The sequence below is a fragment of the Coregonus lavaretus genome (genome assembly GCF_964263955.1).
Source record: "Coregonus lavaretus genome assembly, chromosome: 10".
NCBI classification, from domain to species: domain Eukaryota; kingdom Metazoa; phylum Chordata; class Actinopteri; order Salmoniformes; family Salmonidae; genus Coregonus; species Coregonus lavaretus.
Genome location: NC_139997.1, coordinates 45,558,136 through 45,619,182, shown reverse-complemented (window position 1 = coordinate 45,619,182; position 61,047 = coordinate 45,558,136). Strand labels below are relative to the sequence as shown.

The following is a 61,047-nucleotide window of genomic DNA, read 5'->3' as shown; positions in this document are numbered from 1 at the left end:
ATTATTTATTTATACAGTCATTTTCACTCATCTTTATCAAGGGTGTCAGTAAAAATACTTGTATGTGTTTGTGACCAGAGGTGCGTTCAGTTCGATTAAACATTTGCTACGTTGCATGAAGGTTTGTACTGAGCGACACGTTTCCCCAAAATATCTTAAACATTCTTGAACAGACTTTGGTCGCGTTCCCCTGCTCAGACATTGCATGCATCAGCCAATGGTTTCGTACCACGTCATCAACTGTGTCATCTACTGACAGATTGCTATAACATGATGTGGATCACATCATATGTTACAGCAATCTGGTTAGCTGATATTTAAAATACCTATCCAGGCATTGCAAGATCTGGCATGCGTCAGCAAAGCCTGGGCACAGGAACGTGCCCTTTATGCTGTGTTTGTAACCAAGTGGGAAGTGGGAATTTACCACATACGACTTGAAACAATCCACTTGAACGGCCCTCCAACTGGTAATTACTAGTGGAAACTCGTCTATTGCTACGTTCACGTGCTAGTCGGAACTCATTTCTACCAGCATGTCACCTGTGCAACTAGAGGCAAAATAACTAGATCACCTTTACTCTACACACAGAGATGCACGCATACAAAGCTCTCCCTCCATTTGGAAAATCTGACCATAACTCTGTCAAAAACTCAAACAGGAAGTGCCAGTGACGCGCTCAATACGGAAGTGGTCTGATCAAGCAGATGCTAAGCTACAGGACTGTTTCGCTAGCACAGACTGGAATATGTTCTGGGATTCATCCGATGGCATTGAGGATTTTACCACATCAGTCACCGGCTTCATTAATAAGTGCACCGACTACGTCGGCCCCACAGTGACCGTACATACATATCCCAACCAGAAGCCATGGATTATAGGCAACATCTGCTCTGAGCTAAAGGCTAGAGCTGCCGCTTTCAAGGAGCGGGACACTAATCTGAACGCTTATAAGAAATCCCTCTATGCCCTCCGACGAACCATCAAACAGGCGAATTGTCAAAATAGGACCAAGATCAAATCCTACTACACTGGCTCTGACGCTCGTCGGATGTGGCAGGGCTTGCAAACTATCACGGATTACAAAGGGAAACCCAGCCGCGAGCTGTCCAGTGACGCGTGGCTACCAGACGCCCTAAATAGCTTCAATGCTCACTTCGAGGCTAGCAACACTGAACAATGCATGGGAGCACCAGCTGTTCCATAAGACTGTGATCACGCTCTCTGTAGCCAATGTGAGTAAGACCTTTAAACAGGTTAACGTTCACAAAAGCCACAGGGCCAGACGGACTACCAGGACGCATACTCAGAGCATACGCTGACAAGCTGGCAAGTGTCTTCACTGACATTTTCAACCACTCCCTGACCCAGTCTGTAATACCTACATGTTTCAAGCAGACCACCATAGTCCATGTGCCCAAGAACGCCAAGGTAACCTGTCTAAATGACTATCGCCCCGTAGCACTCACATCTGTAGCCATGAAATGCTTTGAAAGGCTGGTCATGGCTCACATCAACACCATCATTCCAGACACCCTGGACCCACTACAATTCGCATACCGCCCCAACAGATCCACAGATGATGCCATCTCTATTGCACTCCACACTTCCCTTTCCCACCTGGACAAAAGGAACACCTACGTGAGAATGCTGTTCATTGACTACAGCTCAGCGTTCAACACCATAGTGCCCTCCAAGCTCATTACTAAACTAAGGAACCTGGGATTAAACACCTCCCTCTGCAACTGGATCCACGCTGACCCTCAACACGGGGGACCCTCAGGGGTGCATGCTTAGACTCCTCCTGTACTCCCTGTTCACCCACGTCTGCGTGGTCACGCACGACTCCAACACCATCATTAAGTTTGCCGACAACACAACAGTGGTAGGCCTGATCACCAACGACGATGAGACAGCCTATAGGGAGGAGGTCAGAGACCTGGCAGTGTGGTGCCAGGACAACAACCTCTCCCTCAACGTGATCAAGACAAAGGAGCTGATAGTGGACTACAGCAAAAGGAGGGCCGAGCACGCCCCCATCCACAACGACAGGGCTTTAGTGGAGCAGGTCGGGAGCTTCAAGTTCCTCTGTGTCCAAATCACTTTGGAATTATCATGGTCCACACACACCAACACCGTCGTGAAGAGGGCACGACAATACCTTCCTCCCCCCCAGGAGGCTGAAAATATTTGGCATGGGCCCTCAGATCCTCAAAAAGTTATACAGCTGCAACATTGAGAGCAACTTGACTGGCTGCATCCGACCGCAAGGCGCTACAGAGGGTAGTGCGTAGGGCCCAGTACATCACTGGGGCCGAGCTCCCTGCCATCCAGTAACTTTATACCAGGCAGTGTCAGAGGAAGGCCCTAAAAAGATTCCAGCCACCCAAGTCATAGACTGCTCTCTCTGCTAACGCACAGCAAGCGGTACCGATGCACCAAGTCTGGAACCAACAGGACCCTGAACAGCTTCTACCCCCAAGCCATAACACTGCTAAATAGTAAACTAAATAGTTAACCAATAGCTTCCCGGACTATCTGCATTAAACCTTTTTGCACTAACTCTTTTGATTCATCACATATGCTGCTGCTACTGTTATGTATGCTGTTGCTTACTCACTTTAACCCTACCTATATACAGTGCATTCGGACTCCTTGACTTTTTTTCACACCCCTTGACTTTTTCCAAATTTTGTTATGTTACAACCTTATTCTAAAATGGATGAAATTGTTTTTTACCCCCTCATCAATCTACACACAATACCCCAAAAATACAAAGCAAAAACAGATTTATACATTTTTGCAAATGTATAAAAATACAAAAACGGAAATATCACATTTACATAAGTATTCAGACCCTTTACTCAGTACTTTGTTGAAGCACCTTTGGCAGTAATTACAGCCTCGAGTCTTCTTGGGTATGACGCTACAAGCTTGGCATAATGTCACGGATTCTGCCGAGGCTGCTCCTCCTCCTTGCTCGGGCAGGCTTCGGCGTTCGCCGTCCCCGGAGTACTAGCTACCACCGTTAGATGTTTCGATGTTTGATTGGTTTTGTCTGTCTATTGCACCTGTGTCCGTTTGTGTCTGATTATGTGTCCTATAAGTTGCCTGCTTTGTGTTGGTTAGTTTGTGTGTTATTGTTACGCCTGTCCGTTAGTGCTGCGTGTTTCTCTATGTTTGTTGTTTTCGTTGTTTACGCACAGTTTGCGTAATCGCTCGCCTCTGTTTTGTGTTGAGGCCGTTATTGTATTTTGCCTAGTGTTTCACTAGTAAAGACTGTTGGACTAGCTTCGGTGTCCTGCGCCTGACTCCCACACCACATTACATCAGCCCTTGACAGAATAACACACCCAAATGGAGTCAGCAGGAGCAGCGGCGGCACCCAAGTCGCTGGAAGATCGGATCAGCGATCAAGACACCATGATCCGGCAACTTGGGGCCGCCATGAACGAGGTGTCCAACACTCTGCGCCGTTTGGTTACTGGAGAGGTGCCCACGCCGTCGTACACCTTACCATCACCATCGGCCAGTCCTCCTCTCCCAGCACCGGAACCCAGTGGCATTCGGCTCTCGCTCCCGAGGGCATATGATGGTACTGCAGCCGGGTGTCAGGGGTTCCTCCTGCAGGTGGAACTCTACTTGGCCACCATACACCCGGCGCCCTCGGGATACGAGAGCGTCTCCGCCCTCATCTCCTGTCTATCCGGCAAGGCGTTGGAGTGGGCCAACGCCGAATGGAGGGGAATAGACGCCGCCACCATCACCTACGCGGAGTTCTCCCGCCGCTTTCGGGCTGTGTTCGATCATCCACCTGAGGGGAAGGCGGCGGGGGAGCGTCTGTTCCACCTCCGACAGGGGAAGAGGAGTGCACAGGAGTTCGCCCTGGAGTTCCGGACTTTAGCGGCTGATGCGGGGTGGAATGAGAGGGCCCTCATCGACCATTATCGGTGTAGCCTACGAGAGGACGTTCGTCGTGAGCTGGCCTGCAGGGACACCAACCTATCCTTCGACCAGTTGGTGGACATTTCCATCCGTCTCGACACCCTGCTGGCTACCCGCGGACGTCCCGAATGGGGGTCGTCCATTCCGCCCTCCAGCACCTCCGAGCCGATTCCCATGGAGCTCGGGGGTGCTGGCGTTAGGGAGAGGAGGAGAGAGAACCCGAGGGGGGCCGTCCCCTGCACCAACTGTGGCCGTGGAGGGCACACTGCGGCTAGGTGCTGGGGAGGGTCTCCTGGGAGAGGGGACAACAGGCCACGCACTGGGGAGTCATTTCAGGTGAGTAGGCGCCCCACTTACCCAGAGCTCTCTGTTGGTCACCTGTGTATACCTGTGAGATTTCCACAGGTGGCACCTCATTCCCAGCATAAGGCGCTAGTAGATTCAGGCGCAGCTGGGAATTTTGTTGATCGTGAATTTTGTTCTAGGTTAGGAATTCTCCTTCGGCCGGTGGAAGCCCCCTTTCATGTTCATGCCCTAGACAGCCGGCCGCTGGGGTCGGGGTTGATCAGAGAAGTCACAGCACCACTTAAGATGACTACGCAGGGGGGTCATGAGGAGATCATTCAGTTTTATCTGATCGACTCTCCTGCGTATCCCGTGGTGCTGGGGCTTCCCTGGTTAAGCGCCCATGATCCTACCATTGCGTGGCAACAGAGGGCTCTTATGGAGTGGTCTGCCCAGTGTGTAGGGAGATGTTTAGGTGTTTCCTTAGGGGCGACTTCGGTGGAGAGTCCGAACCAAGTGCCCGCAATGCGCATTCCCCCTGAATATGAGGATTTAGCACTTGTGTTCAGCAAAACTAGGGCAACACGGCTGCCACCTCATAGACAGGGGGATTGTGCGATAGATCTCCAAACAGGAGCGGCACTTCCGCGGAGCCGTGTGTATCCCCTGTCTCAAGAGGAGACAGCGGCTATGGAGGCTTACATAGCCGAGTCCTTGGAACAGGGATACATACGGTCCTCCACTTCCCCGGTTTCCTCGAGTTTCTTCTTTGTAAAGAAGAAGGACGGGGGTTTGCGCCCGTGTATTGATTACCGTAGTCTCAATCAGATCACGGTTAAGTACAGTTACCCTCTTCCTCTGATTGCGACTATGACGGAGTCATTACGCGGAGCGCGGTTCTTCACAAAGTTGGATCTCAGGAGCGCGTACAATCTGGTGCGCATTAGGGAGGGGGATGAATGGAAAACAGCATTTAGCACCACCTCGGGTCATTACGAGTATCTCGTCATGCCATACGGGTTAATGAATGCTCCTTCAGTCTTCCAATCCTTTGTGGACGAGATTTTCCGGGACATGCATGGGCAGGGTGTGGTAGTATACATCGACGACATCCTAGTGTACTCTTCTACACGAGCCGAGCATGTAGCCCTGGTGCGCCGAGTGTTGAGGAGGCTGTTGGAGCATGACTTGTATGTCAAGGCAGAGAAATGCTTGTTTTTCCAGGAGTCCATCTCCTTTTTGGGTTATCGGTTGTCCGCGTCTGGTGTGAAGATAGAGGTTGACCGTGTGTCGGCCGTGCGTAATTGGCAAACTCCAACCACTGTAAAAGAGGTGCAGCAGTTTTTGGGTTTTGCTAATTACTACCGGAGGTTTATCCGGGGCTTTGGACAGGTGGCAGCTCCCATTACGTCCCTGCTAAAGGGGGGTCCGGTGTGTTTGCAGTGGTCAGCTGAAGCGGACAGGGCATTTGTTAAACTGAAGAACCTGTTCACTTCGGCTCCGGTGCTGGCGCATCCGGACCCCGCTTTACCATTCCAAGTTGAGGTAGACGTGTCCGAGGCCGGTATTGGGGCAGTCCTGTCGCAACGGTCCGGCACGCCACCCAAACTCCGCCCCTGTGCGTTCTATTCTAAGAAGCTCAGCCCGGCGGAGCGTAATTATGACGTAGGGGACAGGGAGCTGTTAGCTGTGGTTCAGGCCCTAAAGGTGTGGAGGCATTGGCTTGAGGGGGCTCAACACCCTTTCCTCATTCTGACTGACCACCGTAACCTGGAGTACATCCGGGCAGCTAGGAGATTGAACCCTCGTCAGGCTAGGTGGAACATGTTCCTGACCCGGTTTGTTTTTAAGATCACATACATCCCAGGGTCCCAGAACGGTAAGGCGGACGCCCTGTCCCGGCGGTATGACACAGAGGAGAGGTCCATTGAGCCTACTCCCATACTGCCGGAGTCTTGTCTGGTGGCTCCGGTGGTGTGGGAGGTCGATGCGGAGATCGAGCGGGCATTGCGTACCGACCCTACTCCCCCAGAGTGTCCTGTGGGGCGGACGTACGTTCCGCTCGAGGTTCGTGATCGCCTTATTTATTGGGCTCATACATCACCCTCCTCTGGACATCCCGGTATTGGCCGGACAGTGCACTGCCTTAGCGTGAAATACTGGTGGCCAACGTTAGCTAGGGATGTGAGGGTTTATGTCTCCTCCTGCTCGGTGTGCGCCCAGTGTAAGGCGCCTAGACACCTGCCCAGGGGAAAGTTACATCCCCTGCCCATTCCACAACGACCATGGTCCCACCTTTCGGTGGATTTTGTGACCGACCTTCCCCCCTCCCAGGGGAATACCACCATTTTGGTCGTTGTGGATCGGTTTTCCAAGGCCTGTCGTCTCCTCCCAATGCCGGGTCTCCCTACTGCCCTACAGACCGCTGAGGCCCTATTTACCCACGTTTTCCGGCACTATGGGGTTCCCGAGGATATAGTGTCTGACCGAGGTCCCCAGTTCACCTCCAGAGTCTGGTGGGCGTTCATGGAACGCTTGGGGGTCTCGGTGAGCCTTACCTCGGGTTACCACCCAGAGAGCAATGGGCAGGTAGAACGAGTCAACCAGGATGTGGGTAGGTTTCTGAGGTCCTATTGCCAGGGCCGGCCGGAGGAGTGGTCAAGGTATATCCCCTGGGCAGAGATGGCACAGAACTCTCTCCGCCACTCCTCCACCAATCTAACCCCTTTCCAGTGTGTGTTAGGGTATCAGCCGGTCCTGGCACCATGGCACGAGAGCCAGATCGAGGCTCCTGCGGTGGACGAGTGGATTCGGCGCTCGGAGGAGACGTGGAACGCTGCTCATGTCCATCTGCAGCGGGCCATCCGTCGACAGAAGGCGAGCGCCGATCGCCACCGCAGTGAGGGTCCGGTGTACGCACCGGGAGATCGAGTCTGGCTCTCGACTCGAAACCTGCCCCTCCGCCTGCCCTGCCGGAAGCTGGGTCGGCGGTTTGTGGGGCCTTTTAAAGTCCTGAGGAGATTGAACGAGGTGTGTTACAGGTTACAACTGCCTATTGATTATAAGAATATTAACCCCTCGTTCCATGTGTCTCTTCTCAGGCCGGTGGTAGCTGGTCCACTCCAAGAAGGTGAGATAGGAGAGACCCCTCCGCCCCCACTGGACATCGAGGGAGCTCCGGCGTACACGGTCAGGACCATCTTGGACTCGAGACGTCGGATGGGGGGTCTCCAGTATCTCGTGGAGTGGGAAGGGTACGGTCCGGAGGAACGGTGCTGGGTGCCTAGGAGGGATATCCTAGATCCATCTCTCCTGACTGAGTTCCACCGTGGTCATCCCACGCGCCCGGCTCCGCGTCCTCCTGGTCGTCCCCGAGGCCGGGGTCGGCGCACGGCTGGAGCCGCGCGTCAAGGGGGGGATACTGTCACGGATTCTGCCGAGGCTGCTCCTCCTCCTTGCTCGGGCAGGCTTCGGCGTTCGCCGTCCCCGGAGTACTAGCTACCACCGTTAGATGTTTCGATGTTTGATTGGTTTTGTCTGTCTATTGCACCTGTGTCCGTTTGTGTCTGATTATGTGTCCTATAAGTTGCCTGCTTTGTGTTGGTTAGTTTGTGTGTTATTGTTACGCCTGTCCGTTAGTGCTGCGTGTTTCTCTATGTTTGTTGTTTTCGTTGTTTACGCACAGTTTGCGTAATCGCTCGCCTCTGTTTTGTGTTGAGGCCGTTATTGTATTTTGCCTAGTGTTTCACTAGTAAAGACTGTTGGACTAGCTTCGGTGTCCTGCGCCTGACTCCCACACCACATTACATCAGCCCTTGACACATACCTGTATTTGGGGAGTTTCTCCCATTCTTCTCTGCAGATCCTCTCAAGCTCTGTCAGGTTGGATGGGGAGCGTTGCTGCACAGCTATTTTCAGGTCTTTCCAGATATGTTCGATCGGGTTCAAGTCCAAGCTCTGGCTGGGCCACTCAAGGACATTCAGAGACCCGAAACCACTCCTGCGTTGTCTTGGCTGTGTGCTTAGGGTCGTTGTCTGGTTGGAAGGTGAACCTCCGCCCCAGTCTGTCCTGAGCGCTCTGGAGCAGGTTTTCATCAAGGATCTCGCTGTACTTTGCTCCGTTCATCTTTCCCTCGATCCTGACTAGTCTCTCAGTCCCTGCCGCTGAAAAACATCCCCACAGCATGATGCTCCCACCACAATGCTTCACTGTAGGTGCCAGGTTTCCTCCAGACGTGACGCTTGGCATTCAGGCCAAAGAGTTCAATCTTGGTTTCATTAGACCAGAGAATCTTGTTTCTCATGGTCTAAGAGTCCTTTAGGTGCCTTTTGGCAAACTCCAAGCGAGCTGTCATGTGCTTTTTACTGAGAAGTGGCTTCCATCTGGCCACTCTACCATAAAGGCCTGAATGGAGGAGTGCTGCAGAGATGGTTGTCCTTCTGGAAGGTTCTCCCATCTCCACAGAGGAACTCTGTGTCACACCCTGGTTCTGGGACTCAGTATGTTGAGCCAGGGTGTGTTCATTCATTGGGTGTATTTCTATGTTGGTATTTCTGTTGTGTTGTTTTCTATGTGTGACTGAGTGACTCCCAATCAGAGGCAACGAGTGTCAGCTGTTTGCTGGTTGTCTCTGATTGGGAGCCATATTTAAACTGTATGTTTTCCCTTGGGTATTGTGGGTTTTTGTTCCGTGTCGGTATTGTTAACCGTGGACTTCACGAGTCGTGTTTTGTTTGATACTTTAATTAAATAAAGTCATGTTTGTTTCACACGCTGCGCCTTGGTCTACTCACTCCTACGACGATCGTGACAGAAAAACCCACCATACCAGGACCAAGCAGCGTGTCCAGGAACACACGCAGGAGGTGACTCTTGTGGATGTCCTCCTCGGTTGGGGGCAGATTACCGAGGAGGAGGCCGTCCGGTACCGGAGGGCTATGAAGGGGGAGACCCAGGCAGGAGAGGAGCAGCGGCGCCAAACGGGTCAACGTCGGACAGGCGAGAGGCAACCCCAAGAAATTTTTAGGGGGGGGCACACGGCATGGACGACGGGGCTGACGGAGGCAGACAAGGGGCGAGTTCAGAGGGCCACCAGGTTACGGGAGCCATTGGTGAGAAGGGGGAAGGAAGTTGTAGAGGCACGGCGAGAGGTACTGAGGTGTATTGCCAGTCCGGTCCGGCCCGTTCCTGATCCCCGTTTAAGGCCAGTGGTGTGTGTTCCCAGTACGGTCCGGCCTGTTCCTGCTCCACGCACCAAGCCTACGGTGTGCGTCGCCAGCCCAGTCCGGCCTGTCCCTGCTCCACGCACCAAGCCTACGGTGTGCGTCGCCAGCCCTGTCCGGCCTGTCCCTGCTCCACGCACCAAGACTACGGTGTGCGTCGACAGCCCAGCCCGGCCTGTCCCTGCTCCACGCACCAAGCCTACGGTGTGCGTCGACAGCCCAGCCCGGCCTGTTCCTGCTCCACGCACCAAGCCTACGGTGTGCGTCGCCAGCCATGCGAGGCCAGTTCCTGCTCCACGCACCAAGCCTACGGTGTGCGTCGTCAGCCCTGCCCGGCCTGTTCCTGCTCCATGCACCAAGCCTACGGTGTGCGTCGCCAGCCCTGTCCGGCCTGTCCCTGCTCCACGCACCAAGCCTACGGTGTGCGTCGCCAGCCCTGTCCGGCCTGTCCCTGCTCCACGCACCAAGCCTACGGTGTGCGTCGCCAGCCCAGCCCGGCCTGTCCCTGCTCCACGCACCAAGCCTACGGTGTGCGTCGCCAGCCCTGTCCGGCCTGTCCCTGCTCCACGCACCAAGCCTACGGTGTGCGTCGTCAGCCTGGTCCAGCCCGTTCCTGCCACTCGCACCAAGCCAGGGGTGCGAGTCGTGAGCCTGGTCCAGCCCGTTCCTGCCACTCGCACCAAGCCAGGGGTGCGAGTCGTCAGCCTGGTTCAGCCCGTTCCTGCCACTCGCACCAAGCCAGGGGTGCGAGTCGTCAGCCTGGTTCAGCCCGTTCCTGCTACTCGCACCAAGCCCGGGGTGCGAGTCGTCAGCCTGGTAAGACCGGTCAGCTGCTCCACAACGGAGCGTAAGCAATCCGCTCCGTCAATGTCCAGTCCAGATCCAGCCAGCGGGGTCAGACCGGACCAGGGGCGCTACGGGGGAATTATGGAAGGGTGGTGGTCAAGGCCGGTGCCAGAACCGCCGCCGAGGAGGTATGCCCGCCCAGCCCTCCCCTGTTTTGTTTAGTTGAGGCGCGGTCGCAGTCCGCGCCTTTAGGGGGGGGTACTGTCACACCCTGGTTCTGGGACTCAGTATGTTGAGCCAGCGTGTGTTCATTCATTGGGTGTATTTCTATGTTGGTATTTCTGTTGTGTTGTTTTCTATGTGTGACTGAGTGACTCCCAATCAGAGGCAACGAGTGTCAGCTGTTTGCTGGTTGTCTCTGATTGGGAGCCATATTTAAACTGTATGTTTTCCCTTGGGTGTTGTGGGTTTTTGTTCCGTGTCGGTATTGTTAACCGTGGACTTCACGAGTCGTGTTTTGTTTGATACTTTAATTAAATAAAGTCATGTTTGTTTCACACGCTGCGCCTTGGTCTACTCACTCCTACGACGATCGTGACACTCTGGAGCTCTGTCAGAGTGGCCATCGGGTTCTTGGTCACCTCCCTGACCAAGGCCCTTCTCCCCCGATTGCTCAGTTTGGCCAGCTTTAGGAAGAGTCTTGGTGGTTCCAAACTTCTTCCATTTAAGAATGAAGGAGGTCACTGTGTTCTTGGTGACCTTCGATGCTGCAGAAATGTTTTGGTACCCTTCCCCAGATCTGTGCCTCGACACAATCCTGTCTCGGCGCTCTATGGACAATTCCTTCGACCTCATGGCTTGGTTTTTGCTCTGACATGCACTGTCAACTGTGGGACCTTATATAGACAGGTGAGTACCAGTCAAAGGTTTGGACACACCTACTCATTAAAGGGTTTTTCTTTATTTTTCACTATGTTATACATTGTAGAATAATAGTGAAGACATCATAACTATGAAATAACACCAATGGAATCATGTAGTAACCAAAAAAGTGTTAAACAAGTCTAAATATATTTTATATTTGAGTTTCTTCAAAGTAGCCACCTTTGCCTTGATGACAGCTTTGCACACGCTTGGCATTCTCTCAACCAGCTTCATGAGGTAGTCCCCTGGAATGCATTTCAATTAACAGGTGTGCCTTCTTAAAAGTTAATTTGTGGAATTTCTTTCCTTCTTAATGTGTTTGAGCCAATCAGTTGTGTTGTGACAAGGTATGGGTGGTATACAGAAGATAGCCCTATTTGGTAAAAGACCAAGTCCATGTTATGGCAAAAACAGCTCAAATAAGCAAAGAGAAACGACAGTCCATGATTACTTTAAGACATAAATGTCAGTCAATACGGAACATGTCAAGTGCAGTCGCAAAAACCATCAAGCGCTATGATGAAAGTGGCTCTCATGAGGACCGCCACAGGAAAGGAAGACCCAGAGTTACCTCTGCTGCAGAGGATAAGTTCATTAGAGTTACCAGCCTCAGAAACTGCAGCCCAAATAAATGCTTCACAGAGTTCAAGTAACAGACACATCTCAACATCAACTGTTCAGAGGAGACTGTGTGAATCAGGCCTTCATGGTGAAATTGCTGCAAAGAAACCACTACTAAAGGACACCAATAAGAAGAAGAGACTTGCTTGGGCCAAGAAACACGAGCAATGGACATTAGACCGGTGGAAATGTGTCCTTTGGTCTGGAGTCCAAATTGGAGATTTTTGGTTCCAACCGCTGTGTCTTTGTCAGACGCAGTGTGGGTGAACAGATGATCTCTGCATGTGTGGTTCCCACCATGAAGCATGGAGGAGGAGGTGTTATGGTGTGGGGGTGCTTTGCTGGTGAAACTGTCTGTGATTTATTTAGAATTCAAGGCACACTTAACCAGCATGGCTACCACATCATTCTGCAGCAATACGCCATCCCATCTGGTTTGGGCTCAGTGGTACTATCATTTGTTTTTCAACAGAACAATGACCCAACACACCTCCAGGCTGTGTAAGAGCTATTTGACCAAGAAGGAGAGCGTGATGGAGTGCTGCATCAGATGACCTGGCCTCCACAATCACCTGACCTCAACCCAATTGAGATGGTTTGGGATGAGTTGGACTGCAGAGTGAAGGAAAAGCAGTCAACAAGTGCTCAGCATATGTAGGAACTCCTTCAACATTTTTGGAAAAGCATTCCTCATGAAGCTGGATGAGAGAATGCCAAGAGTGTGCAAAGCTTTCATCAAGGCAAAGGATGGCTACTTTGAAGAATATAAAATATAAAATATATATTTGTTTAACACTTTTTTGGTTACTACATGATTCCATATGTGTTATTTCATAGTTTTGATGTCTTCACTATTATTCTATAATGTAAAAAATAGTACAAATAAAGAAAAACCCTTGAATTAGTAGGTGTGTCCAAACTTTTGACTGGTACTGTATGTAAATAAGGAACTTCTGTTTTTTATGTTTAATACATTTCCAAAAGTTTCAAAAAACCTGTTTTCGCTTTGTAATTATGGGTTATTGTGTGTAGATTGATGAGGAAAATGTTTTATTTAATCCATCTTAGAATAAGGCTGTAACATAACAAATGTGGAAAAAGTCAAGGGGTCTGAATACTTTCCAAATGCACTGTATACATATCTACCTCTATTACCTAGTACCCCTGCACATCTACTTGGTACTGGTACCCTGTGTATATAGCCAAGTTATCGTTACTCATTGTGTATCTATTCCTCGTGTTATAATTGTTCTATTATTTATCTTTTTGTTTTTATCTCTTCATTGTTGGGAAGGACCCGTAAGTATTTGACTTGGAAAATCTTACATTTCCGACTTGCTAACTGGTTGAATGCGGCACATGTATAACTAAAACCACCTATAAAGTCGGAAATTTCTCAGTTTCCTACTTCGACTAGCACTAGCATAATGGTGCATTCAAGACAACTGGGCACTCTGAAAAATACGAGGACAAATAATGACGTCAGTGATCTTCAGGTCGGAAATTCTGAGATCTAGAAAGAGGCCCAAGTTCCCGAGTTAGAATTCTGAGTTGGATGACCATTCAAAACTATTTTTCCAAGTCGGAGCTAGTTTATTTACAAGTTCTGAGTTGTCTTGAACGCACTGAAGTCAGAAGTCTGAGATTTCCGAGTTCCCACTTGTTTTGAATGGGGCATAAAATCCTGAGTTCCCACATGCTGACCTCTGACATCACCTTCTAAGGAAATGACCTTGATATCTGCATTTTTGGCAGTTAAATGCAACAACAATAATTATTTATAAAAATATGTTTTTGGAACACTATAACCAAAGATTTGTATAACTAACGCTCATTGTTCTATCTGTGCTATAACTACATTATAATTACGTTTGCTCCTGTTTGGTGGGTGTGGCTTGAAGCAATTGACGTATTTAAAGGGCAGTGGCCATGCTGACAGCAGCGTTCCTCAACTCCTCCCCGTTTTCCAACTGGTCGTTCAGTACAGTTTCCGATCAATTGAACGTTCCAGAACGTACTGAACGCAGCTAGCCCTGGTCATTCAGAACAGCACCGTTTCCATTTCATTGAACGATGCACACCTTTTTTTCGTACTGAACCTTTCTTTTATAAGCTCAGTGTACTAGTAATGAACCGTTTTGAAGCCACAATTTGATGAAAGCGCCCGAAGCCTTCAGAAAGCCTCGGTTTCCCATCACTACTAAAAAGGCTCTCTCAACACTCGATACTAGTGTGACTAAATAGGCTCTCTCAACACTCGATACTAGTGTGCTACAATTTCAAGATAGATTCCTCTACGGTGTGGCTCAACGCCCCAAACTATCTTTCCGCCTGCTGCTAAGAAGGTGAAATATCTAGGGGTGTGTTCGTAAATTCACTCTGGAGTGCTAGAGTGCTCTCTGGGTGTTCGTAAATGTGATCGTTCGATCAATCAAGCACCCATGCTAACTTGCTAAAGTTGGCTAGCTTGCTAGCTACTTCCATATACAAATGAGAGAACACCTCACTCTGACCATTTTACTCGCCCTTGCAGAGCTGGTTAGGCTGTTTTCATGTTATCTAGAGCATTGGTGACTGTAACCGTTTTCTGACACCTGTCATATTCAACGGGTGTTGCACGTTCGTAAATTCCTCAGTTATTCTGCGCTCTGGCACACAGACGAGTGGTCTGAAGTCGGAGTAGATAGCAAGAGTGAATTTACGAACGCACCAGAATTAGATAGCCAGAGTGAATTTACGAACTCACCCCTAGATAAAAAACGGAAGCTTCCATCAGAGGTCGGTGGTCATATGCCTACGTTCACTTGCTAGTCGAAACTCAGAAACTCTGACATTTTTGACTTGCTGATTCATTGAACCCTGCACGTGTATAACTACAAACAGCAAGTAAGACATTTCCAAGTTTCCTAAATCCGACTAACATGTCAACGCGGCATTTGCCTGTCAAATGGTTGTGTGACGTCCGAAGCTTCAAACGTCATTATCGGAGTTGAGAGATTCGAAAAGATGGCGGAGGCGGCTGATGAAGTGGATTGTGAATCTAATGGCAGTAGTGTAGTATCTGAACATTTATAGCTTTGGCTGAGGTTTTCATATTGTTGGTTAAATGAACTCTGCTTTGCTGAAACGTCTGGAAAGTATTACTATAGGGCCCCCCTGAAACAGAGGACACTTGGATATGTGGAGGCCAGGGATTGGTCTATCCAAAACACCCATCTTATGTTACATAGGATATATATCAGGTTTTGAACAAAGGACGGGGAGAATAATCATATTTGAGATTGGGTTAGTTGTTCTCCAGATTCTGGAGAAATCTGTAAATTGATGCTGAAATCTTTCATGTAATAAAAGTTATAATCAAGTACAGTGTCAGCGGATTCCATGTCAACACAGCATTGCAGCATTGTCTCGACACCACAGTAGAATCAAGGAGGATTGGAGTATTGTTCAAAATAACGGAAAAAGGAGCAAAGTAGGATACAGTGCGGAGAATGTCCCTTTATATCTTGTAGGAGTAAGGTTTGTTAATGAGGAGCAGCTTATCGAAATACCAATCTTGAAAATCCATTTGACCTATCCAAACTGGTGTAGAGAGTGATGGGTAAAGTGAAGGATGTGAGGATCACGAGAGGCGGGTTTGTTTTGATTTTTTGTACTTCTGCGGATCAGAAGGAACGTGTGTTGCGGCTCTCCGGATTTGAAAAGTTTGACGTGTCATGTGTGTCTCTTCGGAACAGGGTACCCCTTGTGGGGTTCTATTTTCTAATAATTGGATCTGTATGTGATGAATAGCTTAGAAGGAATGCATTAATGATAAGCATAGGTTTGTACTGTACTGATATGAATTGTTTCACATAACAGGCTGTGATTCATGTAAGAACGTTAGGGGGAGGGACAGATAAGACTTGTATTTCTTACAGATACGAACACTGCCTCTTTGTTGTCTGTGAACCATCCTTGGACGTAGGAATGGTGTCTAGGGGAGCTGGCTCTTCTCACCATGACAGGTTGTTATGATAAGAACTTATGCCTGGCAACAGGGATGCGCCAAGGGTCTGGAACTAGCCCGTGCGTCAACGGATAGGCTGAGTAAGTCTAAACCACGCTCAGTCTCTACTCTGATTGGCCAGCAGAGAGGTAGGAACTCTCTCTCTGTCAGAGTATTTGAGGAAGAACCTGTAATAATGGATTAGTTCTCTGAGTGCCCTGCGAGGTATTTCAGTGGACCCGTATATACGAACGTCATATTTACCATTGAAGGTTTTGCATTAATTAAAATACTAGTCTATTTAGAAGACGTGTATTGACCTCTTTTGTTCCTAATACCAGATTTGAATTGACGCAACTTAACACCCTCAAGGGGATAATATCTGGCGTCCCTTGGGAAGTCGATGTTAAAGAGATAAAAAATATTCCTGGAGTGGTTGATGGATGAATCGAGTGGTGAATGATGAAAAAGTGAAGCGTTTTTGTCTTTTGATATATAGTCTCTCCCTACTCAAGTGCAGTTGGGGTATATAAACTAAAAAGTCAGAGCATTTATCCCAAGACCAATGCAGTGTGATCACTGTAAAGCCTTTGGTCATGTGTCAAGGGTTTGCAGAAGGGAGAAACCGAGATGTCCAAGTTGTGGAAAATATCATTTAATGTGTTATAAAAGTGATGAAAAAGTGAAATGTTGCAATTGTGGTGGGAACCATGAAGCCACGTCTTTTGAATGCCTGACAAGGGTGAAAGAAAATGATGTGGCCAAAGTTAGGGATGTACAGAGCATTTCCTATGCAGCAGCGGTTAAAAGGGTTGAGGGTTTGAATGGTGCTCCTGAAGAGTCCATGGTAGTGGACAGGCCTTCAATGCAAGCTGCAGGGGTTGCCTTTCACCAAGATCATCCTGAAATTTTAAAGGTTAAAAAGGTGGACTTTGTGGCCTTTATCACAATGGTGATTAATGGCACTGCCAAGGTGGAGAAAAGATCTAGGAAGATAGAAATCATTGTGGTGGCGGCTGAACGGTTCCTGGGGCTGAAAGATTTCTCGGCAAAAGAGTTACATGGAATATTGTCAAAAGCCGTACCACCATCTCAGGCCCTAGAGACTGAGAATGGAGATATGGAGATTTAAAAGAAGGAAGAAATGGGACCTTTGTTTTGTCAATGTACTATTTTATTTGGGTTGATTTAGTTAGTTTCCCAATTATGTATGGATTTTTCTTTTGTTACATGGAATATTGGCAAAAGCCATATCACTCTATCATGTCCTAGAGCATGAGAAGGGAGATATGGAGAACTAAAAGAAGGAAGAAATGGGAGTTTTGTTTGTTTTGGCAATGTACAATTTTTATTAGGGTGGAGTAAGTTAGTATCACTAAAGTATGTATTTATTTTTTATGTTATATATTTTGTGGTTTCAAACCGTCCAGTTGGTGGCGGCAATACAACTTTTGGATGTAGTCCGCCATAAAACCCACAGAAGAAGAACGTCATCATCACGTGGTATTGTTACTTCGACGCAAGCGTCGATACGTTGTGTCGAATCGTAGTGCTGTGAAAACTGCATCGGAGTTCAGGTGTAAATCGTTGCATCACTACCAGATAGAGTTGCTAATGGTAAATATTAATGTCGAGTTTACATAAGGTTAGCCAACACACCACTTTAAATCAGTGCTCAGAAGCTTGATAGCCAGCTTACCTTAGCATCTCCAGTGTGCTAGTAGTGCTGCTAGAGAGCAGATATCGTTCAAGTTCCAGCAATGTCAATGTGGAAGGGACTGCACATGACAGCGCGTGCCGCTCATGGAATTCATGTTTCCTCGCGATTTATCCATAAACACACGCAACTCTGCACCCTTTGGTCCCGAAACATCAACACTGGTAGACCCGTGCAAAATGAGTTCTTCAAAGGTGAGATGATCAACTTTTTTCACTTTTGCCTTTGTGTCCTACCTAGCTAGCTAATTTGCCAAAGTAGTTTCCATGACATTTCATGTTCCTCTATAGAAATTGATGATAAACTACTATATGCATTTTGATTGTTGACATTTTGTGCCGTTTGCTGTAATAATATACTTTTTGTTGACATTGTGTTGAAATGACTCCCTTACATAATTTTAGTATGGTAACCTGTATTTGAAATTAGATCTGAAAGGGAAAAATAACAGTTGAAATTCTTCTTGTAGTTGGTGTGAATGCCATGTATTATCATCAAGTCCCTCTGCAGCCAGATATGAGAACTAAGTCACTTTAGTAGTTACAACCAGATAACTAGAATGACACATTCAGAGTGCCTTATAGTCCCGTGTAGCTCAGTTGGTAGAGCATGGCGTTTGCAACGCCAGGGTTGTGGGTTCGTTTCCCACGGGGGACCAGTATAAAAAATTAAATAAAAAATGTGTGCACTCACTAACTGTAAGTCGCTCTGGATAAGAGAGCCTGCTAAATGACTAAAATGTAAAATGTCCTAATAGAAATAACAATAACAATCTATTTCTCAACACAGATCTGGAGAACCAGTTCAAAGCGTTCAGGGAGAAAGCGGCGGACGCCATGCCTGGCAGTGACTGGACTCCGTTTGAGAAGAACCGCTCACTCCCCCCTGAGAGGGCGGACATCGTGATCGTAGGAGGTGGCGTGGTGGGCTGGTCCATTGCCTATTGGCTGAAGCAGAAAGAGATGATTCGGGACGGGGTGCGGGTGCTGGTGGTTGAGAAGGACCCCACTGTGAGTGGCCTAGGCTGTGTCACGTGACCTCACTCACGTCCTTACATTTTACATTTTAGTCATTTAGCAGACGCTCTTATCCAGAGCGACTTACAGTTAGTGAGTGCATACATTTTCATACTGGCGTCCTCTGAATACATTTGAACCTCAAGCTATGTCCCAATAATCTCTCCTGTCTCTGTGTGCACATGTTCACTTCCCTTCACTGATTTTAAAGGAAATGACTGGTATAAGAAATATGGTGGAAACTCCCAGTACCCATGCCTCTATCAATCCAATGCTTTTAGATTTGTGGGAAGTAGTAAACGAGTGCATATTATTGGGATGCACCTCAGGCTTGGGGCTGTCCTAATGGTCGCTGAAACGTTCCTTTCCATATCACCTTTCCTTGATGACCAAGTATAAACAAAGAGACTAGACTCTTAAGTCATCTTAGATCAGATGCTAGTCAAATCATTTTTGACTGCTACACCATCACAGAGTAGTGCACAGACTAAATCTATGTGCTAATCTGTATCTTCTATCTCCCTGTCTATCCAGTACTCCCAGGCCTCCACGGTGCTGTCTGCTGGGGGGATTCGACAGCAGTTCTCCCTGCCAGAGAACATCCACCTGTCCATGGCCTCTGCTGACTTCATGAGGAACATCAATGTAGGTCACTGACACTGTGACCACCAGCAAGTGTCAGCCATTAGGTCACTGTGACCACCAGCTAGTGTCAATCATTAAGTCACTGTGACCACCAGCTTGTGTCAGCTATTAGGTCACTGTGACCTCTAGCTAGTGTCAGTCATTAAGTCACTGTGACCACCAGCTAGTGTCAGGTTGTTTACTGTGACATCTAGCTAGTGTCAGGTTGTTTACTGTGACATCTAGCTAGTGTCAGGTTGTTTACTGTGACATCTAGCTAGTGTCAGGTTGTTTACTGTGACATCTAGCTAGTGTCAGGTTGTTTACTGTGACATCTAGCTAGTGTCAGGTTGTTTACTCATATAATACAGTACTCATATAATACAGTTGACCATTTCCATACACCACTTGAGTTGTCCACATGAGGCATTGGCAACCCTGTCAATATATGGCCAATCTGCAGTCAAAATGTACTATTTGTATCTATTATGGGATTCCCATTAGCTGCTTCCTGAATACACAAAATAGTTTTTTGTTCTTCATAAAAGGTTTGGGTTTTAAGCATAAGGTTAGGGATAGTTTTAAAATAATTTTTAGGGAGATAGTGGTACTTCTGTCTTTGCAGCTTGGGACAATAGTGACAACTATCCATTTGTTTATGGCATTCTATAGCCCTGTTGATTAAGTGTTTTTTGATTGTTTGAGTGTAAAGTGATTGACAGTTTGTTGTGCCTTCTCAGGAACACTTGAGTGTACTGAATGAAGACCCCGTGGACCTGCAGTTCAACCACTCCGGATATCTCTTTCTGGCCAGTGAAAAAGTGGCTCATATCATGGAAGAAAACTACAGCACCCAGAGGTGAACACTTGTACCCTACACGCTACACTTACGCACCCTACACAAAAATATGCCATCATGCAAATATTTAAATGGACCCTGATGCCGTAATTTGACAATCGCTATTCATTTTAATTCAAAATCAGACATGCTGGAGCAAAAGTCTCTCTTCTTTCACCCACACAACTGAAGGAGAAATTTCCATGGATCAACACTGATGGAGTAGTGCTGGCTTCATATGGTGAGTACAGATCTTCTTTGTGACTTTGTTATTGTTATGAGGGACAGAAGACAATATAGTATTACCTGAAACGCTTAAGGGGGCATAATCTGGGTCCATGCAACAATAAGACAATGAATATTGTCTTCTTTAAAGCAAATGTAGCATATGCAGTCTTTGGTACATTGACTGAGATCTGAGATCCAATAAGCAATATGTTCAACATTTCTGAACAGTTGCAATATACACTCAGTGGCCAGTTTATTAGGTACTAGGTACACCCAACTACTGGGTCGAACCCCCCTTTGCCTCCAGGACAGCCGAAATTCTTCGGGGCATGGGTTCTAGAAGGTGTCAAAAACGTTCAAACTTTGCTCAATTGGTATCAAGTGACCTATCTTGTGCCAGGAAAACATTCCCCACACCATTACACCACCGCCACCAGCCTGTACCGTTGACACCAGACAGGATGGGGCTCTGCCATCAGCATGACTCAACAGGAACCGGGATTCGTCGGCCCAGGCAATGTTTTTCCCACTCCTCAATTGTCCAGTGTTAGTGATCGCGTGCCCACTAGAGCCGCTTCTTCTTGTTTTTAGCTGATAGGAGTTTAACATTTTTACATTTTAGTCATTTAGCAGACGCTCTTATCCAGAGCGACTTACAGTTAGTGAGTGCATACATTCTTTTTTCATACTGGTCCCCCGTGGGAAACGAACCCACAACCCTGGCGTTGCAAACGCCATGCTCTACCAACTGAGCTACACGGCCGGCCTCCTGGGCTTTTAACCCGGTGTGGTTGTCTGCTGCTATAGCCCATCTGTGACAAGGACCGAGAAGTTGTGTGTTCCGAGATGTCATTCTGCACACCACTGTTTTACTGCGCTGTTATTTGCCTGTTAGCTTGCACAATTCTTGCATTCTCCTTCGACCTCTCTCATCAACGAGCTGTTTTCGCCGACAGAACTGCCGCTTACTGGATGTTTTTTGTTTGTCGCACCATTCTCGGGAAACCCTAGACACTGTCGTGCGTGAAAAGCCCAGGAGGCCGGCCGTTTCTGAGATACTGGAACCGGTGCGCCTGGCACCGACGATCATACCACGCTCAGGTCACTCGTTTTGCCCATTCTAACGTTCAATCGAACAGTAACTGAATGCCTCAATGTCTGCCTGCTTTATATAGCAAGCCACGGCCACGTGACTCACTGTCCTCACTGTCTGTAGGAGCGAACCATTTTCGTGAACGGGGTGGTGTACCTAATAAACTGGTCACTGAGTGTATAGCCAGTGTGTTGTACGCCCTGTCTTCGTCAATGTATCTCTAAATTCAGTACTGTTAGCCAGTTAAGCATGCTTTCAGTGCAGCAGTCCAGACACGTCTGTCAAGTAATTCACTGATTAACCTTTTACACTCATACCCGTATACAGGTTGAAAATTGCAGATTGACACTGATAAGTGCCTAAATTTGAACGCAGTGGCTGTACAGTAACATGCTAAACATGAAGTCAGAGCTCAGGGTCTCTGCTTCACAGCTCTGTATGGGTTTTGACTGACAGCCATTCTGAACTTGAGCACCTCGCGCAACAAAAAGTTGCCCCCATGCAAATGTTTTGTCTGAGTGAGGAAATGCTATAAATTACGAGGACTCTGTATTTTGAAAGATGAGACGTTGAGGATTATATTAAATACTGCTTTGATGTCATACAAGCAAGCCAAACACTGAGTCCAAATGTGCACTTCACATTGCCATATCAAAGAACTAATTTACAGTGAGGGGAAAAAAGTATTTGATCCCCTGCTGATTTTGTACGTTTGCCCACTGACAAAGACATGATCAGTCTATAATTTTAATGGTAGGTTTATTTGAACAGTGAGAGACAGAATAACAACAACAAAATCCAGAAAAACGCATGTCAAAAATGTTATAAATTGATTTGCATTTTAATGAGGGAAATAAGTATTTGACCCCTCTGCAAAACATGACTTAGTACTTGGTGGCAAAACCCTTGTTGGCAATCACAGAGGTCAGACGTTTCTTGTAGTTGGCCACCAGGTTGGATTTTGTTCCACTCCTCTTTGCAGATATTCTCCAAGTCATTAAGGTTTCGAGGCTGACGTTTGTTCAACTCGAACCTTCAGCTCCCTCCACAGATTTTCTATGGGATTAAGGTCTGGAGACTGGCTAGGCCACTCCAGGACCATAATGTGCTTCTTCTTGAGCCACTCCTTTGTTGCCTTGGCCGTGTGTTTTGGGTCATTGTCATGCTGGAATACCCATTTTCAATGCCCTGGCTGAGGGAAGGAGGTTCTCACCCAAGATTTGACGGTACATGGCCCCGTCCATCGTCCCTTTGATGCGGTGAAGTTGTCCTGTCCCCTTAGCAGAAAAACACCCCCAAAGCATAATGTTTCCACCTCCATGTTTGACGGTGGGGATGGTGTTCTTGGGGTCAAAGGCAGCATTCCTCCTCCTCCAAACACGGCGAGTTGAGTTGATGCCAAAGAGCTCGATTTTGGTCTCATCTGACCACAACACTTTCACCCAGTTCTCCTCTGAATCATTCAGATGTTCATTGGCAAACTTCAGACGGGCATGTATATGTGCTTTCTTGAGCAGGGGGACCTTGCGGGCGCTGCAGGATTTCAGTCCTTCACTGCGTAGTGTGTTACCAATTGTTTTCTTGGTGCCTATGGTCCCAGCTGCCTTGAGATCATTGACAAGATCCTCCCGTGTAGTTCTGGGCTGATTCCTCACCGTTCTCATGATCATTGCAACTCCGAGGTGAGATCTTGCATGGAGCCCCAGGCCGAGGGAGATGGACAGTTATTTTGTGTTTCTTCCATTTGCGAATAATCACACCAAGTGTTGTCACCTTCTCACCAAGCTGCTTGGCGATGGTCTTGTAGCCCATTCCAGCCTTGTGTAGGTCTACAATCTTTTCCCTGACATCCTTGGAGAGCTCTTTGGTCTTGGCCATGGTGGAGAGTTTGGAATCTGATTTGATTGATTGCTCTGTGGACAGGTGTCTTTTATACAGGTAACAAGCTGAGATTAGGAGCACTCCCTTTAAGAGTGTGCTCCTAATCTCAGCTCGTTACCTGTATAAAAGACACCTGGGAGCCAGAAATCTTTCTGATTGAGAGGGGGTCAAATACTTATTTCCCTCATTAAAATGCAAATCTATTTATAACATTTTTGACATGCGTTATTCTGTCTCTCACTGTTCAAATAAACCTACCATTAAAATTATAGACTGATCATGTCTTTGTCAGTGGGCAAACGTACAAAATCAGCAGGGGATGAAATACTTTTTTCCCTCACTGTAAGATAGTGTCAACGTTTATGATCACTATGTTTGATATACAGTTACAAGATGACATGGTGTTATACCCTGGGTTGTCCTGAACATAATGAGCCTGTGTTTGTTGTATTGTGAAGAGAATTTGCTGCGGACCACACATCGGAATGCACTCATGACTCCTTTCTATGCGCACCAAAATTACTATCTGCTTTTCTGAATTGCCTTGTGAAAGCCTAACACGAAGATTGTATTTTATAATTTAGTTAGTCATGTTGGAAATAGAAGAAGCTTTCAAATGATGCCCAACTGAGCCAGATTGTGATTTATAATGGGCTGTTTTTGGATTGCGTAAAAAAATTAAAATAATAATTGTATAAAGGTGGGGATGCAGGGTTGTGTTCCAAACAAAACAACTACAAGTGTGCTTGCTCTAGTTCCTCAACGGCATAGCTAATAGACAAAAAAAAAAAGACTCTACTTTGCAGCGAAAAGTACAGTAAATGTAAAATGCACATCATATCAAGTGTAATGTTTGGATTCAGTCTTGTGTCAACTGTTGTCCTCACCTTTAGTGTAATAATTTTCCCATAATCTCCTAACTGTTCCCTTTTAATTGCTAATATGGTTATGCATATGCTTTCCATATTTCTTCTGCAAGAAACATTTCAATGTAGCCCTATCCATATAGGCCAATTCCCATGAGTGTAAGGGGTTAGCTACTGGAACACTAGGGAGTATGTCTTGCATAACTTTTCCAGTAATGTTGATTGTTATCAGTGGAACAATATAATCCTGTTAGTGTTCTCACACACTGCTCGTGAAGAAAAGCAATCCATCAATAATTTGCAACCTGGCACAGACTCGCCCCATGATTTTGTTGGCTAGAACCAATGAAATGACTTCCTTTCTGGGTTAAGCATAAACTGGCTCTCTTCTCCGAAGTGATCTCTACTTTGACAATGTCACCTCCTCCCTTTGCCCTTTTTGCCCCCAGGGCTGGAGAACGAGGGCTGGTTCGACCCCTGGATGCTGTTGAACGCTTTCAGACGGAAGGCCATCTCCATGGGGGTCTACCAGTGCTTTGGAGAAGTCACAGGTTTGTGCTTGTGCCAATGTCACAGCATTGTGGAACAGACAAGCCATGTACACACTACTGAGCCAAGCTAAACCAATCTAACCGAGCTGTATATTGATGATTTTGGTGATGCTGTGTTTCAGGTTTTAGGTATACCACAAACACAATGACTACTGCAGAAGGAGACAAGGTGGATTTCAGGAGAATTAAGTATGCTAATGTAAGTATGACTCCTGATTTGTGCAAGGAAAATTTTCACTGAACATGAACTCCAATTCAGTTGCTGTGTTTACCTCGATCTCCTGTGTTTTAGAGGGCAAACTAATTTAGTGTGCAGACTCATTCCTGAGTCAAGATCAAAATATTTTAACACCCAGATCATCACTTGAGTTAATCAACGCAGGGTTGAGAGAAACAGTTGAGTAGGGCAAAACATTTTGCAACAGTAAACATCATCCCCCACGAATGATGCACCCCCCCCCCCCCTCTCTCTGGCAAGACGCATCATTCACCCAAGTTTCGCCAAAATCGCCAGTGCTGTCTGAGGTCGCATGTGACTAACGGACAGACGGAGACTGAACTACAGTCCCCTCCCCAATTTCATCATAGGGGACAACAATCTGTATTTTACAGTAATTTGGACATGTTCAAGTAATACCTCCCCATTTCAAAATGTTTGTCCCTACTGAACACGACCCAGCTCAAACAGAAGCTAGGATCTCTCCACCATTATGGTCCATTCCTAAGTACCTGTCCCTGGTGTCTTGAGTAGGTCCAGATGCCCAACAGTCTGGAGTACCAGCCTGTGGAGTGTGCCATCGTAGTGAACGCTGCAGGTGCCTACTCCAGTAAGGTGGCAGAGATGATGGGCATCGGGTTCGGCCCGAAAGACACCATCGCTGGCATCCCGCTACCCGTGGAGCCCAGGAAAAGGTACGTTGAATAGAGGAGCATGAATGGATGTAGTTGGAACACAAAGGCTCCCCACCCCCCGATGTACTGTATCATAACACTGATGATATCACAAATCACCGGCTACTTTGGGGGGAAAAAACTGTATCAGGCCTCTGTATATTATGTGTTTGTGGTACTGATATATCAGTGTATTTCTTGTGGGTCTTCGTCTAGGTTCATCTATGTGGTCCACTGTCCAAACGGGCCAGGGCTGGACACTCCCTTCCTCGTAGACTACTCTGGAGTGTACTTCAGACGAGAGGGGCTGGGAGGAAACTACATTGCTGGGATGTCACCAGAGGAGGTGAGGAAGAGGATTGCCTTATTCCTCTCTAACTATTACATTTTGAACCCTGAGTCAGCTGATGAGGTCGCTCTTCCAAAAATTATCTAGATTCTATATTAGGCTAACCTCAAATAATGGTTCAATAAACAGCATTCAGTAAGCTCAAAAATGGGAGAAAACGCTTTGAGACAGAACAACCAATTAGTTTTTGGTTGAGGGATTTCTCCTTTCTCCCATCTTTGCTCTACTGAACTCGCCCCAAAGGAGTCTGGGAAGTGGTGTTCATTATTTGCAACCCCTTCAGGAAGAGGAGCCAGAGACCAATAACCTGGAGGTGGACCACGAGTTCTTCCAGGAGAAGATCTGGCCCCATTTGGCCCACCGGGTCCCTGCCTTTGAGTGCCTCAAGGTAAATTGATGTACCATTGCAACCACAGAATTACATAGTAAAATGGGTCTTAATAGTTCCAACCTTCCTCGCCTCTGAAAACTGGGTTGTGTTCAGTAGGCACCAAATGTTAGAAACAGGGCGGTTCCATCCGTATGCTCTAATGAACGTTCCCTTTTCCGAGGGAAAGTCAGTACAGTTGATAAATCTATTGCTACTGTTTCTGCTTCTGTCCTTTGTGCTGCTTTCAAATTAGCTCCATATCTTTGCCGATAACTTCTGTCCCTCCTATTTTAACACCGTCTCTCTTCACTCCTTTCAGGTGACGAGCGCATGGGCCGGCTTCTATGACTACAACACATTTGACCAGAACGGCATTGTGGGCATGCACCCGCTGGTCAACAACATGTTCTTCGCCACAGGCTTCAGCGGGCACGGGCTGCAGCACTCGCCGGCAGTGGGGCGCGCCATGGCCGAACTCATCCTGGACGGGGGCTTCAAGACCCTGGACCTGAGCGCCCTCAGCTTCAAACGCATCATGACCAAGGAACCCATGTTAGAGCGGAACATTGTCTAAGAGGGAGAGGATGAGTTGGACATTTTGGCGAAGGGAGAAAAGAGGAATGCCTTGTCCCATTCTACAGTCTTGCGGTATATGGTCTCGAAATGTGAGTTTGCACAAGTTTCTGGTAAGGTGAATGGTGTCCTATTCATTTCTTCACTAAAGTGCATGAGGGAACGACCGCACAATTCACAAGCTCAATTCAGTGGTCTACCGGTGAGACCACATGGCAGCGGCCTCAGCCAAAGTGCTTTGTACTTAGAAACAGTCACCCATAGCTTGGGAGTGCTCAGAACTCTGACCGCAAGAATGGAAAAAATGGGATGAGGCAGAAACGCATCTCAGGAAGGAGTGAGGGACTTTGTGGGATGAGGAAGAGAAGAAAGGGGGTAGAAGAGAGCCCTGACAGCAAAGGTAAACCTGTATTGTATGGCTTGATTATGCATCTATAGATAAAACATTCAGGATATGTTTTGTATGAATAATATAGCTGGGGCGAACAGGAGCTAGGCCTACCCCTGGGATAACAGGAGCTAGGCCTACCCCTGGGATAACAGGAGCTAGGCCTACCCCTGGGCTAACAGGAGCTAGGCCTACCCCTGGGCTAACAGGAGCTAGGCCTACCCCTGGGCGAACAGGAGCTAGGCCTACCCCTGGGCGAACAGGAGCTAGGCCTACCCCTGGGCGAACAGGAGCTAGGCCTACCCCTGGGCGAACAGGAGTTAGGCCTACCCCTGGGCGAACAGGAGCTAGGCCTACCCCTGGGCGAACAGGAGCTAGGCCTACCCCTGGGCGAACAGGAGCTAGGCCTACCCCTGGACTTATGGTCAACGAAAATAGTGTATTTCACTGGATCCCAGTAACTGGAAATACTAGTTTGATGTACTTTCTGAGAGCACTACTCACCACTCTACCAATTGATGTCCAGTATTCCTGGCTAGTGACCGTCTTTAATAGTCCCCTGTAGCTCAGTTGGTAGAGCATGGCGCTTGCAACGCCAGGGTTGTGGGTTTGTTTCCCACTGGGGGCCAGTATGAAAATGTATGCACTCACTAACTGTAAGTCGAGCGTCTGCTAAATGACTTAAATGTGATTTTGTAATTGAAGCCATGGGTGTCTAAAGTAGTTAATTTGACTCTTGATCACATATGAAGCATTAACATTTATACAAATACATGTGATGCGGTAGACGTCAATAGATTGACCAAAACAATGGAAACGCCCCCCTGGGGGGTAGGTCCAGAGTCTCCTCATTGCCGCCCATCAAAATTATCCTACATTTAGGCTATTGTTTGTATTTCACACTGTTGGGGTAAGAATCTGAGCATAATCCTTGTATAGATGTCAACCCCAATCCATGTTCATGTTATCGTCACCAATCAACTGCATTACAGTTAAACGACGACTGACTACCACCCCTGATTTCTATATGCTAGTTATGCTACAACCTTATTCGAACGGGAGTTGGCATTTAGCAGACATTTTTGTAAACCTGAAAAGGACAACTTTTAAATATTATGCAGCGAGAACAATATATCCAAATATATCCAAATCGGATTTTAGTAACCACCTTGTGGGCCTGTTCAGAACACAATCATGACGGATTTGACGAATATCCACTTAAGTTAGATCAGCTTTTTTTTTTTATGGGCGCCAGTGACTGCGTCCTTCTATCCACCACAGTCTGCGTTCCATCTCTTTACCGCATGTATGGTTGTTTTCTTCAGTGTGTTGATCTCCTGCTGCATGTGCATTGCTTATTTTACAGGCCAAATTTCACTGCAATAAATTCCCTTAATATTTGAAATGACTGCCTTGTTTGAATTATGTTTAGCCAAAGCGTTTTTATTTTCAGCACATACCTGAAAAAGCCCTCCAATTCCCATACATTGAAAGTCATAATGTAAAAAAAGTGACATTTAAACCCACACAAGCTCTAATAGGAGTAGATTCACACTTTTCTCCATAAAACAATATCATTAATTTTTATCATTTCTTCTTCTTTATCAGCATGTCCACAACAGATGGCGCTTTGCGTTTTCTACCTTCAAAAGCAAGAGAAAGAGTTAATCCATTCCTACTCTTTATATAAATTAAAACCATTGCAAATAGGGGTGTAACGTTTAAACGAATTTGGGATCGTCAACGTTTCGATTTATTTTTTACAAATAATGCTACAACAATGCTGTAAATATAAGATATGATATGCATCTTTTAAATTATTTGCCACTGATATAAAGCGCTCCGCACCTCATTGTCGTTAACCGTTGGAAAAATGGCAGAGAGTGAGACATGAAAGCAACAGCAGTGAAGTCCTGTATGGCAATACCTTAGTTAAATGAGAAGTTGATGAAATGCAAACTGCGAGGTGGAATTCAGCTACAGTAGTGCAATGCTGAAAGGGAGGCACCGTGAGACCCAACCCATTGCTGGCAGCAGTGGGATAAGGGACTGCGTGAGAAAATCATTGCAGCCATTGTCAATGGTAGAGGATGTCGGCTTCAATACCCTAATGGCATATCTAGGACCAGACTACAAGATGTCATGTCGAAAAACCGTGACAAACCAGATTGAGAAATTGTACAATGATTGCTCTGCAAATGCAAAGCGTAAACTCTCAAACACCATACGTGGTGTTAATACATTGTTGGACGTCTATGAAGACGCTGCAACGAGCCATGTAGTCCCATGTACTAGGAACATGGAGCAGAGGCACACAGAGAACCTAAAACGGCATTTACACCATCGTTATGAGTGGGTAGGGGACAGCAGTAAGGTGAGTGCCGTCTGGTAGGTAGCCAGGACTGCATTAGACGTAATGTTTTGTTTGTTTAAACGATAAATGGCAGTTTAAACACTAAGAAAATGTGTACATTTGTCACATACCTACTTGCAAACCATGAGCTTCAAATATTCATTCCATCAAGAAGGATATAGCAGCACATATTTATTACAGTCCCTGTCAAATGCCTACGATTAGTACTTTCACCAACAGTATCATAACTTGTCAGTACTAGCGATAAGTAGTGCTTTGTAAGGCATTCAGGGTGATATTCTGATTTAAGATCCACGTGCACAACTTGGACTTTCACATATCATTTATTGATATCAATGGGAGACTTGTGTGCAAGTTTGAGCATGCAGATCCAAAGTCAGAATAATGGCGCTCTGTGTTATCCTATTCTATGGTTAAGATTGGGGGAAGCTGATCCTATATCTGTACCTAGGGGAAACAAACCTTTCTCCTTGCCGGGTGACTCCTCGCTGGAATGTGGGGATCTCTTGGCGTAGGCCGCCTTCATCCTCTGGATGTTCTTCTTGCTGATTACCTCGTGCGCCACTATGGGCCGCGGGTAGTCCTTACCCACGATGCACCCTGCTGCCTCCTGGACGCTGCGTGGAGCCTTCCACGGCTCATAGATGTACTGTGCTGGGTACTTCTTCAAGAGGGGCAGGTAATTCCTTCAATACACAGGTTCATGATTGGTTGCGGTTAACAACCATAGAATTAGGATTACAACAGAATTAGGTCAGGGAGTTGGTCAACCATGGTTTGCCAGTGCTGTGATAAGATATTGTGTAAACCAATGAATGTGAAGAATATATCTGCACTGTATGTGTGTTGGCTAGCTAGCCAGACAGTCTTAGAGGAATGATTCCATCATATTTTCTAATGAACTGCCAATATGCCAACATTCCATTCAAACAGTACACTCTATCCACAGCCATACACTGGCTCAAATCAGTTGATAATAGGACTTGGACAAGTTGTAAATGCAACAAGTACTGATACTGTATCATAAATCGCACTCACGGCTTTCCAAGAGAACAAAATCTGAGACGTTTATAGTCTGTTTACATATATTTTAGGGTTAGGGTTGGTATAAATGGGTATAAAACCTGTATAAACTGTATTTATAATTATATGACAATATTTTAGGTTGACTATAATTCCATTTCACATTTTCTGATCCATCACATGCCTTACTTTTATTTTTCTGCATAGGTAAAAGCAGGAAATGCGTCACCTATGCCTCTACTGCCATTAATTCCAATTAGACTGGTTTACGACATAGATCTTACTAGAGGGGCTATGTTAACAACAGTTGGTGGTACGCACCACGACAGTTTAGGATTCAGATCATGGTATTACAAGGTAATAAATCTAACATTCTGGCTTTGGTAAGGGTTAATGTTCTTACTTGATGTAGTCTCCGTTTTTGTCTGTTTTCTTGCCAAAGGCAATGGGCGAGTAGACCCTGAAGAACTGGTGAAAGAAAGTACTAGCAGAGAGCCACTGCCAGTTCCCAGCATTCAGGGACCAGTCTCCATCCAATAACAGTTCCTCAAATACCTGTGGGAGGAGCAAACAGGGTCCAATGAGAAACAACTCAATAATACAGTGGTCAGAACTTGAAGTCCATCTAAATATTCTGAAATAGTGTCAATACCTTGTCTCAGGCCTATTGATTCCAACGTTTTCAGATCAATGCATTCAAAAAAGGGGATGAGAGGAAAGGACCCTACTTTCAAGTATTGAGATGCTCCTCTAATCTCTGCATTTAGCCTCATTTAGCCAGACATTACCATTTTGATTTGGTTATTGTGCTTTCCTTACAGACTTATGAGGAAAGGTTGAGCATGGATAGGGGTTGAGCATGGATAGGGTTTGCGCCTCAAATGGCACCCTATACCCTACCTAGTGCACTACTATTGACCAGGGACCTGGTCAAAAGTAGTGCACTATTTACATTTTAGTCATTTAGCAGACACTCTTATACAGAGCGATTTACAGGAGCAATTAGGGTTAAGTGCCTTGCTCAAGGGCACATCAACAGATTTTTCACCTAGTCAGCTCGGGGATTCAAACCAGCGACCATTCGGTTACTGGCCCAATGCTCTTAACCGCTAGGCTAGGGAATAGGAGACTTATTAAATGACAGCAATAATAGGGGACTCAGTAACGGCAAGGTATGGTAGTCCATACCTTCTGGCCCTCCTCCCAGCTGATCCACAGGTCTCCTCTGGTCAGGAAGCAGGCCACGGCGTGCCGGGCCAGGTGGTGGATCCAGCCCTCCTGCCTCAGCTGGGTCATGATGGCATCGATGAAGGGGAAACCAGTCCTGGCCTGCAGAGCAACACAATCACATTGTGAGTGGATTGATAAACAACAATGTCATGCTTTACTATAGCATCAGATTAAGTGAAATTCTACTCTTCAGAGGTTTATGGTCCGGTTTTCCAGACACAGATTGAGCCTAGTCCCCTGGACTAAAAAGCATGCTCATTGGAAAATCTCCATTAATTGCTTTTTAGTCCAGGAGTAGACTTAATCTCTGACTGGAAAACTGTCACTATGTGTTAGGAGCTCTACAGGCCTACCTCTGCCCATGCAGCCAGATACTCAGGGTTGCTGTCCCAGTCCACCTGTGTACACACAGGGTTTCCCTCCATCTTGTCAAAGTTGGGGATGCCCAGGCCGGCTGTGTAGAAGAACTCTCTCCACAGTAGCTGGCCATGCAGCGAGACGGGAGGCTGGGAGTGCTTCTTCTACAAATCCCACACAGGTAGGAAGACGTCAGACATTATTTAAAATGTTCCACAATAAGACTTCCCATTCTTGTGCATGACCAAACTCTGCAAAAAAATGATTACCTATCAATGGAAGTTGATTCATAGGCTTGAGAAGAGACTCACCCCTTTGTAGACGTCGGTCAGTCTCCACCAGAAGGTGCGTGCCGACAGGCAGCCAAATGTCATATAAGGGCTGAGGACGGTGGTGCTGGGGCTCAGGGAGTTGGGGGACGTCTGGGGTTTCTCAAAGCCACACACCCATTCCTGGGTGACACCAAATGACGACACAATAAATTGAACACAAGGAATTGAATTTTCAACCAACTTTCCCATTGACATCAATTAATGATTTACATGAAAGTCTGGGATAAGTGTGTGAACCTTAAGTCTAAATACCGACCAATGTGTTTGAAGGAAAATTGTTTTTTCATCTTCCACTCTTGCCATTGCCCATGTACCAGTAATAAAGATGGCTGCCAAAATACATGAGTACCTTTCTCTCCATGTGTTGGTCCAGTCTCCGCAGAGCCTCTTGCTCTCCACCAGGGAACAGCTCCTCAGGATCCTGATCCAACTTCTCTAACATGGGGATGCCATAGTTCTCCTCATGTTTCTCTGAGCACCGAGTCGTTACATCTAGTTGAATGTGAGGAAGAAAGGCAGAAAAGTTAACCCTTGTGGGAATTGGCCTATATGGATAGGGCTAAATTGAAATGTTGATTTTTATGTGCATTTTACATTTAATGTACTTTGCCACATTTGTTAATAACAAAATCTGAAATACTCTGAATACATTCAGTAACATGATAAGAATATTCCTTGAAAATGCGGGGTAGGTGCAACATAAGAAAAAATAAATTACACGGGTTTGAGCGAGAGGACGAACTGGTATCTCCAAGTGGCCACACATCTCCAAAGTGTTAACAGTTCCTAAGTCATTTCAATGCACTTTTATGACTCAAAGAAAAGTATTCAACTATACGTTTTTTTTTTTTTTTTTTTGCTGTCCTAGCTGTGCCGTTGAGGAACTAGAGCAAGAACACTTGTAGTTAACACAACCCTGCATCCCCGCCATCACACAATTACTGTTGTTTAGGCAATCCAAAAACAGCCTATTATAAATCGATATCTGGGTCAGGTGGGCATCATTTGAAAGTGTGTTCTAATGCCATCATGACTAGCTAAGTTATAAAATACGATCTTACAGTGTTAGGCTTTCACAAGGCAATTCAGAGAAACTGATCATAATTTTGGTGCGCATTGAAAAGCGTCGAGTGCATTTAGGTGCATGTTCTTCAGCAGATGTTCTTCACAATAGACAAACATAGGCTCATTCTGTTCAGAACAACCCAGGGTATAACGCCATGTCATCTTGTAACTGTACATCAAACATAATGATCATAAACGTTGACACTGTATATGACATGAGTTTTATGATATGGAAATGTGAAGTGCACATTTGGACTTAGTTGTATGACATCAAAGCGGTACTTAATATAATAAATCAACGTCATCTTTCAAAATACATAGAGTCCTCTTAAAATTACAGCATTTCCCTCACTCAGACAACCAAAAATGTGCAAACTTTTCCCAATTAGCGGGAGGGATGGGGGCAACTTCTTGTCACTTATCAGTGCCCAAAACTGCCATTTTCAACCCTTATCCACTCTTCCTCACAAAGTTAAAAGCGTTTGATTGGTTTCGGCCTAAGCATTGGCTAGAGGAAGTTTAACACATAATTTTTACACATTTTAAATCTGTGAAGTGAACAAGTGCACACTTAGGTCATAAAGGCAGAGAATCAGGACACAGTAAATATATTCACATGGGAGAAGCATTCCAAAAGACTGTCGGTCTTACCCTTCATGTCCTCACTGGTTGGAGCAGGGATAGGCCTTTTGGGAGGACCGATACTATTGACAAGGGTCTGCAGACGATTGTAGGTCAGAGGAGCCTTCCCGTTGTTCTCTTCAATTATCCTACAAGAATGACGGAGCAGGGACACAGATCATTAGTGCTGCATCCAAGATAGTCTTGCAACTTGAGTGATGGTGTTCATGTTATGTTTTTATTTTATTTAACCTTTATTTAACCAGGTAAGCTAGTTGAGAACAAGTTCTCATTTACAACTGCGACCTGGCCAAGATAAAGCAAAGCCGTGCGATAAAAACAACAACACAGAGTTACACATGGGATAAAACAAAACATACAGTCAATTACACAATAGAACATATATATACAGTGTGTGCAAATGTAGTAAGTTATGGAGTTAATGCAATAAATAGGCCATAGTGCAAAATAATTTCAATTTAGTATTAACACTGGAGTGATAGATGTGCAGAAGAAGATGTGCAAATAGAGATACTGGGGTGCAAATGAGCAAAATAAATAACAATATGGGGATGGGGTAGTTGGGTGGGCTAATTTCAGAATGGCTGTGTACAGGTGCAGTGATCGGTAAGCTGCTCTGACAACTGATGCTTAAAGTTAGTGAGGGGGATAAGAGTCTCCAGCTTCAGAATTTTTGCAGTTCGTTCCAGTCATTAGCAGCAGAGAACTGCAAGGAATGGCGGCCAAAGGAGGTGTTGGCTTTGGGGATGACCAGTGAGATATACCTGCTGGAGCGCATACTACGGGTAAAATAATATACATGTTATTTTTCAATTAAGACAGTTTCTTTCTAAAATGTCTGTCTCCATAGAATTTAATTGGATTCTTATTGTGTTACATCAATTTCTAAAGGTAGCAATAAGCTTTCTCTGCACAGAGTATTCACTCGTTAAGGATCGCTCACCTGTCTATGTTGTAGAGGGTGTGGGAGACTTTGTAGATGATTTCTACTCCGTGCTCTTCGGCTAACCGGACCACCTCCTTGTCCCGGCGGAGGCTGAAGGGCTCTGTGTCATACTCATACGTCAACCTCGTCACCTTCCACTTCTGGAACAGCTTAGGAAAGACCTCCTCTGGCTTACCTTTCACCACAAACAGCCTGGAGAGTGGAGACCCCACCAACACTTTTTAGTTCTCACAGTCAACTTTTTGAGAAGCACACACAACAATAGAATACCAGTAGGCATCAATCTGGGATCACCACACAACAAACGGCCAAGAAGAGACACCATATCTAATTTCTCTATCCACCCCTTACATTAACTAATCAACATAATACATGCATCTTTATTGATCCATTACCAAAAAAAAAACATTGTTTGTTTTGCTTTCCCAGTACCCAGTCCCACCAACACAACATACTCAGTAAGCAACTGAAATAGCATTGGATATCATGCTTTAGAGTTGTCCTTTTATTCCTACCTAGAATTGAGCTTCCTCAGGCTGCAATCCAAGTCTTTAAGGGCTCTTATGAGGAACCTCCATCGGTTGATGCCAATGTTGACGTTGTTGGGGACATAGGGGTCCAGGACAAACACAGGGTAGATCTCCTTGCAGTCCCGCAATGCAGCCACCAGTGCTGGATTGTCGTGCAGTCGGAGCCCCTTGCGGAACCAGTGAATGCAGGTATGAGCCATGCCGGTTTGGTTACCTACCTGTAATAATGAACGAATTAAGGAGGCAAAGGTATTTTGACTAACTTACTGTACATGATGTTATGATAACCAGTCTGTGCATTATTAGTCCTTTGCCAACAGTGGTGTAAAGTACTTGTGTAAAAATACTTGAAAGTACTACTTAAGTAGTTTTTGGGGGTATCTGTACTTTACCATTTATATTTTTGACTACTTTTACTTCATTACATTCCTAAAGAAAATTTTGCTTTTTAGTCCATACATTTTCCCTGACACCCAAAAGTACTCGTTACATTTTGAATGCTTAGCAGGACAGGAAAATGGTCTAATTCACATACTTATCAAGAGAACATCCCTGGTCATCCCTACTGCCTCTGATCTGGCGAACTCACTAAACACATGCTTTGTTTGTAAATTATATCTGAGTGTTGGAGCATGCCCCTGGCTATCCCTAAAAAAATGCAATGATGCAGTCTGGTTTGCTTAATCTAAGGAATTTGAAATAATTTATACTTTTATTTTTGATACTTAAGTATATTTTAGCAATTACATTTACTTTTGATACTTAAGTATATTTAAAAACAAATACTTTTACTCAAGTAGGCTTTTACTGGGCGACTTTCACTTTTAATTGTGTCATTTTCTATTTTCTTACGTCTGGAGGGGACCTTTATTGCACTGTGGGATGTACACTTGCCCTGCAGGATTGTTAGTTCAAGCTCCACTCCAGTGGTTCCCTCTCAGTCCTTACATTGCTGTAAAAAGTAGGCCTAAAGTGTGCCTCTGGTTGCATTGAGGTTTGAACATGGGTCACTTTTAAAGTGAGGGGGAGTAGAGTAGCCTAGCTGGACATTTATGGAAGTTGGTTGCCCTCTAATTCTGTTACTTTCAATATCTTGATGGGATGTAATGGACTTCAAAAGGTACACTGTGTCCAGCATAGGTTACCTATCTGGGCTTTAAAATATTTTAACAAAAGTAGCCTACTTCCTATTTCATAATGAATGTCTCTGTATGAGTTCAATTACGCCTACATAGTTTCATAAGAGTTAACGTTGTAAACGAATTGAGTTACAATGAATGCGTTTTAACGTTTCAAATTTCTCATGTAAACAAATGGCACAACAGTCCGTTTACAAAGAACTACTTTGTGCCTTTGAAACTAGTTTTCAAAACTAGACTTACCTTCACAAGGTCTTGCCTGCACTGGTAGAAAATATTGACAATTTGTTTTGTAATCAATCGTAAAGAGAGTTACAAAACCCCTGTACAACACGTGTTACATGTGAGCAGCCAATCAGAGGGAAGCCTAAACCAGACGAAATACCGCCCCCATTCAATTTCAACCGGAGCACGCGGAGCAATGCGCAGGGGATTGTGGGAAGGTGAGCGATGCGAACTGAACACAGCCCAAGTAAATAATTATTTTCGAAGAAAGTCATCTGCTAAGACCAGAAATGGTAAAGATGGCAGAAGTGGATGCTGAATTCGAATCAAGCAGCACATCCAGCAAAGTTGGTGAAGATGAATGTCCTGAATGGACAACAGTAGTGCAGTGGCATGTATTCATGGTTGCCAAGGGAAGCCAGGCATCCCCCAAAAATAGACCAATATGTTTTTTTTTTAACAAATACAAAATAATTTATATTTCATCTCTGTGTTTCATAATTTCTTTCAATTCGCAAGAGGCTGACTGTATCTCACTGGAGAAAGCATCCAAGCAGGCGAAACAGCGCCCTTCTGTCTCTCTACATGTAATAATAATAATAATAATATGCCATTTAGCAGACATGTACGCACACACACACACACACACACACGCACACACACACATAAATCAGAACCATGGACAGCCACATCATATTTAGCTTACTTTGATTGGACTAAATTGTTTTTGGTATCTTTTAGTTGTCACTGTATTAGACAAAGCAGAGGTGATTTGATGATGTTGAAGTTGAAATGGTGCTGGAATAGTGGAGGCAGCTCCTTGTGGTAACTCTCTGTGGTTATAAATCAATAATTGTTTAGTGGTCTGAAAATGTCAGAAACATTAACTTGCTTGACCATCCTGTAGGTCATGTAACTGTCTGTTACATGCAATATCCTTTGTGGACTAAACTGGACAGAGGTTGCTCTCCGGTTTTGTGATAAAACAAAGGTGTGGTTGAATTTATTCTGCCACTGTGTCTTCTTATTGTCTCGGCCTTTAGGCCTACAGTTGAAGTCGGAAGTTTACATACACTTAGGTTGGAGTCATTAAAACTCGTTTTTCAAGCACTCCACAAATTTCTTGTTAACAAACTACAGTTTTGGCAAGTTGGTTTGGACATCTACTTTGTGCATGACACAAGTAATTTTTCCAACAATTGTTTACAGACAGATCATTTCACTTATAATTCACTGTATCACAATTCTAGTGGATCAGAAGTTTACATACACTAAGTTGACTGTGCCTTTAAACAGCTTGGAAAATTCCAGAAAATGATGTCATGGCTTTAGAAGCTTCTGATAGGCTTGGAGGTGTACCTGTGGATGTATTTCAAGGCCTACCTTCAAACTCAGTGCCTCTTTGCTTGACATCATGGGAAAATCAAAAGAAATCAGCCAAGACCTCAGAAAAAAATTGTAGACCTCCACAAGTCTGGTTCATCCTTGGGAGCCTGAGGTACCACGTTCATCTGTACAAACAATAGTATGCAAGTATAAACACCATGGGACCACGCAGCAGTCATACCGCTCAGGAAGGAGACGCGTTCTGTCTCCTAGAGATGAACGTACTTTGGTGCGAAAAGTGCAAATCAATCCCAGAACAACAGCAAAGGACCTTGTGAAGATGCTGGAGGAAACAGGTACAAAAGTATCTATATCCACAGTAAAACAAGTCCTATATCGACATAACCTGAAAGGCCGCTCAGCAAGGAAGAAGCCACTGCTCCAAAACCGCCATAAAAAAACCAGACTACGGTTTGCAACTGCACATTGGGACAAAGATTGTGCTTTTTGGAGAAATGTCCTCTGGTCTGATGAAACAAAAATAGAACTGTTTGGCCATAATGACCATCGTTGTGTTTGGAGGAAAAAGGGGATGGCTTGCAAGCCGAAGAACACCATCCCAACTGTGAAGCACGGGGGTGGCAGCATCATGCTGTGGGGGTGCTTTGCTGCAGGAGGGACTGGTGCACTTCACAAAATAGATGGCATCATGAGGAAGGAAAATTATGTGGATATATTGAAGCAACATCTCAACACATCAGTCAGGTAGTTAAAGCTTGGTCACAAATGGGTCTTCCAAATGGACAATGACCCCAAGCATACTTCCAAAGTTGTGGCAAAATGGCTTAAGGACAACAAAGTAAAGGTATTGGAGTGGCCATCACAAAGCCCTGACCTCAATCCTATAGAAGATTTGTGGGCAGAACTGAAAAAGCGTGTGCAAGCAAGGAGGCCTACAAACCTGACTCAGTTACACCAGCTCTGTCAGGAGGAATGGGCCAAAATTCACCCAACTTATTGTGGAAAGCTTGTGGAAGGCTACCCGAAACGTTTGACACAAGTTAAACAATTTAAAGGCAATGCTACCAAATACTAATTGAGTGTATGTAAACTTCTGACCCACTGGGAATGTGATGAAATAAATAAAAGCTGGAATAAATCATTCTCTCTACTATTATTGACATTTCACATTCTTAAAATAAAGTGGTGATCCTAACTGACCTAAAACAGGGAATATGTACTAGGATTAAATGTCAGGAATTGTTAAAAAAAAAAAAAAAAAAAAAAAAAAAGTTTAAATGTATTTGGCTAAGATGTATGTAGACTTCCAACTGTTTATATCAAGGTCGCAAGGCATTTGAATGAACAGGATTTATAGAGCAAACACAATTATCACAACACAGATTGTAATATGGCTTTTTTTCTGGCTTCCTCAGCGATTTTACCCACGCATCACTACTGCAGTAGTGTCAAAAAATGGAACATAAAAGTAAATTGTCTAAAATTGGAGTGGAGGGTGAGAATTAATCGTTTCGTGGTAGGATGCGTTTATTGGGTAAAGACGCATATGTGGGAGACCCGTTTGAAGTGTCGATAAAGGTGAAGTATGCGCTGGGAAAAGTGGTCTATCAGAGTGACCAGGAGTGGTCTTATTTTGATTAATTCAATTTCTGAAGAACAGAGGAAGATTGCTGTGGGTCTCAAAATAATCCGGGCAACAGAGGTATCGTGCTTTCGATTTCGGAGCAGAGCACCCATCAAAGGAGTCATCTCAGTGGTGACGACGGATGTTCAGGTTAAAATACCTGAAGAGGATTCCTGGTGTGGTTGGTGCCCGGCGTCTGACCAGCTGGTGGAATGGAGAAAAATAAGTATGTCGGCCCTGTTGTTTGTTTTTAAAGAGCGACTACCTACGCAAAGATTGGTTATGTAAGATACGCTGTTAGAGCTTTGTAAAAATGTTTAAGGATTTGGCCATGTTTCAAGTGTGTGCAGACGGACGGAGTATACTGAAGAATTGTGTGTAGAAGGGTGATCGGTGGTGCAATTGTGGTGGGGATCATGATCCCGAGTTCCTGGTGTGCGATGTAAGGGTGAAGGAGACAGGTGGCAAAAGCTAGAGCCTTCAATCGAATCTCCTATGCGGAGGCAATTAAAAGAGTTGAGAAAACAAGCGACGTTGGTGGATGTACCACAGCCTGTAATAAATGTTTGTTGCCAGGCCTACCCTGTGTGTTAAAAAGGTGTATTTTGTGGCGTTCATTGGCAAAATTATATACTGTAGGGCTCAAGTCTCAAAGAAGTCAAAACAACTGGACATTATTGTGGCTGCGGCAGAATAGTTTTTGGTACTATTTTAGACTTGCAAGGGGTAGGCTACTGGCGCCGGAAGACGGCCTGCCCTCCCATTTCAGATCTGTTTTATTTTTAACAGAACATTTGTTTGATTTAGTTAATTTTTGTTGGTAGTTTGTTCAGTTTTTTGGGAATCCTGTTTCCTTCCCGCACAGTAGGTGGCAGGATGCACACTCAAATATGCGAACGCCAATATACCATAGAAGAAGTCATCCGCTAAACCGGAAGTTTGTGTGTAACACGATCTAGCCAGCCAACTTTGTGTTTCCAGGCTGACTGACCGGGTCCTATGGTAAGTTTTTTTTGTATTTTTATATCTGGCTAGCTAACGTTAGTTAACTAGTAACTGAGCGATTCGACAATTAAGATAATGTTATATTACACATACGACTAGATGGCTATGTAACGTTTAATCTACATGTAGCTAGACCTGTGACCACAGACAGTATCGACGTAATTTAGAGAGCTGTGTAGCTAACTGTTAGCTAGCTAGCTGTGTAGCTAACTGTTAGCTAGCTAGCTGTGTAGCTAACTGTTTGCTAGCTAGCTGTGTAGCTAACTGTTTGCTAGCTAGCTGTGTAGCTAACTGTTAGCTAGCTCGCTGTGTAGCTAACTGTTAGCTAGCTAGCTGTGTAGCTAACTGTTAGCTAGCTAGCTGTGTAGCTAACTGTTAGCTAGCTAGCTGTGTAGCTAACTGTTAGCTAGCTAGCTGTGTAGCTAACTGTTAGCTAGCTAGCTGTGTAGCTAACTGTTAGCTAGCTAGCTGTGTAGCTAACTGTTAGCTAGCTAGCTGTGTAGCTAACTGTTAGCTAGCTAGCTGTGTAGCTAGCTAGCTGTGTAGTTAGCTAGCTGTTTAAGTATTCAGTAGCTAATAGCGTTAGTGTAAGTTTTGCTTTCTGTGATTAACTAACTTAGTAGTTAGATTCCGCTAGTTACCTAGCTAGCAAGGTAACATGAAACTGCTTTGAACTTTTGGTGACAAGCTAACTAGTAAGTTACTTGTCATTGGCCCCATTCTGAAAACCCATATCTATTATTATTAGCTAACTATTTACATTTTACATTTTAGTCATTTAGCAGACGCTCTTATCCAGAGCGACTTACAGTTAGTGAGTGCATACATTATTTTTTAAATATATATTTTTCATACTGGCCCCACGTGGGAAACGAACCCACAACCCTGGTGTTGCAAACGCCATGCTCTACCAACTGAGCTACAGCTAGTTTAAGAACTGGTTTTGTTCTGTGTATTTTTTGGCTAGTTATAAACAATTAATAGTTTGAAACAATAAACTAGCTAGCTAGTTATGATGCAATTTTATTTGGGGTGCCTGTGAAGTCCATCATTGTAGCTAATTACTTCAATTTGGACTGTTTTGACCCACAGGAAGAGATGTCAGGAGTAAGTGCGGTGAGCTCGGCGTTGCCTGCAGCTACAACCCGTACCACCTCATTCAAGGGCTCCTGCCCCAGCTCGAAGTATGTGAAGCTGAACGTGGGTGGGGCGCTCTACTACACCACCATGCAGACCCTCACCAAGCAGGACACCATGCTCAAGGCCATGTTCAGCGGTAGGATGGAGGTCCTCACAGACAGCGAAGGTATTGATGATGACATGGGTTGACTGCACCCAGAGTTTCCCAAACCTTTGTCCACTGCGAAGTCTTGACGCTCCATGTTTCTTCATGCTGCATAGGATACGATTCTCCCATTTGTACAGGCTAGCTGCCCTTGCATGCCTCCCATCATGTCTTCTGAGATGGCGAGATATGAAGATACACACACACAGTCTACTATCTCCACTATGTTGTCTCTGCCACTTCTCAATGTAATGAGCCCTGTCCTCTGCTGCAGGCTGGATCCTTATTGACAGGTGTGGGAAGCACTTTGGGACCATTCTGAACTACCTGCGTGACAGTGCTGTACCTCTGCCTGAGATCCGGAGAGAGGTGGAAGAGCTCCTGGCAGAGGCCAAGTACTACCTGGTGCAGGGGCTAGCTGACGAGTGCCATGCTGCCTTACAGGTATTGTGTATCACCTTAACACACGGTAAACACTAACCTGTATCTTGGTGTCTCTCCTCTGTGTGTGTGCTGGTGTGGCCCATCATGCCTCCATTGAATTATTTTTGTCCTGTTTTCCTCCATGCGTTCAGAACAAAGACATGTATGAGCCCTTCTGTAAAGTGCCCTTGGTCACTTCCTCAAAGGAAGAACAGAGACTCATCTCTACCTCCAACAAGGTAAAAAAATATTTCACAATTTACATGTATGATTAGACAGAAATGTCATAGGGTTGTATTTTGTTTGTTTCTCAACACTGACTACCTCTGTGCCTTTTCATTTTGTATTACAGCCCACAGTCAAGCTGTTATACAACAGGAGCAACAACAAGTACTCTTACACAAGGTAAGCTAAACACTACATATGATTGTGGGAAAATACTTATAATGAGCACATCACTGTATTTCTTAAATGTACTGTATGTGTGAAGGGGATTGTATCATGGATAATTATAATTTAACTTGTTTAGCGCTTTTCATTACAGAAAATAATCTCAAAGTGCATAAAAATTCAAACAAACAAATTTAAGTTGAGATGGAGATTGAATGTCTCTATTTGGCTTCTGATGAAAGGCTGGGAGTTGAGGCAGTTTGGATTGGAAAGGCGGTGTAGTTTCAGCGGAGGGGGCATCGATGGTACAGCAAGAGAGAAACAAAGACAGTCTGACAAACAGGCACAGAGCTCTTCATCAGTGCACCACATTTGCTTCTCCGACAGTCAGTTCCTCCATAGGACCCGCTCCTCTGTAGGTACTGGTCCTCCATTGCCAAACATGTAACACCCACCTGCGTGATGCCACGGCTGCTGAAAAGATCACGAAAAGCCACCACATCTTGGCAGTCCCTGAGCCTCTTCTGTCATCTCTAGACCACAGCATGCAGTACTTGTTGTAATTCTTCCCTACAGATGATACAATAAAGCCAGGACCGCATTATTTGAATCCAAACAGCCAGCTAGCTAGCTATAAGCCAAGATATACTTTTCATCCCAATTCTGCAACTCTGAGTCAAGACCACGAGATGTAAGTGATCAACCCCCAGAGCAGTCGTGTATAGCAATTTGAACCGATTGACAACTAGACATTAACATCTGGTGTCATTACCTTTTCACAGCAACTCCGATGACAACATGCTGAAAAACATTGAGCTGTTTGACAAGCTCTCTCTGCGGTTCAACGGCCGTGTGCTCTTCATCAAGGACGTGATCGGGGATGAGATCTGCTGCTGGTCATTCTATGGGCAGGGCCGTAAGATCGCTGAGGTGTGCTGCACCTCCATAGTCTACGCCACAGAGAAGAAGCAAACCAAGGTATCCAGTTTCCCACAGCAAGAGCACACTTGTATGATATGAATGTTTCTTGCTCTGACCAAAGCATAGACTAGTCTCCTATCAGTGAGTTATCTGTCAGTGAGTAGTCTTGTCTTTGTACCTAGAGCAGTGTTCTAAGCAGTATCGTCTTTCCTCAGGTGGAGTTCCCAGAGGCTCGAATCTATGAGGAGACACTCAACATCCTGCTGTATGAGTCTCAGGACGGGCGTGGTCCAGACAACGCTCTACTGGAGGCTACAGGGGGAGCTGCAGGCCGATCCCACCACCTGGACGAGGACGAGGAACGGGAACTCATCGAGAGGGTGCGCCGCATTCACATCAAACGCCCTGATGACCGCACCCACCACCACCAGTAACTATAAGAGCCAACCAACATTATCAGTATCCGCAGTGACTATTACCCATCACTGACAGAACATGTGCGATCACACTATACCCACAGGTAATCTCACATCCTTGACATTGACAACAAGTGACCTCTGTGCTTCTGCACCACAGACACTTGTGAACTCCACTCATGAGTAGAGCATTATTTGGGTGTTACAGTTTGTGCTGCTGTCCCAAATGGTCGTATCAGTGTTTTCTAAACCCTCCATAAGAGCTGTTCTTTTTATCAGTGGTCAAATAAGACTTATTTGACCCCCTGTATTTCCATATGTTTTGTATGTCTCGTCTTTGTATGAATGTAGACGTTACGTGCCCAGTAGAAGATCTTGTGCCTTAAGTCTGTGGGTTTAAGTGCAGTTTACAATCTGATTTACTTTATTGTGTCACTACAACATTACTTGGAAGTTCATGTATTGTCACAGGGTAGCAAGTTCAGGTCAATTGTATTTCAGTGATTATACTAATACACTGTAACAATACCTTTAACTACCACCGCAGTTTTAGAGAAATGTTTTATGAGAGAAAAAAGAAACCTGCACACTGCTCTTGCTAGTATCACTGTTCTTTATTAAGCTTTACGTATCGGCCTCAATGCCCTTTGTCAGAGCTTTTGTGAGTGTTTTTAATTTGCACACTTGTGTAGACATTGCTCCACCCACATCCGCTCAATGCATCGAATGGGGTTGGAGTCAAGGAAAAATATATATTCATTAGTTTGAATTGGTGATGTATGCAAACTGTATAACAGCATTTTATCATATGTTTTAGAAATTGGGTGCTTCTATTTTCTGTATGTACTCATTTCATCCAGCAGAGGGTGTTGTGTACAAAGACACTGAAAGAATGCTAAGTTGTTGAAGTTACCCCTAGACACTGATCTTGGATCAGTTTTGTATTTCCCCCACGAATGGTTAAGGGTTGGGAAGCTGATCCTAGATATTTGCCTAGGGGAACTTTACCCCGGAGCAATACATTACAACCCACCCCTGAATTGTAAGTGGTGTGAATACAGCCACCTTTTATACTGTAGTCATGGATGAATGATATTTTGGCATCCTAAAGAACCTTTGAGATGCCGGATGTGTAATGAAATGGATGTCATTGCTTCCTCTTAAAATAATTATTTGAGGGCGATGTTACACGACAACTTGTTTGGAAACCAAGCACTTCCAGACATCTCAAAGAATGTCCACTATTTTACACAATAATTTCACATGTAAAAGTGTATTTTGCACTGTATTTAACACATCTTTCTTACAATAAAGATTTTTAATAATACATTATAGTTGGTTTTAATGTAAATATGGTACAGCATCTTTGTGAGAAAGTATAAAAATGAGGACACATATAGCCTATGCCTTCAAAATCAATGATTGACTGGTTTAACCATATTGCTAATATTGATCAAATCTACTGAAAATATCCCAAAAACTAACCATATTTTACAAATGGGCCCGAATATAATAACTGCTTGATAAGTCACAACAGCCCATGCATGTGATGTGTAGCTTAATAACAGGTGAAGTTTTCGTCAGAGTAGAACATCCGTAGTTCCTTTGGGATTTTCTCCACAGTATGAACCATTTGTTGAGATTTCAGTTAATATGAAGTGATTGTGAAATGCCCTTGAGGTTCGGTCATATGTCCAACCCTTCTAGAGAGGATGCAGGTTCTCATTCATGATATAAGTCCCAAGATGCCTCGAACCTTGTAGAATCTGATTATTGGCTCAGTCCATTACTTTGATAAGTGCAAAGGGATCCAGTTCAATTTTTTATCATTGGACGGGACTTTGTTTCAGTTGATTCCTGAGTAAATATAAGATAAGTGTTCATGTTGTAGCCTACTGTTTATCAATAGTTTAAAAAACGTATTTGCTCATTTGAGAACTGAATGGCCACAGTCTTCAGTTTCATACTCACCACCATCAGATGGCCATTCTTTGCTCTGTAAATCATGGTCTCCTGGCCACTCTCGAAGTCAACAAACCCCTCTCTGCCAGGCTGGATGTCAAACTTTACACTGCAAACGACCACAACATTAAATAACGTTACGTACGTTTTTGGCAACAATTTGCATTTTCTTTAGACTACAGTAGTAACGAGTTGGAACACAGGTCTTACCTGCCCTGAACTACATTGATACAGTGCTGCTTGTTGGCCACCAAACACAACTTGGTCAAGGCCTCAAACAGGTAGTCACACTGCAGCACCAGGTCCCCCTGAGCAAATAGACAATGCAACAATAGAAATGCAAATGTTCTACTATTCTAATTATATTCCATTCTGAAAATAACAGGTGCAAAAGCTTAGTAAAAAATAAATAAAAAATTGTGCACATCAATGATAAGCGTTTTGCGCAGCCAACCTTTTGCTTGATATCCTCACATTGGACATGGAGGATCAGGAAGTTGTCACTCAGGTTGCTGACTGACACACCTGGAAGAACACACCGCCCAGATACTTAGAACAGTGGTTGAATGAACACAGTGCACTGCACACACAGACAGACACTACTGCCATTGAGAGTACAAAACTTGATACATGCACACACGTCAAGTCCGCTTTATTCCTCTCTCAGTGGTGCTTACCTTTGAGATTGTTGAACACCACCCGCTGTTTGATCTTGGCCTCCTCCACCAGGTAGGCTGCAGTTCCAGTGTAGATCAGCTGTCTGAAGCGAGCCCTGAAGCCATTCCTGTCGTACTTCACCACGGGAACACTGTACTGTGGGAAGGTATGGAGCTTCCTTTCATTTGACCTTTTTAAGGTACATTTCTTTACTTTAACATGGCTTACTTAACTCCATTTGTTGTTTACCTTGATGCGTTCTTGCTGAATCATCTGATAGGCTTTTATGTGGATGTCTTCCTCACCTGACCAGATAACAATGCAACTGGTCAAATGACATAAATGCTGGTCATTATCACTGTTGCTTTGTAAGAGGTGCAAAATTCATTAGCACAAGGTCTATGCCTTACTTATCCTGGTGTCTACAAATGGTCTGCCCACACTGTGAGGGTAGTTCTCTTTTCTTCCTTTGAATAAGGAACTGGTCAATCCTTTGATTTGCAACTGGAAATGGGGTAAGCAAACACAACTGAGATATATAGTGTGATCATTGAGGTGAGCCCTATAGTCAAATAGGGTACAAATATGCATTAAATCACCCTGGCTTGTAAGGTAGGCCTACCTGTGCTTTCCGCTCTGTTGTGATTCCTTGTACGTACTTCCGTACCATGTGCCGGGTGTAGAGTTTCCTCAACATCTGTGATGCCTACAAGTACAAATGTATGTAATGGGTGTACAGTATACCCATTACAGAGGAGGCTGGTGGGAGGAACTATTGGAGGATGGGCTCATTGTAATGGCTGGAATGAAAAAATGGAGGTGTTTTCCATATGTTTGATACCGTTCCATTTATTCCGATGAGCCCGTCCTCCTATAGATCCTCCCACCATCCTCCTCTGACTCGTACCATGACACACAGGCATGTAAAATAAGTTAAGAGAAAGTATTCAAGTATAGCCAATTCCCTATTGAGACTCACCTCCTGCATAATGGGAGGAGGGGTTAGCCAGGTGTTCTTGTCCAGAACTGTTTTGGGTAGATTTTCCTTGAGCCGTGTGAGGTAGTTTTGCCTGACAAACGCCAGGTACTCTGTGTTGTCAACACAGGCTGGCTGATTTCTGGTCATGAAGCCCTTGATGAACCTACAAAATATGATCACAAAGTACAACTGATTTGATGAGTATTTGTGGTAGATGTTGACCATTTGTCTTTGGAGATATCTTCTGATCTTTGTCTCTCTTACTTCTTAATGACCTTGACAGCCCAGGCTCTCTTCTCCCTCTCTCTCCTGGCCTTCATGCCTCTCCAGCATGTCTCAATCTTAGTAGCTAATAAGACAACACAAGCTGATTAAGTTATCATAGTCTTGTATATCTTATTATACTAGTTCCAAGAAAGTCAAAGTAGAGACCTGCTTCTCTCTGTCTCATGTAGTCTCCCTTCACTCTGTAGCCTTTGTACTTTGCCTGGATCCTTGTAGCTGTAACATGAAGTGACATATGTCAAACCTGACTTCTTTCCAATCCAACGCCATTTAACAATCCAGAATTCCAGAATTTAGTGGTCTGTGATCTGTTGTTTGAAAAGCTAGAGCCAGTACCCACCCAGCTCATGCTTGCAGACCTCAAAGGCATCTTCGGTGGCGAACAGAGTTCTGGGGTGACGGATGAAGATCTTGGTCCTTTTGTATAAATGAAAGACTAGCCAATGAGAAACAGCCAGACTGTGTTACCAGGTGAACCCAAACCCATAATCCTGGAGACCACCTCACCTGCCCATCTTGTACTCATCAGGCTTGTAGCCCAGGTGCTTGATCAGGCACTCCACCCCCTCTGCGGCTGTACCTTTCCAGCTAGGCCAGGTGTCTGGACACAGGGGCTTGTACCTGACAGAGACAACAGGAAACACCAGTGTTCAACATTTAGTTTAGTCAGCATCAGATCAACAAACTGTCATGCAGCCATGTATCAGCACAGTTCGTACTGGACAGAGAGCAACTGCACACTATCTACAGAACTGTGAAGTGCAGGTTGTGTTGACCTCTGCAGGAAGATCTCATATCTCCGGCGGTAAGCGAAGCCGGCCCGTCTGACCCTCAGGTGCTCCATCAGCCCCAGGTACTTCACCTGGTGTCTCACCAACACGTCGTCAAAGCGCCCTGCAGAAGGCGAGAGAGGTCACAACAGGCATCAGGTCATGCACTATGAATGAATGTACCAAGTAACACTTTGTAGGGCATGCATGGGTCAAGTCCATTAGGGATGGTTCTGTTTGGTGTAATGGCCTCTACTGAGTATGTAGGTGTGTTGGGTTTAGGCCAGTAGACTGTGTGGTTGGTAGTTAAGGTTTATAGATAAGACCTCACCTGGCTCCTTGCCTTCGTTGGGCTTCATACAGCGGACGTACCAGGGCTCCTTAGACATAAGCATCTCCGTCAGCCCGACCAGGCTGTTCTTAAACTGAGTGGCCACCTGAGGAGACAGACAATGATGATAAATATAGAAACTCATGGCAAGACCGTATCACTTTGGCGGCTCGTGTCATCAGAAAGTCTCTTTACTGTTTCAGGTCTCTTCTTGCTGTCTGGCTCAGTGGTGGGAAAGCAGTGTTTGATGATGGCATTCTTAGACTGACGCATTACCTAGTGAAAAGGTGGAAACATCCCCCAGTTAACAAATGGATAAACATCAATCCATCGTTCAACACTACAACATTTTAACAACAACAATTAAGGTCAGCTAAGACTCTGGCACACTTAGGCAGTGTAAAATATGCAGGATGAACGATTAAGAACGGTCTTATCAAAACCGAGAGGCAGTAGAGCAAACACTCCCATAGTCCTCCCCCTTAACAGTACTGTCAGTCTATCCCAAAGCAATGCTTAACAATCAGCTCCTCTATAATTCACAGGTGTGCTTAACAATGAATAATACAGCAGTCAGCAGGAAGCAGATTCCTGAGCGCAGCAGTGCCAGTGAGAGCCCTGGACACACTTACCTCTTTAATGTTCCTGTACAGGAGATCATTATTTTTGTCCAGGAATCCTGGAAAAACAGAGGTATAGTAGAGAGAAAAGAACAGATAAAGGTTGTTAACAGTGAGACAAAAAGTGATGAGAAGTAGTGGAGACTCCTGGGAGGCTTACTGAAATTATATCAAAGAGACACATCAGAGAGACAGGAAACTGGGTTCATAAATGTAACTGGAGTGTATAGAGCATGAAGTGTGCTGTGAGAGTGAGAGGATGGGCTATGATGTTGGGGAACTCATCTCTCACCGACCACACAGTATGTGACTTCCCCCGCGTAGTGTAAGAGGCGGAAGTCTCCTCGTTCCAGAGTCTTCCGGGTCTTCTGGTCAGCCAGCTTGTGTCTGCAGGATGTGGACAGAGAGAGAAGAGGATGTTCTAGTCAGGTGTTACAGAGGCAGACCGTGACTCCTCCATCCTCCGCTGTCAGTTGATGAGCTCAGCATTGCAAAATGGGTCTTGTTAGGAATGTGTTACAATGCTCTCTGTGAGATGGGTGGATGGCTCACGTAACAAAATGGGGGTGACCGCCCATCTTCTCCTCCAGTTTCTCCAGGAAGGTCATGTCTGTGGCCTCCCCAGGACGTAGACACTCTTCATCCTAGTAGAGAGGAGACTGAACATGTGTAGAGCTCAACCAATCCAAATCGATTGTCTGCCTGACTACATTTCTGTCTGACCGTCAGTCGGTCTATCTACTCACTAGCACTGAAATGATGCCTTTAAATTTCTCCTCCACCAGGTCACAGATGATCTTGTTGTTGAAGTATGGCACTGGCTCCCACTGAAAAACAACAATACAAAACACGCTTTATATCTGAAGCTGTGTAGTCCAGGCCAATCTGAGATTTTAGTAAAAGAGGAGTATTTACTTCAATCCCCTCCATCTCGTACTCCTCCTGCTCTGACTTCAGGGTCAGCTGGATGAAGAGCTGCTGCAGTTTCTCGTTACAGTAGTTGATGCAGAACTGCTCAAAGCTGAAACAGAGTCAAGTCATTAGGCTCATCATCTCTGACACTCTAAAATTCACTGTCCAAAACTGACCCATTGTGTCTCCCCTCACCTGTTCACATTGAACACCTCAAACCCATAGATGTCCAGCAGACCAATCACTGTCTTCCTGGAGGAATCCTACATGGATGCACAATACCAGTCAGCCTCCTATATGTCTACTTACTGTATATCCTATACCTGTTAACAGTGTCTAAATTGGTTAGATTTAGTATTAGGGACATTATCACTCTTATTGGTGGAGCACTGAAGAGGGACAATCACCTTGTTTGCTAAAGACTCATTGAGCTTGTTGACCAGCCAGGTGAATGTGCGGCCATAGATGGCTTTGGCGAGAGCGTCCCTGGCATATACTGCATGGTCAATGGTGAAGGGACTGAGCACCTGACCAGAACAGCAGACAAACCACAGAGATTGATTGTCAGGATTGGTTTTACTGTGGTGGTAAAGTTTTATAAATAACCCAGCAAAACAGTAGCATCTTCCTCACCTCCTCCAACCTTGCCTCAATCTTCCTGTGGGTCAATCCAACCAGTATCACCTGTGCAGGAATGCCTAGCAACTACACAACAGAGAAACAACCAATAACACAACACTAAATAGGGGGATCACTTCATCTGAAAAGTTGCCATAATGTCTGAAAACTGAGAGTACTCTGGTAGTTTTCTGTGGTATGAGTACTGCTAAATTGAGTGACTGTCCATTAATGTGTAGTTTGCTGTCAGAATATGTCTCACCTTGGACAGCCAATGTATCTCTGGACTGTTGTTGAGAGTGGCGTATCCCAGCAAGTCAGCCACAAACTTAACATTTCCCAGGTGAAGTACGCTAGCAATGATTGCAAACAGGCTCTACATCATGGGCCAGAGAAGACACCGGTCAGTGATAATTAATGATAAGTGATATGATCTGTTCTCTTTTCAGTCTTTGATTATATGTTGTGTTTGATAGTAGAGAAATTAGGACTCACCTCTATATTGCTCTCACTGAACTCTATGACACTGAGGGCTTTCCGTACCGTCTTCCAGTCACTCTTGTCGTTGATTGAGCGGACTTTGGCAGATTCCCCCTGGATGAGACAGGAGATAGTACTGTATCTGGATGATGATGGCCCACTCCATGGAAACGTTGATTATTTGCCTCTATAATACATACTCATACTGTTCAATTGTAAAGGTCCTCATCTGTACCAGGTAACTGTAGCGTTGTTAGGTTACCTCTCCCACCTGTACCAGGTAACTGTAGTGTTGATAGGTTACCTCTCCCACCTGTACCAGGTAGCTGTAGTGTTGATAGGTTACCTCTCCCACCTTTACCAGGTAGCTGTAGTGTTGATAGGTTACCTCTCCCACCTTTACCAGGCAACTGTAGTGTTGATAGGTTACCTCTCCCACCTGTACCAGGTAACTGTAGTGTTGATAGGTTACCTCTCCCACCTTTACCAGGTAGCTGTAGTGTTGATAGGTTACCTCTCCCACCTTTACCAGGTAGCTGTAGTGTTGATAGGTTACCTCTCCCACCTGTACCAGGTAACTGTAGTGTTGATAGGTTACCTCTCCCACCTTTACCAGGTAGCTATAGTGTTGATAGGTTACCTCTGCCACCTTTACCAGGTAGCTGTAGTGTTGATAGGTTACCTCTCCCACCTGTACCAGGTAACTGTAGTGTTGATAGGTTACCTCTCCCACCTGTACCAGGTAGCTGTAGTGTTGATAGGTTACCTCTCCCACCTTTACCAGGTAGCTATAGTGTTGATAGGTTACCTCTCCCACCTTTACCAGGTAGCTGTAGTGTTGATAGGTTACCTCTCCCACCTTTACCAGGTAGCTGTAGTGTTGATAGGTTACCTCTCCCACCTTTACCAGGTAACTGTAGTGTTGATAGGTTACCTCTCCCACCTGTACCAGGTAACTGTAGTGTTGATAGGTTACCTCTCCCACCTTTACCAGGTAGCTGTAGTGTTGATAGGTTACCTCTCCCACCTGTACCAGGTAACTGTAGTGTTGATAGGTTACCTCTCCCACCTTTACCAGGTAGCTGTAGTGTTGATAGGTTACCTCTCCCACCTGTACCAGGTAGCTGTAGTGTTGATAGGTTACCTCTCCCACCTGTACCAGGTAACTGTAGTGTTGATAGGTTACCTCTCCCACCTTTACCAGGTAGCTGTAGTGTTGATAGGTTACCTCTCCCACCTTTACCAGGTAACTGTAGTGTTGATAGGTTACCTCTCCCACCTGTACCAGGTAACTGTAGTGTTGATAGGTTACCTCTCCCACCTTTACCAGGTAGCTGTAGTGTTGATAGGTTACCTCTCCCACCTGTACCAGGTAACTGTAGTGTTGATAGGTTACCTCTCCCACCTTTACCAGGTAGCTGTAGTGTTGATAGGTTACCTCTCCCACCTGTACCAGGTAGCTGTAGTGTTGATAGGTTACCTCTCCCACCTGTACCAGGTAGCTGTAGTGTTGATAGGTTACCTCTCCCACCTTTACCAGGTAGCTGTAGTGTTGATAGGTTACCTCTCCCACCTTTACCAGGTAGCTGTAGTGTTGATAGGTTACCTCTCCCACCTTTACCAGGTAGCTGTAGTGTTGACAGGTTACCTCTCCCACCTGTACCAGGTAGCTGTAGTGTTGACAGGTTACCTCTCCCACCTTTACCAGGTAGCTGTAGTGTTGATAGGTTACCTCTCCCACCTTTACCAGGTAGCTGTAGTGTTGATAGGTTACCTCTCCCACCTTTACCAGGTAGCTGTAGTGTTGACAGGTTACCTCTCCCACCTGTACCAGGTAGCTATAGTGTTGACAGGTTACCTCTCCCACCTGTACCAGGTAGCTATAGTGTTGATAGGTTACCTCTCCCACCTGTACCAGGTAGCTATAGTGTTGATAGGTTACCTCTCCCACCTTTACCAGGTAGCTGTAGTGTTGATAGGTTACCTCTCCCACCTTTACCAGGTAGCTGTAGTGTTGATAGGTTACCTCTCCCACCTTTACCAGGTAGCTGTAGTGTTGATAGGTTACCTCTCCCACCTTTACCAGGTAGCTGTAGTGTTGATAGGTTACCTCTACCACCTGTACCAGGTAGCTATAGTGTTGATAGGTTACCTCTCCCACCTTTACCAGGTAGCTGTAGTGTTGATAGGTTACCTCTCCCACCTTTACCAGGTAACTGTAGTGTTGATAGGTTACCTCTCCCACCTGTACCAGGTAGCTGTAGTGTTGATAGGTTACCTCTCCCACCTTTACCAGGTAGCTGTAGTGTTGATAGGTTACCTCTCCCACCTTTACCAGGTAGCTGTAGTGTTGACAGTTCCTCTCCAGACCCAGCCAGTGTAGCATGTCCTCCTCTCCTCCCTCCACTAGCTGGTAGAAGATGTGGAAGTTTCTCTCTCCATGGTTCTGATGCACCACCCGGGACTTCTCCAGTAGATAACTGAGGATGTGGCCACCAACAGCTCCCCCCTAGGGGGAGTACAGACCATTAAAGATCTAACAGTCATTGATGTGCTGATTTTTGATGGAAATTCTGTGCTCAACCTCTTGGCACTTACCACGTGATCAAACTGAATGTCCATGTACTTCCCAAAGCGGCTTGAGTTGTCATTCTTCAGGGTTTTGGCATTTCCAAAAGCCTGAGAGAGGTACAGACTGTATTATCAGTCATTGTATTTGTACATGGCAGTGTGCAAACATAATGCTAATTTCTCATGTCATCACGTATGCTTTACTATGGTACTCACCTCAAGCACAGGGTTGGAGAGCAGCAGTCGGTCTCGGACGTTGTCCAGCAGTTGGGTACTGGGGCAGCTGACAGCGTAGAACTGCAGGATCTTCTTGGAGGCCTCCGTCTTCCCAGCTCCACTCTCCCCTGAGATCAAGATGAAGTGGTTGTTGGTCTCTGTTAACATGGTGCGGTAGACATTGTCTGCCAGGGCGTAGCTGAAAGGAAGGGCAATGAAGGAGAAGTTCAATAACACTGCTGATGAATATCCTGTAGATAGATAGGCAGGACTGTATAGCATATCTTGTTGCGCACACATACAAGCAAACACACGTTATACAGTACATGCACACAAATGCAACTTACATATGAGGTGGAAGCTCAAAAAAGTTCACTCCCATGTAAATGTCCATCTGCTTCTTGGTGTAGATTCCCAGATCTTTGTAGGGATTGACTGACACTAGGAGCGTACCAATGTAGGTCTGTGGGAAATGTATTAGAATTAACATTATGAGAGATGGATGCCTCTGCATGGGTGCAACGAGAATGTAGTGTACTTGTTATCTGTATGAGTAATGATCAGACATGACCTTTCAGAAAGTAAAGTAGCTCACCCTGTAGGTACAGCACAGTAGCTGCTGTTTCAGCAGAGCAAAGTGCCAGTTCAATTAGGGGACAAACACTGTTTTCCCTGGCACCTTGCGGTCTTGAGTTAGGGTGGCTTTTTGGCTGAGAGGAAGGCAATGTGATATCTCTGGACTGTGTGTAGGGGATGGACTCACGTAAATGAGGTTCTCGTGGAAGCGTTTCCTCAAGTTGTCCAGGAAGGCACTCTCACTGGTGTAGGCGTCCAGCAAAACGAAATCCTGGATGCCCACGCGATCCCGGGCTGTAAGGGAGCCCTCCATGTCCCGGAGGATCCGGTTACAGCGCTCCTCCAGGCTCTGACCAATCAGAGACAGGGTCCAGGATGGTTACATTGATATCTTAAATGCAAATACCCCCGAAGCACAACACAACAACACTGTCACAAATCTCATCCGGACATGACAGCTGTAAATGATTTACGACAACCAGATTACAAATCATTTATCTGCTGTATTTCTTTCAGAGAAAAAATACACTATGTTTTTACAGCAATAACTCAAGGAACTTTTCACTGCCTAAGGACTCATGTCCCTCTGTGTTCTGTTTTCCTTGTAGTTATCTACATCTGTCAGGTCTGACGCCGTGCCACGCAGTGCTCACAGACACAAATACAGAGGAAATCTTGCCCTAAACCAATTAATTTCCTCTCAACTTGTCCTCATCTCTTTGCCTCGCAAAGACGTCTGATCCCGCAAGCTTACATTAAACACTACATGGATATCCGCGCAGGGTTTAATGTAAGCTTGCGGGATCAGGCGGCTTTGCGAAGCTACTCATCTCTGTCGTACGTGGGGGCCTTGACCATATCCCCAGCACATGACCGATAGGAGTTCAGTTCAGGCATTCATATCTAATCTGCTTCCATGTTCTTCAAGGAGCAATCAGTCTCTTGTCACTGTTGACAGAGGATACACACGTCCCCCTCCCCACACAAATATAGTGCAGACTCCACCCTGTCATTTACCCCAACAGCAGGGTTAAAACACAGACCAACTCTAAAGCTGTTGCACTGAAATCTACTCTTAGAAATGCTAATAATGCTATCCCTATGACGGCATTAATAATGTGTAATTTACAATACTATTGTGCTTCCATAATTTATATACTGAACAGAAGCCACAGTTTACCGTTATGAAAATCCAATTGTTGCTGAAGTTTTGTATCCCAAACAAATGAGCTCTTGGACCACAATATGCATCAGGTAACATTATCAGTCCTTAATTACAGTGCTATGAAAGTACCATCCAAAATATTTGAATGCTCTACCGCAGGGTTCTTCAATTCCGGTCCAGGAGGGCCGAAACACCTCTGTTTTTCATCCTCTCCTTCTAATCAGGGGCTAATTCAGACCTGGGACACCAGGTGAGTGCAATTAACTACCAGGTAGAAATAAAAAACAGAAGTGTTTCGGCCCTCCAGGACCGGAATTGAAGAACCCTGCTCTACCGGCTTGGCTCACAACAGTGCCAAGTTAACCTGGTCCCATGATATCCCTCTTCCTGGAGAGCTACTGTCCTGTAAGTTTTCGCTCCAACCCTAATCTAGCACACCTGATTCTAATAATTAGCTGATTGATATGCTGAATCGGGTGAGTTAAAACTGGGGTTGGAGCGAAAACCTCCAGGAGGGTAGCTCTTCAGGAACAGGGTTGGAGACCCCTGAGGTACAGCTTAAACTTTGCCATACACAAAATGTAGCTTAACATATATATAATATACTTTTTTTTACAAAGATGTTCAAAGTAATGCATATCAAAGTCCCTACCATGAGTGGAAATCCTCAGTCTCAGACTGCTGTGAGCTCCAATCCCTTTTTATACTGAAACATCTGGGTTTATTTAAGGGAAAGGACCGTATGGAAGGAAACATTGACATATTGCCCCCTCCATTTCCACCAATAGGAAGCCATCAATAATGCAAAAATTGAGCGAGAAAGGAAGCAGAAATGATGTGTGTGTGCGTGCGTGTGTGTGTGTGGAGTCATGTATTTATTAATGTCTAAGTCTTATGACATCAGCTTACTTATGACATCAGCTTACTTATGACATAAAGGTGAAAAACTGCTACATGTAACATTACAGTAAAGTTCTATGGCTACTCTCTCTCTCCAAATGCCTATACACCAAATGACCTCCTTCTTGTCCTGCTCAGCAAAGCACTGTATGGCAATCCCCCTTTGGATTCTTATTTTTAGGGGAAACAGGGCTATTTTCAGCCCTTCTTACAGGAAAGCAACACTACCAGTCCCAGTTACCGGGTGGAAGATGGCCCAAGGGCACCAACGCACAAGGCAATTCATCACTTCTTTTGTTGTTTTCATTGTGCCTTCATGATGCCATTTCCTTAGGGAAAGAATGAAGGACAGGCTTCCCTCTGGGCACACACTGGTTGAATCAACATTGTTTCAACGTCATTTGTCAACCTATTGTGACGTGGAGTCTACGCGGAAAACACATTTGGATTTGAAAAACGTAATCAACCAGTACTGTTTTCATCTAATTTCAACCAGCGTTGTAAACATTGAAATTAGGGTAAAACTTCAACTTAAATACAATGCCTTAACCTGACTAACAGATTCTTATATCAATATAATTTCAACATAATCATCAGAACTATGTATACATTGAAATGTCGTATATCAGACATATTTTATTTGACCTTGTTTCAATGTTGATAGTAAAATGGTACTGTATGTTTGAATCAATGTCATTGTTTCAACGTTATGCCATCAACCTAAATAAAGAGGTACTGTATATTGAAATAAAATGTGAAGCCACAGTCCAACGATTCCTGCCTGAACAATGACTCCTACTGGTATATGATGGGTAATGTACTTCCATGTATTTTATATAAAGGATGGTTGGTTGATAGCAAATGTAATCTAGAAGTTATTAATATGTTGGATTCACATCTCCATCTCAACCAAAAATCAAAGTTGAAGAATAGGACTAAATTAAATCAAACTTTATTTGAAGTGCATTTAAAGTTTGATTTGATTTAGTGGTATTCTTAGATCTTTGGTTGAGATAGAGATGTGAATCCAACATATTAATAACTTCTAGATTACATTTGCTATCATTAATTTGTAGACAAACTGGATATTGAATTGTGAACGCAAAAACATATCAACATTTGAAGGAGATGTATCTTCTGCTTGGATAATATATATATATATATATACACTACATGACCAAAAGTATGTGGACACTTGCTCGTCGAACATCTCATTCCAAAATCATGGGCATTAATATGGAGTTGGTTCCCCCTTTGCTGCTATAACTGCCTCCACTCTTCTGGGAAGGCTTTCCACTAGATGTTGGAACATTGCTGCGGGGACTTGCTTCCATTCACCCACAAGAGCATTAGTGAGGTCGGGCACTGATGTTGGCCGATTACGCCTGGCTCGCAGTCGGCGTTCCAATTCATCCCAAAGGTGTTCGTTGGGGTTGAGGTCAGGGCTCTGTGCAGGCCAGTCAAGTTCTTACACACCGATCTCAACAAACCATTTCTGTATGGACCTCGCTTTGTGCAAGGGGGCATTGTTATACTAAAACAGGAAAGGGCCTTCCCCAAATTGTTGCCACAAAGTTGGAAGCACAGAATCCAATGGCGGTGAGCTTTACACCACTCCAGCAGACGCTTGGCATTGCGCATGGTGATCTTAGACTTGTGTGTGGCTGCTCGGCCATTAAAACCCATTTCATGAAGCTCCTGACAAACAGTTATTGTGCTGACATTGCTTCCAGAAGCAGTTTGGAACTCAGTGGTGAGTGTTGCAACCGAGGACAGACAATTTTTACGCGCTACGCACTTCAGGACTAGGCGGTCCCTGTGTGGCCTACCACTGTTTCTCCTAGATGTTTCCACTTCACAATAACAGCACTTACAGTTGACCGGGGCAGCTCTAGCAGGGCAGAAATTTGACGAACTGACTTGTTGGAAAGGTGGCATCCTATGACGGTGCCACGTTGAAAGTCACTGAGCTCTTCAGTAAGGCCATTCTACTGTCAATGTTTGTCTATGGAGATTGCATGGCTGTGTGCTCGATGTTATACACCTGTCAGCAACGGGTGTGGCTGAAATAGCCGAATCCACTAATTTAAAGGGGTGTCCACATACTTTTGTATATATAATGTATATTGAACATAGGATGAAAAATATGTTTTACATTTATACTGTATGTGGAATTTTCAATGCAATTTCAATGTATACATAGTTCTGATGATTATGTTAAAATAAGATTGATGTAACAACCAGTTAGTCAGGTTAAGTTCATGTATTTAAGTTTAAGTTTTACCCTAATGTCTAATATTAAGGTAGTCTCAAGGTATTGCTCGCCTGAGGTAGAGTAGCTCATGATAAGCTGTACACCACACTATCTACCAAGAAAGTTTTCATCTATATTTTTCGTAGCCGTCTATTTACCACCACAAACTGACGCTGGCACTAAGACCGCACTCAACGAGCTGTATAAGGCCATAAGAAAATGCTCACCCAGAAGTGGCACTCCTAGTGTCCCGGGGACTTTAATGCAGGCAACCTTAAATCCGTTTGACCTCATTTCTACCAGCATGTCATGTGCAACCAGAGGAAAAGAAACTCTAGACCACCTTTACTCCATACAAAGCTCTCCCTCGTCCTCCATTTGGAAAATCTGACCATAATTCTATCCTCCCGATTCCTGCTTACAAGCAAAAACTAAAGCAGGAAGTACCAGTGACTCGCTCAATATGGAAGTGGTCAGATGACGCAGATGCTATGCTACAGGACTGTTTTGCTAGCACAGACTGGAATGTGTTCCGGGATTCATCCAATGGCATTGAGGAGAATACCACCTCAGTCACCGGCTTCATCAATAAGTGCATCGACAACGTCGTCCCCAGAGTGACCGTACGTACATATCCCAACCAGAAGCCATGGATTACAGGCAACAATCGTACTGAGCTAAAGGCTAGAGCTGCCCCTTTCAAGGAGCGGGACACTAATCCGGACACTTATAAGAAATCCCGCTATGCCCTCAGACGAACCATCAAACAGGCAAAGCATCAAAACAGGACTAAGATTGAATCCTACTACACCGGCTCTGACGCTCGTCGGATGTGGCAGGGCTTGCAAACTGTTACAGACTACAAAGGGAAACCCAGCCGTGAGCTGCCCAGTGACGCAAGCCTACCAGACGGACTAAATGCCTTTTATGCTCGCTTCGAGGCAAGCAACACTGAAGCATGCATGAGAGCACCAGCTGTTCTGGACGACTGTGTGATCACGCTCTCCATAGCTGATGTGAGCAAGACCTTTAAACAGGTCAACATTCACAAGGCCGCGGTGCCAGACGGATTACCAGGACGTGTACTCAGAGCATGCGCGGACCAACTGGCAAGTGTCTTCACTGACATTTTCAACCTCTCCCTGACCGAGTCTGTAATACCTACATGTTTCAAGCAGACCACCATAGTCCCTGTGCCCAAGAAAGCGAGGGTAACCAGACTAAATGACTACCCCCCCGTAGCACTCACGTCGGTAGCCATGAAGTGCTTTGAAAGACTGGTCATGGCTCACATCAACACCATCATCCCGGAAACCCTA

At 45.1% G+C, this 61,047-nt stretch overlaps 4 protein-coding genes across 7 annotated transcripts; 2 read left to right on the top strand and 2 right to left on the bottom strand.

Annotated features, from left to right (window-relative positions):
* The first annotated feature begins 17,338 nt into the window (after nucleotides 1-17,338).
* On the top strand, nucleotides 17,339-28,560 carry foxred1 (FAD-dependent oxidoreductase domain containing 1). 3 transcript variants are annotated; one of them, XR_014613888.1, is made up of 12 exons: nucleotides 17,339-17,684; nucleotides 18,280-18,500; nucleotides 19,041-19,151; nucleotides 19,871-19,989; nucleotides 20,115-20,209; nucleotides 24,486-24,587; nucleotides 24,710-24,786; nucleotides 25,339-25,499; nucleotides 25,695-25,824; nucleotides 26,111-26,215; nucleotides 26,517-27,455; nucleotides 27,537-28,560. XR_014613888.1 is itself a non-coding variant. In XM_084170909.1 (11 exons), the coding sequence occupies exons 1-11, from the start codon at nucleotides 17,534-17,536 to the stop codon at nucleotides 26,769-26,771; spliced, it is 1,527 nt and encodes a 508-aa protein (XP_084027035.1). In that variant the 5' UTR covers nucleotides 17,339-17,533; the 3' UTR covers nucleotides 26,772-28,560. The 3 variants fall into 3 exon arrangements, 1 of the variants encoding a protein (XP_084027035.1); XR_014613889.1 differs by having other exon boundaries at nucleotides 26,517-27,266; nucleotides 27,321-27,860; XM_084170909.1 differs by having other exon boundaries at nucleotides 26,517-28,560.
* Nucleotides 28,561-28,580: 20 nt separating this feature from the next.
* On the bottom strand, nucleotides 28,581-37,141 carry cry5 (cryptochrome circadian regulator 5). 2 transcript variants are annotated; one of them, XM_084170908.1, is made up of 11 exons: nucleotides 37,040-37,141; nucleotides 35,643-35,875; nucleotides 35,125-35,319; nucleotides 34,191-34,309; nucleotides 32,824-32,966; nucleotides 32,454-32,594; nucleotides 32,139-32,306; nucleotides 31,744-31,884; nucleotides 30,959-31,110; nucleotides 29,995-30,218; nucleotides 28,581-28,801 (listed from the first exon to the last, which is right to left on the bottom strand). In XM_084170908.1, exons 2-11 carry the CDS (start codon nucleotides 35,855-35,857, stop codon nucleotides 28,746-28,748), a joined length of 1,554 nt encoding a protein of 517 aa, XP_084027034.1. In that variant the 5' UTR covers nucleotides 35,858-35,875; nucleotides 37,040-37,141; the 3' UTR covers nucleotides 28,581-28,745. The 2 variants fall into 2 exon arrangements, with proteins under 2 accessions (XP_084027034.1, XP_084027033.1); XM_084170907.1 differs by lacking the exon at nucleotides 28,581-28,801 and having other exon boundaries at nucleotides 29,842-30,218.
* A 3,799-nt stretch (nucleotides 37,142-40,940) lies between these two features.
* Nucleotides 40,941-45,759, top strand: LOC311136515 (BTB/POZ domain-containing adapter for CUL3-mediated RhoA degradation protein 3-like). Its single transcript, XM_084170667.1, has 7 exons — nucleotides 40,941-40,994; nucleotides 42,090-42,303; nucleotides 42,557-42,726; nucleotides 42,858-42,944; nucleotides 43,058-43,110; nucleotides 43,878-44,073; nucleotides 44,232-45,759. The coding sequence occupies exons 1-7, from the start codon at nucleotides 40,992-40,994 to the stop codon at nucleotides 44,448-44,450; spliced, it is 942 nt and encodes a 313-aa protein (XP_084026793.1). The 5' UTR covers nucleotides 40,941-40,991; the 3' UTR covers nucleotides 44,451-45,759.
* Nucleotides 45,760-45,844: 85 nt separating this feature from the next.
* On the bottom strand, nucleotides 45,845-55,752 carry LOC311136514 (unconventional myosin-Ih-like). Its single transcript, XM_084170666.1, has 32 exons — nucleotides 55,597-55,752; nucleotides 55,181-55,296; nucleotides 54,834-55,032; nucleotides 54,645-54,725; nucleotides 54,376-54,555; nucleotides 52,309-52,779; nucleotides 52,062-52,160; nucleotides 51,829-51,942; nucleotides 51,582-51,653; nucleotides 51,356-51,475; nucleotides 51,144-51,211; nucleotides 50,952-51,057; nucleotides 50,783-50,863; nucleotides 50,589-50,680; nucleotides 50,329-50,423; nucleotides 50,049-50,095; nucleotides 49,612-49,692; nucleotides 49,417-49,522; nucleotides 49,092-49,209; nucleotides 48,823-48,936; nucleotides 48,656-48,732; nucleotides 48,463-48,531; nucleotides 48,295-48,379; nucleotides 48,031-48,193; nucleotides 47,674-47,757; nucleotides 47,462-47,555; nucleotides 47,301-47,356; nucleotides 47,072-47,207; nucleotides 46,849-46,919; nucleotides 46,605-46,702; nucleotides 46,404-46,503; nucleotides 45,845-46,289 (listed from the first exon to the last, which is right to left on the bottom strand). Exons 1-32 carry the CDS (start codon nucleotides 55,720-55,722, stop codon nucleotides 46,248-46,250), a joined length of 3,561 nt encoding a protein of 1,186 aa, XP_084026792.1. The 5' UTR covers nucleotides 55,723-55,752; the 3' UTR covers nucleotides 45,845-46,247.
* Between the last annotated feature and the right edge of the window lie 5,295 nt (nucleotides 55,753-61,047).

Coding starts and splice junctions, on each gene's coding strand:
- LOC311136515 (XM_084170667.1), top strand. Junction 42,945..43,057: donor TCATCTCTACCTCCAACAAG/GTAAAAAAATAT, acceptor TTTGTATTACAG/CCCACAGTCAAGCTGTTATA. Junction 44,074..44,231: donor CAGAGAAGAAGCAAACCAAG/GTATCCAGTTTC, acceptor GTCTTTCCTCAG/GTGGAGTTCCCAGAGGCTCG.
- LOC311136514 (XM_084170666.1), bottom strand. CDS start 55,722: ATGGAGGGCTCCCTTACAGCCCGGGATCGCGTGGGCATCCAGGATTTC. Junction 54,726..54,833: donor TCTCCAACCCTGTGCTTGAG/GTGAGTACCATA, acceptor TACCTCTCTCAG/GCTTTTGGAAATGCCAAAAC. Junction 46,290..46,403: donor AGAATGGCCATCTGATGGTG/GTGAGTATGAAA, acceptor ATATTTACTCAG/GAATCAACTGAAACAAAGTC.
- cry5 (XM_084170907.1), bottom strand. CDS start 35,857: ATGGCTCATACCTGCATTCACTGGTTCCGCAAGGGGCTCCGACTGCAC. Junction 32,967..34,190: donor AACCAGTGAGGACATGAAGG/GTAAGACCGACA, acceptor ACATTCAACTAG/ATGTAACGACTCGGTGCTCA. Junction 32,307..32,453: donor TGACCGACGTCTACAAAGGG/GTGAGTCTCTTC, acceptor TGGGATTTGTAG/AAGAAGCACTCCCAGCCTCC.
- foxred1 (XM_084170909.1), top strand. CDS start 17,534: ATGTCAATGTGGAAGGGACTGCACATGACAGCGCGTGCCGCTCATGGA. Junction 19,152..19,870: donor ACTTCATGAGGAACATCAAT/GTAGGTCACTGA, acceptor GTGCCTTCTCAG/GAACACTTGAGTGTACTGAA. Junction 25,825..26,110: donor CTGGGATGTCACCAGAGGAG/GTGAGGAAGAGG, acceptor CAACCCCTTCAG/GAAGAGGAGCCAGAGACCAA.